Consider the following 72,089-nt stretch of genomic DNA (forward strand, 5'->3'; position numbering starts at 1 on the left):
CATTCACCATTCACTCAAACATTCATTCATGTATCAGGTATCTCTGTTGTACTAAGTGTTGTGTTAGCTTTTGGGTGATAAAAGATGAAAAATACAGAGCCCTTAATCTGGATAGGTTAAGAATTTCATGTATGGTACGGACGTCTCAGTTATTTCAAGTGAAATATTCCTAATGCTCTGTGCTTCAGGTTTTTCCTTTGTAAAGCAATGCGTTAGACAAGATAGCTAAATTTCTTTCCTGGGAAAGTTTCACAAAATCTGGAAAATAAACGCAAAGTATGCTTTCTTTATACTGGAGGCTTTATTATACAGTGCTTACAATTAACAACTGTGAAGTCAAAGAGACTTTCATTCAAAGTCAAGCTCCCCCACTAATCATTTATCAGTAATTATCTTTCATCAAGTTACTTTTCTAAACTTCAGTATCCTCATCTATAAAGCAAGACTATCAATACCCACCTCGAGGGGATGGTGTAAGTATTCGATAGGAAAATAATGTGAACTGCCTGGAGCAAAGCCTAGCATATTTAAGTCCTCAATACATAAATGGCATAAAATACCAAAATCACCTTCAGAAAGTATTAACTTGTTTTCCTCAAAGGGTACCTTTGGCATAGCCAGCTATATATAAAGGAATAGCCTGTAATTATTTATAAATGTCTAATTACTCAAAAAACACATTGCAAATATCCCACAGTTGGGAACTGGATTTGCTCAATGTATGCTTAATTTAATATTTTAATATAATTTAATGTAAATGGTAATCTAATAAATATTAATCCAAGCCAAACATTAACTAATATATGCAATTTGACTTGCCAGGAAGAAGCAGTGACTTGTGATTGCTTAGTACATATGAAATATTTATGTATCCTGTATTACCTGGAGAATTCAGGCTTTCTGAGCTACAGGGCTACTCCTTCAACTAAAGATCTGCTAATAACACTGTGTTGAAGGGACTAGGGAGGAGACAGGTAGAATATTCTATCTAGTACCCCTGCCACCTGGTCTCAGATTCCCCTTCAACCAATAAGAGACCTGACTTCAGACCACATCTGCAACAGATTCTTGATACCTGTCCCAGTCCCAAGGTTTTCTTGTTATAGAAGATAAAATATCCACACCTTTTCTATAATCTTCACATACCAAGGAGAAGACAGAGGCTCTTGTACCTACTGTTAATAAAGCAGGTTTTACTTTACAAGATGATTCCTAGCATATCTATTAACTAAAACAGGTTTGCCTACAGCAAAAGCTCATTAGCCGATATTTACACCTTCAGGCAAGGCACTACACCAAAACTATGAAATAGAAATCATCCAATCATTTAGTGAAACTGGTACCACATGCCAATAATGTGCAAATAGGAATGCAGAGCAGGAAGTCTCAGCCATTACTGATGAAGGAAACAAGGGCAAAAGAGAAAATTAAATTTCCTCACTGCCTACAGCCCATTGACAAGTCCTTGAAATAGGCAGAGTGGCCTTCCTCTCTGAACTCAGCTGCCTCAATGCTGATACTTTGCTAAGGGCAAAAGGCAATCTTAGCTTAATGTCATCCTGACCCTCCAAGATCTTGTTTAAGTCTACTTTAACATATAAAAATTCCTTTGGAAACTTCCTTTATCTCTACCCACTCCCCAAGATAAATGTTAGCAGTCATCCTCCACGCATATGGCCCACCGATCTACATCTGAAGGGTCTCAGGACTAAAGTTTCATTAGATAATAATAAATGACCTTTTCCTAACAATAGTTGGCCCCCTGAAGGTCCTGGAATCCTTGCTTCCAAAATTCCTTAGAGACTTGTGCTAGCCCTAACACCCTCCCCCCTTGAAAGTATATAATCAGTTACCCCTCACAGCCCCAGTGCAGCTCTTTTTGCCCACAGGTCCTGTCTCTGTGCTTTAATAAAACCACCTTTTTGCACTGAAGATGTCTCAAGAATTCTTTCTTGAGCATCCACTCGCAGACACCAACATTTCCCATCAGTACTGCAGCCTTACCTCATGAGCTTAAGTGATGCAGCTGAAAACCTAGTTCATCACAAGGCAGATGTGTACTCTGAATATGCTGGGAATTAAAATCTAGTCTAGCGATGACTGTGAGACCACCAAAGCACCCCTGGCCAGTGCCCCATTATTAGTGTGAGATCCTTCAGTGCCTGGACTCTCCTAATTAGAGGAACACGATGCTCATGTTGCCTTTGCCACTGAGATTTTATTTAGCTTAATGAAGGGAGAGTTGAATTGCAAGGAAAAGAAAAGGGATTTGTTTGCAGGTTGTAAAAGGAAAGGCAGAGTAGTTGCTGGGGGAAGATGTTGGAAACAAGAGAAGAGAATTCCCAGGTAGCTATTTTGACAAGATTTTGCCGCATGCCGTGATAAAACCCACAGAGCCTTCAGTGAAATTTACCCTGTCTAATGATGTCTCTTTTTGCAGGCATTAATGCTACTGATATATTGTCCTTTCCTTTTTTCAGGCACACTGAGGAATGAATTTCGTCCTGACCTCCTTGTGTGCAGCTAAGGCTATGTGTTCATTTCCTAGGAGCACTATAACAAGTATCACATACTGGGTGGCTAAAAGCAGCAGAAATATATTATCTCACGCTTCTGGAAACTAAGTCCAAAAAATCAAGCTGCCATTAGGACCACGCTAAAGAAACCTTTACAGAAGAATCCTTTCTTGTCCTTCTCAGCTTCTGGTAGTTTGAATGACACTGGAATGTCTTTGGAATGCAAGGAATCCTTGGCACTCCTTGGCTCTAACTGCAGCATTGCAGTCTGTGCTTCCATCATCTTGTGGCACTCTTCCCTCTGTGTCTGTGTCTGTGCCTGCTTTCTCCTCCTGCTGTAAGAACACCACTCATACTGGATAAGAATCCACCCAAATGAGTATGACCTCATCTTAACTTGATTACATCTGCAAAAGACCCTACTTCCAAACAAAAGCACATTCACAGGTTTCAGGGATTAGGACTTCCATATGTCTTCTGGGGGGAGGCAGCTCCACCCATAATAGGCCACATCAATGGCTTTTGCCATTACATGTCAGCAGAAGTAACATTTATCTTTTCCAGGCTGTGGCACTGAATAACTGGGTGCAAGACCTGATAAAGTTCTCTCGCTCTCATGGTTTCCTTCCAAAATTCTAGGGGATGTCCATTTTGTCAGCCTAGGTGCTGGAGGGAGAACCATGGAGCTGATCCCTAACAGACATGTAATGTAAGAAATACATATTTTTATTGTCCTAGCTATTGCAATTTGGAGGTTGCTTGTTACTACAGCATAAATGTGTCTACCCTGATACACTTGTAGTGCAAGAGATGTGGCTCCAGGGGGAAGTGAAATGAGAAAAACCTTCCCAAAGTTGCTCAGAGACATCCAGGTAGGTCTAACTAAAAGGCACTAAAATCTAAACCATGGAAATCTAAGCAGCTAAGTCCCTGGAGAAATTTCAGGCTAGAGACCTAAGCAGTATGAGATTTTGTTTGTGTTTTTATTATTAGTGAAGAGAGCCCTCTTTCACTGAGTTGATCCAGTGAGCTGGGCTCACTGAATCCTCACAACAGTCTCATAAAGCAAGTACATTCTTCCAGGCACAATTCTCTCTACCTTCCTCCTCACAGATGGGCTCCATATCCTATGACTCTATTAGTAAACAGTCATGCAGTTCAAATGAGAGGAATACTGGGAAACAACTGAGAACAGGACAAGAAGGAGCACAAGAGGGTAAGGAAAAAGGAGATTAGCCCCTGAAGAGACGGTGCCGGTGAATCCAGGACATCATCAAGAAGGAACTGGATGTGTGTGGAAGCTTTCTCATAAAAAGACTTTTACCAATGGTAGAGAGAAAGTTTCAAAGGAATCCATGGAGGAAGCAATGGCAGGGGCAAAAACATGGTAGTGAGAAAATCCTGGCTATTCCAGGATCAAAGAGTATGTGGAGGCTGTCCACTATGATTATAAAGCTTTTATCAGATGTTGAGATGTGTTAAAGAAGTTTGATCGACAGTGGAGAGACAAGTTAGGTTTTGTAACAGTTGAGACACACTCTGAGCAGACTCATGAGAGATAGACTGGGATTTGTGGTACAGTTAGAGTTTACGTGAACATGTGAAGGAATTTTAAGAGAGGAGTGACCCTGAAAGGGAAGGACATGAGAAAGTCTGTGAAGTGTAAGAACTGGCCAGTAGGGTGTGTGTCTTTGACTACATGGTAGTAGGCACTGGCTGTGGTAGGCAGCCTCTAAGATGGTCTTCAATGAGTCCCACCTGCTGGAATTCATTTCTTTGCTCTCCCCTTGGAGGTGCACTGGATTTAATGACACACTTCCAGCATCAGAATGCAGTAAAGGTGATGGGATGTCACCTCTGAGATTAGCTTCCAATAAACAACTGTGTTGGGGGAAATCAGAGGGGCAGATGAACCATGAGAGACTGCAGACTCTGAGAAACAAACTGAGGGTTTTGGAGGGGAGGGGTTGGGGGGTTGGGTGAGCCAGGTGGTGGGTATTAAGGAAGGCAAGTATTGCATGGAGCACTGGGTGTGGTGCATAAATGATGAATTTTGGAACACACACACACACACACACACACACACACACAAAATTAAATAAAAAGAAAAAAACCAACTGTGACTTCCATCTTTGTCTGTCTGTCTCTCTCTTCCCCTCTCCTTCTGCCTCTCCCTCTCATGCAGGCACCCATGCACCCTTGATATTGTTCTTGGTCTCACTCACTGTCTTTCAGATCTCAACCTGGGAAACTACCTCCTATGTCATGAGGCCACCCTATGAAGAGACTCACATGGCAAGAGACAGAGGCCAGCTAACAACCACATGAGTTAGCTTAGGATGAAGTCCCCAATGCCACAGTCAAGCCATCAGATGAGACTGCAGCCTGGTCAACAGGAAGGCTGCACCCCATCAGAGATCTTAAACAAGAGGCCCCAGCTATACTCTACCCAAATCCCTCACCCACAAAAGGGTGATACAGGTCATGTTTGTTATTCTAAGCTGCTAAATTTGTGGGTAATTTGTCATGCAGCCATGTATAAGTAATATCCCTACTATTCCATATTAGCCAGGAAGTCTAGGTCAAATCTGTAAAATGGTCTCAATGATAAAATCCGACTTCAAGGTTGCTGTGAGCCACAAATGAGGTAATGCATTTAAATTACTATAAAAGTGCTGAGAAAATAATAAATCCTCAATAAATATTAGCTTTAAAAAAAAAAAAAAAGATAAACCCTATCCCTTGCTTTAAGAAGGTTGCATTACAGAAACAGGCAAAATGAACCATAGCCAAGCTCCTTACTCACAGCACTACCAATCTTCAAAGGAAAATGACCTCACTCCTTCAGAGGCAATACTGGCCAAAGGGATTCCAGGCCGAGACCAGTGTTCACTTCCATCAGCATGTTCAGCTGCTGTTCCCCAGGGCACAGCACTGTGTTGAGATGGCTGACTCTAGAAGAGATTCTCACATCCCTCACAGTGTGGGGCAACCAGCCCACCTCCGGGGTGATTTAGATCCAGGCCATCAACCTAAGTCTTCCCATCCTTAAGGAAACTTTTATTTGGAGAACATCATTGACCTTCTCTGTAACTAGATACTCAGCAGATCCAGCCAGCTTTGTTCCAATAATTCTCTCTTAATTAGAATCTCAAGGAGAACGGATAGCTTGCTGTCCCTCCACTTTTAAAAAGCAATGGGATCCTCATGCAATTTTGTTCACTTTTTCCTCTGCAGAGATCAATTCTGCATACCATTGATCTGGACAGTGGTACTCTTATATCTTTTTTTTAAATGTTATTTATTTGACAGAAAGAGACACAACGAGAAAGGGAACACAAGCAGTGAGAGAGGGAGATGGAGAAGCAGGCTTCCTGATGACCAGGGAGCCCGTTGTGGGGCTCGATCTCAGGACCCTAGGATCATGACCTGAGCCGAAGGCAGAGCTTAACCCACTGAGCCACCCAGGCACCCCAGACAGTGGCACTCTAAATAAAGTTGTATGCTTCTGCTGTGCATTATCTCAACACAGTGGTTGTGTTTCTCTCACTATATATTTGCATAATTAAGTGGCCCACTCAAATGGGCCTTCAAAGAGAGTCAGCTTCCTTCGATTAAGGTTTTAAAATAAACAGACACATACCTTCTACTTTGGTACAGATCAATAAGCATTTAAATAATATTTATGGAGCATTTGCTCAGTATCAGACACTGAATACCATACCCTTGTCTGGGCTTTTCAGAGCTCAGAGATCAGTAAGTGGGTAAATAACCACAGACCCTTGTTATAAAAAACATAGTAAATGCTACAGGCACATGAAAAAAAGAAATTACTTTTATATGAAGCAGGGGTGGGGAGCAGAGGCAATAGATAGAGTAGAGGTAACACTTAAACCAAGAGTTGAAGATATTTGATCAAGCAGAGAAAATAGGACAAATATTTGCAAAGGAAGCCCAAGTTCATGTCCAAATATGATGGTCTTTTGGATGTATCAACTCAGCTAGCCTACAGCCCTCAGTTATTCAGTAAAATACTAATTTAGGCTGTGGAAGTATTTTGTAGCTGTGACTAAAGTCCATATCAGCTGACCTTAAGGTAAATGTTCCTAGATAATCTGGATGGGCCTGATTTAATCAGCTGAAGGAAAAGCAGTGCTAAGACTTCCTTGAGAGAAGGAAAGGTTCTACTTACGGACAGAAGCTTCAGTCCACACCGATAAGCTCTAGTCTGCCCTTCCTGATGGTCTGCACTATGGATTTTGGAATAGCCTAGTCAACCTCCACAATCACATCAGCCAATTCATTGTACTACATCTCTCAATATTTATTTCCTACTAGTTCTGACTAGTAGGAAACTAATTCAAGTTTTGGTATCTGGAGGTGTAATACTGCTATAACAAATACTGAAAAATATGTAAGTGGCTTTGCAATTGGGCAATGGGCAGAAGCTGGAATTATTTGGGGGAGCATCACAGAAAAAGCCTACATTAGTAGGCTTTTTAATAGAAATATGGATGTTACCGACTGCTAGTGAGGACTCGGAAGGAAATAAAGAACATGGTAGGAAAACATAAATTGTTAAACCAGGCAGGAAGCTACTAAGTATACAAGTAAATAAGCCTTTGGAAAGCAGAGCAGAGTTTTTGCCAACACCAAATGTCTTAGTCAGTTTGGGCTGCTATTTTTAAAATAACCATATATTGGCAGGGAAGAGTAAAGGGGACTTAAACAACAGAAATTTATTCTTCACAATTCTGAAGACTAGAAGTCCAAGGTGCCAGCCAATTTGGTTCACGGTGAGGGCCCTCTTGCTGATTTGCAGGCAGATGCCTTTTTGCTATACCCTCACAAAATGAAAAATGAGTAAGCATATATACACCGGCAGCTTAGCCCGCCTAGCCAATCACCACAGTGCTCATGCACCTCCCGCGTGAGTGGACCTAAATGAACAGCCAATCATATTCAGTCCCTTACAGCTCTTAGAGTAGGCCTCCTGTACTGGCTCCCGACATCTCCCCCTTTTTTATTTATTTATAATGGCTGAGATCGTGCCTGTCTTAGGTTGCCAATCCTCAGCACACATGCTTACCCGTCATCGGGTACTCTCCCTGGTCGAAGAGCCCCTGTCTTAGATTGCTATGGTGTGGGATCAGTCTTACCCGTCTTTGACTACCGATCTAGCATACTTAGCCATATCTGGGGGGAGGTACCAGCTTCAAGAGCCATCATGGCTTGAACCATGAGGTGTTATTGTCCACACACCCAATGTAACATTATTACATTAGCTGTGATTAAGAGAACAGCCATGGCACCAAGTCCGGCCCACTGTTTGAGGAACGAAACAGATTGCTGTAACATTTTTTTCCACTCACTAACAGGTACAATACAAGATCAACCCTTTGATTTACAATAAGGATCCCAGCATGCAAATGTCCGTTAATTTGTTCTTGCGTAGCCAATGCTTCAGCGACCATTCCTGTTACGTTGTTGAGCGCAGCTGCTGTCTGTACTGAGGTTGTCAACGCTACTACGGCAGCAGTAGCAGCGGCGGCGCATGCTGCGATAGCTGCAATAATGGCTGCTGTTATTCCAAAGTCTCGTTTATGTCGAAGCAGCACCGGCAGCTTGTCAGGGTTCACCTGTACTGGCATCGGGATATACGTCGGTATCTTGGCTATTACTGCCGAGTCTCCCACCGTGGTGTTCCAACATTCTGATAGCAGACAATTCTGGGACTCACAAGAGAGACTAAAAGCATAGTTAGTGGCAGGGGCATTGAATACTATAAAGAAAAAAGGGGGCTTGAGGCAGACAGGTGTGGGCGGATAGGATATTGTTTTGGCTGTGGTGCAGTTGCAGGTAACGTTCGTCTCAAACGTGGCGCTAGGGTGTGCCTTGTATGCACAGTTGTGCCATATAGACCCATTAAGGAAGTGCAGGCTTTCCAGACCGGTACATGCTTGTGCAGTGTTACAGAGTAGCCACTTATCTAAGAGGTGGGCAGACGTGCCTTGCGCCGGGTCTTAGTAGGTATAATTATAGCCAAAAAAGGTGGAGTTAGAGTAAGTGGGGATTTTAGGACTGAATGAGAATCCTGTTCCCACCCAAACTCCTGAGAGGCTACTATGGCAGCCACTCGTGCGGTGCAGCTTGCACAATAGCAGGCCTTGGTGCAGCAAGGTTTATACGGAGGAGGCCCCTCGTAAGGTGGCGCTGTTGGGGCTGGGCGCGTGGGCATAGGATCTAAGTTATCTACCACTTCCGTCTCTGTTTGTAACTGCGCCATAGCTCCTTCTTTCACTTTTAATTTCAGCTGCGCCATAACTTTCCCCTGCATTTTGAGCTGCGCCATAGCCTTCTTTAGCTTTTCCTCCTTTTTTGCAAGCTCCTTTTGCATCTTGCTCACCTTTTGGCTTTTGGGCGATTTCCCTCCTCTGCTCCTTTCCAAAAACCAGGGAGCCGTTTGTCCCACTTCTCTCAAAAACAAACAAGCTGTTTTATTTTTTAAAGGAGTACCAATTGCCTTAAGGATATCAGAAAGTGGCCCCAGCATTTTATATGTGGCCATCTCGTTTCCCATACCAGAAAGCTTTACTCTCGTCCTTATCCTAGGAACTTTGCAGCCATCTCGTTTCCCATCCCGGAAAGCTTTCTACGCTCGTCCTGGACTTGAGGAACTTTCCCTGTCACTAGACAGAAATAGGTGCACTCTTTACCTGATCGTTGCCTAACTCCGCGTGTCTCTTCTGCACGAGTTCCCGGGTTTCGGCACCACTTGTCGCTCTCGCCAGCAAGAACGACACAGAGACACGCGTGGAGGCAAACTTCTTTAATGGCTTCTTTTTATCTTCTTCCCCCTCTGGCGCAACACAGCACGCAGCTCCCGCCGCCCCGCTCGGCCGCTGCCGCAGCCGCCTCCAGGGCCGCGCGCCGCCCCTGGCGCCCGCCGCCACCGCCGCTGCCGCCGCCGCCTAACCGGAACTGCGCCGCCGCCATGGTCCGGGCTGCGGCCCCCTCAGGCCGGCCGGCGCGGCGCGGCCTGGCTCCCGGCGGGCCCGCCCCTCTACAAGTACATTCAAGCATATATACACCGGCAGCTTAGCCCGCCTAGCCAATCACCACAGTGCTCATGCACCTCCCGCGTGAGTGGACCTAAATGAACAGCCAATCATATTCAGTCCCTTACAGCTCTTAGAGTAGGCCTCCTGTACTGGCTCCCGACAGGTTTTAAAAGATGAACCATGCAAAAACTCACCAAAAGAATTTGGGGTAGCTACACTAATATCATCCAATATAGACTCCAATCTAAAGAGTGTTATTAGAAATAAAGAGACATACTTACGATACAATTAAAAGCCAGGTGTGATAATTCTAAATTTACATGCGCCTAATAACACAGCAGCAACTATATAAACATCCCAGAGAAAGGACAAACAGAAACATAATCATAATGGGAGATGAATGTAATATATAACACCGCTCCACTGTGAGGCCTGCCTCCTCCCTGACTGTAACTTCTGCTTCTCTACACAGGGGTAACTGCAGGACTCACTGCTCCCCAGCTCACAGCTCCCCCCATACTGGTTTTTAACTTTTCTTGGCTTAAATGCCACTACTTCTTCTCCTTGTAATCCTACCTTTATCCTATATATATATAATCTCCAAGGTCCAGTTCTAGTATCACCTCCTCCATGAAGCCTTCCCGGAGTCCCCTAAATGAGAATATGCAATTCCTCCCAAACTCAGATATACATTCAAAGCCCTTGGCATTTTCTCCCTTAAATCTAATTATTTTTGAACATGTCTTAATGTCTTTTACTAAGACAGAACTTGCAAAGCCTTCAGCATTGTATGGACTATGCCTGACAGAACATAGTCCAAACCTTAATACGAGCTAAACTGACATCTGTCAAGTAAATGAGTAATAATTTTCCCACTCACCTTTCTCCTAAAAGTGCCAGCCAACTCCAAAACATGGGAGGAGAGAAAATTAAAAATCTGTTTTTGGAGAAAACGAAGCTCATTTTAGACAGGAGTTCCTCAAACCACCAGCATTTACAATTTCTGCAGCTGACTGAACCCTCCCAAAGGGGCTCCCTGGAAGCTGTGACAGAATTCCGGACACATAAAACCCTGCCTTGCCAAGAACTCAGACACAGGTTACCTTCCCTGGCTAGAGCAGACGTTACCCCCGGAGCTGGGGACTCTTACTGTACACCCAAATACTTAAATAAATTAGCTATCAGGCTTCTGTTTCCTGCACCCTTGATGTTGTACCTTTTCTCTACGATAGCGAGGACACGTAAAAGTGACTGAATCAGGGGAATGACATGATTTGGCAACCCTGCACTTCCAAAAGAGCTGCTTGCTGGTGATGAGACACACAAATGTCTCAAATTTTCAGCTTCATCTTTTATAATGAGGAAATCATAACACTATTTATTGTACAAGGTCGTTGTCAGAATTGGAAGGGGAAATACAGGTGAGGCCACCCAGCAGCACCTGCAGAGAAAGTTTAGCTTCTTCCCCACCTCTGAGGAGGCCATTTTCCCTATTCAGAAAACTGGCTGGTGGGAGACGAGAGATGACACACCCACACCCATCAACTCCCAGGGAAAGAACAGAGATTTCGCCCGGCTGGCTGGCATTTCCAGATGCTTTGCAGCCATTCTGAGGATTCCTTGTGCACCAGATGAAACTGGATTTCCACTAAACCAATCCACACCCAGAAGCCGCCCCTCCTGCCGGGCTGACTGCTGTCCAAAACTGAGCTGAGCTCGCCATCTAGAGGACACCCACAGACAGGCAGGCACCGAAGGTGACTTGCGTGCCTGGAAGAGAGGAAGCTGGGCTCCTTCAATGACCAACAGTTCCTGCGGCTCTGCTATGAACCCCATGCTGCAGGACAGGGCACAACGCAGCCCCTGCCAACAGCCCACAAACTAGTGAGGAGCTCACATTCTAGATGGATCTCAGCGTCCAAAGTGAGCCCTGGTTTCTGGCAGGAGGAGGGCTCCTGTGTGTAATGGTACACAATGGATTTGCTCACTGAGGATTTGCTCACTGAGAAGTCACACAGCGGGGTCAGTAGAGGGGCTGAGGTGAGTTCTGCACAGAGGATCTGGGTTCCAGATTCTGTGCGCTCATCACAAGTGCACTAGCATCAGAAGGCATCAGAAGGCCCCATCCCTTATTTCACAGCCAAGAAAACCTGGACCACACAGCTGGAAAGTAGTAGGGCAGGCCTGCTAGGACACCAAGAGATTGACCTATGCCAAAAGCAGTCAGACTCTAGTAGAGTGTAGACAGAGGGCTGTGTATGGAGTTTTCCAGACTGAATGTCCTTCAAAGGCAGGTATGCAGAAGCCAGTTGTTTTTATATCTTGTTGAGGCCCTCACTTCTAGCGATGGAATAAATGAGGAACCTTGGCCTCTGGCCTAGATTCACATATCTCTTCTCACCCTATAAATCTGGTCCATTTGGAGAAAGCCTCTCTGACTTTCATGGGCGTTACTCAGTTGCCGGGAATATCTCTCCATTTGGAATTGTGCTTATGGTTCAGGAATCCCTTTGCTTATGAAAGGTGGCAATGAGGCTCCATCCAATTCAGGACATTTAAACTGGAAAGGAAATCTCTTTTCCAGAAGCTAGAATGTGCTCCAGGATACTAAATATTTCACCAACATTATATCCCTTTCAGACCCATATTCTAGCTCTTTACTGCGTCTGCAGCCAGTTCGGGTTCATCCACAAAGCCATTAAACAAACACACATTCGGCACCTACCACTAAGCTAAGTGGAGCACCGAGGATTCGGCGATGAGCACTGCAGCCGGCAAAACTGCCCTCAAGGAACTTGCGTGTCCTTATCCAGATAATCATGTGACAGTATGATGACTGCATAGATGGGGAAAGAGGGCTTCTCTGAATAAATGCCAAGGATTCACAGACTGCAGAATGAAACCAGATCTGAGGTAAGTTTTCTGCTCACTCCCTACATGCGCACGGAATTCTATGCACACCTTTCAAGGGCTCTGCTCCACATTATGCTGTCATTATTTCTCATTTTGTGTTTTGGCTTTCATTATGGTTTACACTTGTCTCTGTCTCCCACAAGACTCTCAGCTTCTTGAGGTCAGCAGAGATTCCTACCAAACAGTAGCTGCTGGCTGAAATTTTTGAATGACTAAAGGAAAGAATCAAAATGAACCAATCAGTCAGCCAAGTCTGATATTATGAATAAAATCACCTCCCCAAAGTTTTTAACTTGAAATGCATGAGACTGTAGACATGGTTACTGGCGACTGGCAAAGACTTGAGAGTTACACATTTCTCTATCCAAGTATATCACTGCAAGTCACTCAGCATTTATTACCCAAGCAATCTGTCAGACATAGTGCTGGATGTGGATGAGCGTTTATATAATGAGCCATCAGAAGCTTGAGCATTCTCAGAGAGGATCATGCCTTGCACAAGCAGGACTAACCAGAGCAATAAAATAGGAATAACCAGGCTCCTCTTTGCAGAAGCCAAATTAATCTGAAATCCCACTATAATTATGGGAAAGAGCTGCCTCACCCTCTGTCCCAGGATGGGAAACAGGCGAGAGGTATGTCTAAAGACTGCCACAGAGGAACAGACCCTTGCTGGAGTACACTTAGTTTCTTTAAACATAAACATAAGATACTCAGAAATAATTTTTGGTAATCCCCACCTTGGTTGTCAATGAAGTCATGGTATCTACTAGTTGCACCATACCCTTCAAACCAATCACCCTGGAGCACCTTTACTCACTCTTTAAGACTGGCTCAGATCACACTGCGACTTACCAGCACTCCCCAATCTTGAGGAGGTCGGCCCCCAAGCACATTATAGGCACCGCTAGTCATAAGTCTAACAAGAAAGGCCAGTTAGTGTAAGAGAAACTACAATTTCATGAGCATCTATTTATGCACACAAAAATGAACTAGGCACTTTCTCCTGCAATGATTTCATAAGCATAAAAACATGCCATGGCAAGCATTACTGACTGTTTTATACATAAAGAAAAATTGCGTTGAGGGAGGCAAGGTCACGTCCCTGGAAACGCCCAGATAATGAACAATAGATCTAGGACCTTAACCCACGTCCTATCCTGCAAAGCCCACTTTCTTGCCCTTGTATTGATATTTCTCAAAATGTTGTATATGAATTATACATATTGTTTGTTTTGTCTTTATTTTTATGTTTTTATTCCATTAATGGCAAGGCATACTGGTCTTTTGATTATGGTGAGGAAGTAAAGCTTCCTATTTAAATACATTATTTTTCCAAATGAGTGATTTAAAGAAACCTTTTCTGTGACAAGACAATTGGTGTGAAGATCTACACAACACCATAATCATGACGCGCAGCTGACTAATGTCTGGGGAACTCCGCTTGCTTGCTGCGCACTTCCCGGCCTCCCGCATTTGTCATTACTCCTTGCTCTCCTTACCCCTGCACTAGTCTCTCAACCCTCAGTGCACACGAGAATCACCCAGTATTGGTGCCTACATCCCTTTTACCTCAATAAGAGTTTCTGGGAGTGAAGCCTCAACATCGTTTTGTTTTGTTTTCAAAGCTTCCCAGATACTTCTACTGCCAATCAGGGTTAAAAAGGCTGGGTTATACCCAGGGCACAACACACTAGCTGGCATGTAGCAGGAGATCAACAACAATGATTAAGAAAAGGAATCACTGAGCTCCACCAAATCTAGGATCCTGAAATGCACCCACCAGGGCCACATTTCAGATCCTATCCTCTAGGATGTTCATTAAGCATGTAATGTGATAACAAACAAAAGGCCTCTGTATGGACAACCATTCTGTTCTGGAGGGACACTCTGTTATGACCAAACCCAACATTAAATAATTCCCAATTCCTCATGCCCATCAGTGTGTGGCCTTTGTGTTTCTTTTTACTGTAGGATTTACACAATATAACCCAACTATAAGCAAAAGGCAGCCATGTTCTGCGTGAGTAAGCCATGCACCTAAAAGGTAGTCCCAGGAGAACCACTTCCTCATTACGCACCTTGTGCCCTGTGCCCTCAATGCTTGTTCTCATCACCCCTGGTGCAGCTGATAACTAATGCCCAACTCTCACATAAGGAACAATCTGGTGGAGTGAAAAGGGATGGATTTTAGGAACAGGCAGACCCCAAATTAAAACACCTATCCATCACTTACTCTCCAAAAGCACCTGCTTCTTCATATTAAAATAAAAATGGTGATATTTATCTTGTAGAATTAGAGACACTATATGGAAACCTCCCCAAGCGTGCCTGGCACATAGTAAATATTCCAGAAAGATGGATATATCACTTTTCCATAGTTGGAGGAAGGAAAGAACAAGGCACAATATAAGGCTATAAAAGATTATTATGATTATCAGAGGTATATGTTTCTCCCCACATAAGCAAGAACAGCATTTCCCCCACTCTTGAAGAGAAAAAATAGCTTTTGTGCCTTTCCCAAAATAAGATGGACTCAATGAGAAGATATTCAAGGCTTAGAAACTCATGTCACTTTACTGAATCAATGTATAGCTTTAGGTAACAAATAGCTTTTTATGATAATTCAATCATTTTAACATTAGTTGGAAAGGATATAAATGCTGAAAATTAAAGAGACTTGGTTTTATTTGTGTTTCAAAAACAAAGTCTAAGGAAAAAACTATTTTGAAGGGTGAATTCTTGGTTTCAAAATACACCCTGGGGGCGCCTGGGTGGCTCAGTAGGTTAAAGCCTCTGCCTTCGCTCAGATCATGATCCCACGACCCTGGGATCGAGCCCCACACTGGGCTCTCTGCTCAGCAGAGAGCGGGCTTCCGCATCTCTCGCTGCCTGCCTCTCTGCCTGCCTCTCTGCCTACTTGCCATCTGTCTGTCAAATAAATAAATAAAATCTTAAAATATGCCCTGAAGGTCTAACTAAAAATGGCTCCTTGGACTCTTACTACACTAAGAACTCAAAGTATCTCTAAAGGGAAGCTCATTTCCACAGCCTTCAAATAGCCAGAGTTAAACCTCAGCACTGTTTTCTCATTATCCATACAAAAAGGAAATTCTCCCTTCTATTTATTGAGCAAATACTTACTGAGTTCCTGCTGGGTGCAGTGTACCATTTCAATCAATGATTTTTTAACACTCACCACAGGGAAGTCACTATCCCAAGAATCTCTTCTTCTAATCCTCTTAGTTTAACCGTGTGGCAACCTATTCATATCAAGTTACAACATCATTGTCACCACCACAGCATTTACTGTGCAAACTCTAAGCACTTTACAGGCACTATTTCAAATCCTGATGCACTCACCAACCATAATAAATACATACTCTTGATACCCAATTTATAGAGGAAGAAGCCGAAGTGTAGAAAGAAGGAACCTGATCAAGGTCACATCACAAGTAAGCAACAGAAGTAGCACTGGAAACCACGTCTAGTTTTGCCTGAAACCAAAGCCTGCACCAAGCCTGCACAGCAGGCAATGCTGAGACTAAGCCAATCATAGCACACACAGTGGCAGAGCAACCATCAACCAGGATTTACTGACGAATTTCATTTGGACAGTTGGTTTGTTGATTTGGCCTATTTAACGCAGACAAATCTTTCCACAAAGTTCTTCCCTTTTCCTATCTCAAATGCCACGATTTAAAGGGATTGTCAATGGAAGGGTCCCCAAAGATCATTTCATCCAATTTCTCCTCATGCTAAGATGAGGAAAGTAAAGTCCCGAGAGGGAGACTCATTTGCATAAGGTCACATTGGAAATCATCAGTACAGCTGTGACCTGGGCTCTGGGTTCCTGATTCCCATCTCAGTACTTTTTCTAAGACATTTCACTCTGTATCAACCATGCTGTTTCCACTCATCCCTGATGCATAGGGTCAGCGTAGCTGGTCTGGTTATATAAATAAAATAAAATAAAACATTAAAAATTTACATGATTGGCCCTGGATGAACTCACAAGGAAAAAAAAAGAGAAAGAGAGAGGAAAGACATTTCTAGGAAATATCTAGAACAAAGGCAGAATCATGAAAGAAATCCAGCTTAATGTGTTCAAAAAAGGAAATCCATCTGGTATACATAGCAAGGGAAGTAAAAATATAGAATAAATTACTCTTTCCCTCAAACTTCTTCTAGGGTATTAGAAATATGATGGGAACCATGATACGGTCCAATCTTCAGGAAATTTATAATCTAGTTGCTTAAATAAGAAAAAAGGTAATTATAATACTGTATGGCAAGTGCCATAATAGGAGAATGTCCAAGGTACTGCAGAAACATAGAGGACCTCATAATCCAGACAGAAAAAGATTTATTGGACGAAATGGAAGCTAAACGGGGTCCTGAGGAAGAATAAGGCTAGTGGGAGACAGGTCAATAGAACCATTCAAGACAGAAGAATCACATGAAAGGCACAGCAATTAAAGCAAAATACGGCACATCTTGAGTACAGTCCAGAGTTCAATATGGTGAATCTCAAAGAATGAAGAGGTGACAGTGGAAAGCAATGCTGAGTACAGGACACAGACCAGGTCATGCTGGACATTATAGACTGTGCTTGTTGTCTGAGGTGTTACTCTGAGGGGGAAAGAGCACTGAGAATGCTTAAGCGAGTGAATGGAATGATAAAATGCAAGCTTTACAGAGATCCACAGGACTGCTGGCTGGCAGGTGGGAAGGGAAAGGACAGAGGATAAGCAGGGAAGATCGTCAGCTGGCGATGGCCATACGCTGCGCTGTAAATGACAAGGCATGAACTATGAGTGGGGGAGAAGTGGATGAAGTCGAGCGATATGAATAAAGCAGAATCAGCATGTCTTGGAATTGTTAGATATCCGAGAGGGAAAAGTCAAGAATAACAGTCAACGTTCCCACTGGGGCCACTAGCGGCATAACGGGGTGTTCACCGAGATAAGCCCTCAGTAACAACATATGTTCCTGGGAATGTAGGGGCCCGAGGTTTATAATAGGTGTCTTTGTTGCACTACTTGAATAATCTCTAAAAGGAAAATAATGTCTCTGACAATTTCACTGCACATAATATCTGAGCCTAACTGAAAGACTCAATTGAATAGCTAAAAATAGGTGGTTACACTAGTAATTTTTTTTGGAGGGGGGAGCTTGCCAAGTTTATATTTTGTCACGTGATTTGACTTCCAGACCCAAGTCCAAATCAAGACAGATTCAAATGCTGTTTGATCTTGACCAAGAATGTGAAGAGAGAGAAAGTGGGAAAACCAAGCATTAGCAGTATTTCAGCAGGAATCATTAGATATCTTGGATACCTTACACAAAACACAATCCTGATGAGTGAATCATGAATTAATAAATCCTGAAAGCAAGGACTTCCCCTGCCACAATGTCAAATCAGTTTAAACTTCATGCAGAACGTGTCTGGCTACAAGGGCTCTGGCTTTTGCCAAACCTCACAGAATCTGTTGGAGCCATTTTACAGACCTCTGCATTCCTATAGGTCTCCCTACACTAAGCTCTGTCCCCTCTAATGTTGTGTTTCTCTGGGGATGATAGGTCTTGGGGCCTTGGGTTCAATTCAGTGTATGCCAGGACTTGGAGACATTTTAAACAAGTTAGAATCTGTGTTGTTTTCAATTAAAGGCTATGTAGGGCAAAGGAATACCAGCCCAGCCACCAAAAATTTGGGTCTGGGGAAGCTTCTTCAGCTTCCCTGACAGACCAAGTGTGCTGTGGTGAGCCTGGCTCCTGTCAAAAGCAATGGGAGAGACAGCAAGGGACACCGGGAAAATTAGGCTTGGCACCACCCTGAGCCACTGAATATTTAAATGCATGGCGTGTGAAGTGTGGTTTGAGCATCATGGTCTGGGAAGCAATGAGAATTCAGGGTAGAATTTGGGTACTGTAAGAAAAGACAGAAAAGAGCCATCTCAAAGCAAAATTGAATAATGGGAGAAATAGTGATGATCAGATAGAAGGTACGGATGAGTAAAGAGAATATCTAAGTCTTTTATAGACTTTTACTCAGTAGTGGCTTGCTCACCAAATTCATTCATTCAGTGAGTATTTACTGAGCCTGAACTTTGTGTATGTTTGGAAGTACTCTATAGTCTATAAAAGACATTGATATAAAAAGAAGAATGGGTGAAGACAGTAAACCAAAAACTTTAATACTGGTGAAGTTATAAATTCCCTGAAAATACTTATTTTCAAGATCATTACTGAGTGAAGAGCACAGGGTTTGGGAGGACTAGTAGATCTGACTTTGGTCTTAGCTCTGCTATTTATACATGTGGCTTTGGATATTATTATAAAGGTTGGCATGCAGTTGCTGGGACATTGCAGATAATCAGTAGTATCTGATGAACAAATGGGAGTATGTGCCTCCTATGGGCCCCAAAATGTACTGATGGCATATGCATTCCCTTGTGAATTGCAAACACCATGTGAAGTAGGTACTACACAGTCCATATCTTACAAATTAAAAAAAAAAAAAACTGGAGTAAAAAGAGTTTCTGTAATTTACATAGGGTGACATAGCTAGTGAGTAGGGAAGCTGGAACTCAAACCCGATCTACCTAACACTAAAAAAAGAATGTCAGATCTCTGCCTTAAAATAAATTACTCTTACATGGGACATGGATAGAGAAAATAATCCTCAGGGGAAATCATTGAGAGAATGGAGGAAAATGAAGATGATGCCCATGAGAGGAAGGGAAGCTTTTCATATTGGAGTGTAACATAAAAGGGGGCTCTTGCCAGACTGTGAGGTGGGACCTGCTCAGGAAGCAGTAAGCATGCCTTGAACCAAACAAAGGATGATGTACAAGCATTAGCACGTTGGGTTAGAGAGTCCCAGCTAATCTACTGCGGCTGTGTTTGATATCTGCCTACCAAATGAACAGAGATAACCATATGAAGGCTAACTGAAGATATTGGATTAATGTGCAGTGTTTCTGGAATAGGTAGCTATAAAATAAAAGAAAGTTGGCCATGAACATTCTAGTAAAATGGGGATCAACAAACTGCGACTAGTGGGCCAAATCTGGCTTACTACCTCCTTTTGCAAATAAAGTTTTATCAAAACACAAGTATGTCCACTCATTTACTACCATATATGGCTTCTTTCATAAAACAAAAGCAGAGTTAAACAGAAGTGATAGAGATACTATACTCTGAAAAGCCTAAAATACTACCCAGCCCTTTAAAGAAGATCGATGCTAACCCCTGAGGTAAGGTTATATGGCATGATGAACATGACTGAGCAACTGTCTGAAAATCACTAAGTTAGTAGAAAAAAATTGCCTGATCTGCCGTCAAGCCCACCAGCCTCTACTCAACTGGTGTGACTCATGCAAAGTGGCCAGTTGTGAGGACCCTCAAAGGTGACTTTCTGATGAAAAGAAAGGAAGTCATTAGTGTTTGTAAGACTATTCGTTAGTCTGAACAAGGAGCTTTAATGCCTATTCTCATACTGAATCCTCCCCACCACTCAGGAGATATACACTAGTGCTCCCATTTTCCAGAAGTTTCATACCTAGGAAGCAATGAAGGTGGATTGAGTCCAGCCCTGTCTATATCCTATCCTAACACAAGTCCAATCAAGCCCAGAATAAAAGAATTAAAGGACTTCCAGACCCAGATGATACTTCCCCTCTTCTTTTAGTTGAGGGATGAGGACCTTGCAGGGGAGAGGAGTATTTGGGAAGTGTGAACCTGCCATCAAAATAATATTGACAATCGGGCTTGGATGTATCACCATGTCAGAGCAGTGGGTCCCTGGAACTGGAAATGAGTCATCATCTCATCAACACCAGGGACAACAGCTTCATGGGCAACAGGGAAGTCTGATGAAGACTTCCAATCAAAATTTCAAAGGAAGAGAGAAAAATGACCCAGTATGACGGAAACCTAGATATAGTGAAGGAATCTGAGGGACATAAGAGAAAGAAACAAAACAATGGAGGAGGGGAGGCCAGCAGCATTGCTCAGAGGAAATCAGAGCAAACTACAAGCAAATCCCAACTGTCCCCTCACCAACCAATACACAGGGTGGACGTGTAAAACTAAATTAAATCCAACAGATTGTGTTGGGTGTGCTACTACACTATAGGTTATGGGGAAGGGGAAAAAACACACACACACAGTAGAGATGTTGCCATAGGAAAGAGCAGGGACTCAGAGTCACACTTCCATTCACATCTTACTTACTATCCCTAGCTGGGTAGTTTGGGCAAATGACTTAACTTCTCTGGGCTTCAGTTGCCTCAAATATCAAAAAAATAAGTTAGTAAAAGTGAGTGTCTTCAATGGGCTACTGTGATGATTAATTTTTTTGAGTCCAAAGTTCTCAGTACATAATAAAATGCTCAATAAAGAGGAGACACATTACCGAGTGTAATGGAAACAAGTTGAGGACAGCGCCTATCTGGAAAGAACACAGAAATGCATGAGAAGAATGCTCCCCAGGATGCGTGGAGTACAAAAATGGTGTAAGAGGCTAGAGGTGAGGGCGGGAAGGTCGGCTGGCTTCTTTTCCTCCAGTTCTCGCCAGCCCCAGTCATTCTCCATTCTATCCCAAGCACAACCCTAACCCTGCCACCACCTCTGCTAAAACCCTACTAATGGCTCTATTTGGATTCGGGGTAATTCCTTAGCACACAGCATACAATTAATGTGCTTAATCAGTGTGCATTTATTTAGCATCTACTGTATGTCAGGAACTGTTCTTATGAGGCATATTACATGGGCCTCAACTATGAGAAGTTCATAGGCTAGTGGGAAAAAAGATGTATGCAAACACAGCTCAGCACCATGTAATCAGAGCTGTCACAAGTGGGTGCCCACAGCACCATGGTCGGGGAGAGGACGCCTCTCCTTCAGCTCGGCCGGGTCAGGGAAAATGGTAGTGATAGGACTGAACGGACTTTTGACAACTAAGTAGGAGAGAAGGAAAAAATCTAGAAGGCAGGGAACAGCACACAGGAACGCCTGGAGATAAAACAAAGTGGAATTTCGGGGGTGTCCTTAAGAGTACAACATGGCTGGAGTTTCAAGAGGCACAAGCATGGAGCTGCGGGAGATGAAGAGCAGGGAACCAGTGGGCAGATGAGATCAGTGACCATGGAGGCCATGCTAGGGAGCCTACAGTATACCCTGTGAATAATGGGGGAAGCAGATTCGCTACTGCATAAGACGGAGCAAGCACACAGGGGCCAGAAGGCAGGATGAGAGGCCACTGAGGGGGTCTGCCACAAGCTAGGCTGTACGGAATGAAGGAATGAACACACGGACACATGAAGGTGGCTCCGACAACCTCTGCTGGTGTTTCTACTCACACGAGAAAGTGAAGTGGCTTTCATATCCTTTTCAACTTCTATGCCCTCCCCCACCCCCGCCTTCAGGAATGGTTTCTCTCTTTTGCACGCATGTGCATCTCTTCCTCAAATACTGGGATCTCAGAGCTGCAGCCTGCGTGCTTTACGTTGTGCTGGTTATGCTTAAACAATTCACTGCCCAAACCAATTAAGTCAGAATCCCCAGGAGTCCCAGGCAGAGAACAGAAATAAACAGTCAAGGTACAGTTTGAACCAAAAAAGCCATCAGGCAGCGTCACTTTGAGACCGCTCTGACTGCAGAAGAGTCAAGTAAGGATGCCAAGACCAAGCAAACATTTGAAAGGTGAGCATAAAATGGTCAGCCTCTTTGGAAGCTAACACTGTTAGGAATTCAGAGGCCAAGGCTAGTTTCTTTTGACTCACTCATTACTAGTGTGGCTACACCAATCATATGCATGTCATGCAGTCAACAGTAGACACTAAGGGGAGTAAGACACAACCCACCCCTGAAGAAGCTACCAGCTTAGAGGAGCTAGGTGGGAAAGCCTTGACACAGAAGGGAATAGTCAAGCTGGGTCTAGAAGGATAAGACTTTATAAAGCCAAGGAAAAGCAGAGGTGTAAGAAACTGAGGTAAGGTCTGGAAAATGGGGGAAAGAACTTGGCCAAAGCTGAACACTTAAAGCTGAAAGCCTTGCTCCAGATCCCTTTGTCTCTTCCTCTTGCCCCCAGGGCAAAGCCCTCCAGAGCCAGCTTTCTACTCTTGACCTCATAAAAGCTAGGGGACAAACACAGTCTTCAGGCAGAAAAGGGCTACAAGTGGGGTCACAATTAATCAGCGTATCTGAAAACCTACGATATGGCCGTTGTTAAAAATGAAAGCAATTAGACATGCCCATCTACAGAGAACTTCCTAAAATATGTGTCTGAGGTTATGAATCTCATCAGTGGCATCTAAGCTCCAAGGAAAGCTGAATTCCTTTCCCAAGCTGCCAGTTACTTAGCCACGTGACCCTAGGAAGGCAAGAAAGTCCCTGAGCCTCAGTTTCCCGATTCATAAAAGGGGATGAGTATGTGTGTGCTAATTCCCACTCCAGAGTGTCATTGCAAGAAGTGGGTAGGACATATGCGAGGTGATCCGGCACAGAGCCCGACACCCAGCAGATAATGAGCAAATGTCAGCTCCCTTACATTCCTCCCCCAACCCCCTGAGTCCTGAATTGAGTTCAATGCACACACCTTGCACACACTACGGTCTCGGTTAAAACACCTATCAAATTCATGTGACCCATCAGGTCTATCAAAAGATGGCAGAAGGACAATAATGACATTGACTATGTGCCAAATACAGCTTCTATTTCCTCATTTAATTTTCACAATGACCTGGGAGGTACTGGAGGTTCTGCATCCCCATTTTACAGTTGAGAAATTCTGAGGCTCGGAGAGCTGAAGTGAGTTCCTGAGTGAGTTAGCTGGCAGAGGCAACGAGTGACTCCAGATCTAAAGCAGTGCTGTGTCCACTCAAAAGCTCCGAAGACCGCCACTCCAGAAATGAAAGGAAGGCAACCTCAGGCAACTGTGGTCAGCACCCCGGACCTGGATGAAGCATGACCGCTCCCGCACGCCCGAGAGCAGACTTGTCACTAACCTTGTTCGGTCACATCTGGCAATGTCTCCTGTGCATCAGATGAGACATCCACATGACTTCTGGAACTTTGTTATTAATGATAAATTACAGGAATCATTCTCGTAATATGGAAACAGAATTTATGAGACAGTTCTCAGGACAAAAACTGGTAGGCATCCATAATTCTTTAAGTCAATAAGAAAAAAAGATCATGAATTCTATGAGTGAGATTTGGAACAATTAAAAGTGAGCAAAACATCCTCTGTTTCTCCAGTATCGGCCTTTTTTTTTTGGCCACTTTGGGGAGGTTTTGTGTCTTTTTTTAAACTTCCAGATTTCATACTTTCTGTTCAGCTTTTGCAACTTCCCAAGAGCATGGTTTAAAAAAAAAAAATAGAAAAAAAAATAGAACCTCAGCCCTTCTGTATCACTTTCAAGAAGGTACCTCTTGTAGAAAAAAATTTAGGACATAAAAAACCCTTGCAGGCTTTCCTCAGCTCTTCCCTTCCCTTCAAGATCATTCTATTCTATTCTATTCTTTTACTTTCTTTCTTTCTTTTTCTGGTAAGTGAGTAGCTTCAGATGATCAGTGTTGCATATCTTTGGGAAAAATTCATGCCAGGCTAGTCAAATCATAACGGCTGCTATCATCGGTTTGCAATGGTTTCCAAATTACTCCCCAGCAAAGAAAACCACACAGACACAAGCACACAGGTCTTCTCTAATTTTGACACTGGCAATATTAGATTTAAAAAGAACATAATCATAAAACAGCACCATATCATCACCCATCAAAAGCAGAATCCAGACTCTGCAGCAGGCACCACTCACCAGCTCCCTCCACACCACCCTTTAGCACACCCAGAAATACACTCCAGGTGTCTGCATGGCACACTGTTCACAGTGGTCTAATGGAAACATCTGGCAGCTTTGGTCACTCAGTGTAAACCTCCCAAGCAGGACTAGAGAGTAACCATTTGATTGGAGGTGGGGGGAGGGAAAAGAAGAAGAAGAAGAAAATATGCCTGCTCCCAGCTTTTCTCTTTTCTACAGACTAGCTGAGAAACTTTATAAATCCACCACGCTGTTTCTTTACTTTTCATTTCAAACTGTCTCACACGCATTATAGGCATGGTCCTATCTTCTAGAGCAAAGGAGGTTATATATTATCTATTCTGGAAAATTCAAAGTCCACATTCCATTCAATTCGACAAACATTTCTGAAGGCTGATGGAGCACCAGGCAGGAGGTCACAGAAGCAAAGACACTCCCCTTTATTGCAGTTTTGTGGTACTAAACTGGTACCTTCCCAACCACTGTGCTAAGGCACACAAGCAAGCTGCGATGACAGTTTAATCCCCTCGGTACTTGGGAAGGTTGGACAGGCTTGAGCTAGCCAGAGCCCAAGGCTAGCCAGAGCCCAAGCAATCTGTCCCAGTATGGTGAACAGTCGTCACCTTTTTTGTGAGTGGAAAAGGAAAGGCAGATTTTGACTAAGATTGTTGACGTGCCTGGGGTTGACCCTAACCCCCCCACCCCCATGCTTTTGAAATCTTTTATCTACTTTTTATGTTTTTCTCTATCTGGTTCCTTCCGATTAATGACCACATCTGTGGTCTTAAATGTTCCTCCCTTCTTGGTGTCTATTTCTAGTCTTTTTTTTAGCCAAAAACAAACAAACAAACAAAGCAAATAAACCTAAATCACATTATACTCAACAGACACTTCCTGAGTGCCTGCAATGTGTTAGGGAGTCTGGGCTCTCACAGGGGAAGCATGAGCACGGACAGGGAAGGTATACAGTTGCATTCTTCAATGGGGTCACAACCTAAAATTTTTAAATAAGATAAAGGGTCAGCAGGACCTAGGTCAATAACTAGATCTCCCAAATCCTAGGGCTTATGTTTGAGACTAGTGCAAAATGCCTCATCGGTTTTAAAACAAAGATGAGGAATTTTAAAACAAAATTTGAGCTGAGGAGTAAGCTTCATTTATACATACATCAGCAGGCCACTGGAGTAGAAAGCATAGAACCTCTGAAAACAGATCTGATATTTCAAGTTGCTTAATCTCTCTGTTTCAGGTTCCTGTCTTAGAAAATGTAGAAAATAATACCTATATTCAGGATTCTTATAAAACTCAGAGCAGATGTATAAAGCTCAGTCCTAACTCCTAGTTAATATCTGATAGATGGTAGCTTCTAATTTCAAGTTCTATACCCTGTATTTGGAAATTGACCTATTATTGATAAGAAAAAAACATTTTTCCAAGAATATAGATTTACACACAAATTACTGAAATGCTCGGAGAGTACAGAGGATATTGTCGATTATATTTCCATTAACCAGCAGTTCTTTATTTCTGAAATGCTCTCAAAACCACCCTACTTTGTTTACTGCCTCAGTATAGTGAATATACATCCATCATCTTTTGTAACACAAGCTTTAAGATCACTGTGATCACATGATCATCAGTGCCCTCTGCAATGCTTTATGCACAATAGGTCTTCAAAGTTTGCTAAGGGAGCAGAGAAATGATCGAACACAGTTTTTTACATAGCTAGGAGAGCTTACGCTAAATCAACCTGGGCCAGCTCCTGCTCTGATCACAACCCTGAGATAACCCTGTTTGCTTATGAAAGGCCTCTGGCTCCCAAAAGTGGACTCAATCACATAAGAGTGTGATATGAAGAAACAAACAAACAAAACAAAACAAAAAAACATGTTTCCAATGCTGGCTGTTACATGAGACAATGTCTCATGGAACTCTGATTTTTTTTTTTCATCTATAAGGGTAATAATAAAGTTACTGTGAGAAGTCAGTGAAGAAACGTCTACAACATTCCTACCACCGCACCAGGCGACATGTCAAATGATTGATTCAACTGGTGCCAGTTTCCTGACCCACTCTTTTTATTTGTGATCATCTTGGGCCAAAAGTTTAACCTCTCTGAACCTAAGTGGCCGGCCAATATAGTAGGGATGCTAACATCTACCTTGGAGGATTTGGTAAGGAGGATTTGGGAAGTATCCAGCATAGGGTCTGTAGCATGGTACATACTTAAATATCGCTACTTTCCCTTCACCCTACAGAATTATTTTTATAAATTCTGTTTCACTGTAAGTTCTAATCACTGAGGAATGGGGGTGTGTGTGTGTGTGTGTAAATTTCATTTGCCAAAAAGCCCCTGTATATTTTAAACCTGTAAGAAAAGTCCATTGTAATCGAAATGCCCCCTGGAACTACTTCCCGCGTCAGAAGGTTTGGGGCCCACACGGCCATGCTCCCTTTGAGTGGCTGCGTATCCAGGCCAGCGCTCAGAAGCTGCAGAACGTGAAGCTGTCAGAACCACCCACCGGGAAAGAGACTACCCGACCCCGTGTCATGTGGGAGATTGGCAAATTCTGGCCAGCAGAAATAGCAGCATCCGATAATGCCCAAAGGCTCGCTGTACAATGGAGTTCATTATCATTCATGTGAATGAAGTGGGAAAGGTACTGTAGTCTCTCCCTGCGGTTTACTGAGTTTTCATTGACAAAAACACAAGAACACTTTTGTTTGCTAACACACTGCCCTTTGCCAGCCAGCTAGGGCCCAGCCGTGTGAAGTTGCACTTCATGTTTCAATGGAACAAATCTCCCCCAATGGGAGAAAAGGTTACTTCCCCCCTCATGCTCCTCTGACCACTACCTCTGCCAGATCCTGTCATGTGCTAGAGAGACAAGACAAAGCAAAAACAGCAGCCAGCAGAAAAACCACTTCTCACTCTTGCCCAGCTTTTGAGTCCCAAATGCTAAACCAGAGTCCAGTGGTGCTAGTGGGCTGTGGTCAAGCCCCCACCCCAGCCATGATTCCTGGGCAGAGCTGGTTTGGGTTTCGTACCCATGGTTATAAAGCAGCACACCGGAGGCAGCAATGGTGTCTCAGTGGCATGATCTCACTGCCGATTCTGGAAGCCCTCTTTCTTCAGACAATAAAAGAAACAATACAGTTACAGCTTTCCTTACAGTCCATTCGAAGCTCACTCTCTGAACACCTCAATTAAATGTGAACTCCCATTTTAAACAACCTCCTCCAAAAGAGAAAATTGAGGTCCACCAAGGTCAGTGATTAGCCTGAAGTCACCTAGTCAATAAGGGTCAGAGCCAGAATTACAAGCAAGAAGAGAAAAAACCGTGTCTAGAAACACAGATTTAAAGATGGCTGTGGTCATCGGGCTCTCTGCTCAGCAGGGAGCCTGCTTCCTTCTCTCTCTCTCTGCCTGCCTCTCAGTGTACTTGTAATTTCTCTCTGTCAAATAAATAAATAAAATCTTTTAAAAAAACTAAATAAATAAATAAATAAATAAATAAAGATGGCTGTGGTCTTTAGGAACATGAGGGCCTGGTCGGTCTAACAACCCGAGGAGGCTCCAGTCCAGGCCTGGCCATGGCAGAGCAGCTGGAGGGGCAAGGGGCCACTGCAGTACTTCTGGACCTGCCCAACTCCAATGGGGAGGCCCAAGCCAAGAAGTAAGGGAAGAGCTATGCCTTCACCCTAGCTGACGTGACCTCCAAGAAGGATGTACAAGCAGCCCTGACTCTAGCAAAAAAAAGGTTTGGCCATGTGGATGTAGGCACTGCAGTGGCCATTAAGACATACGACTTCGAGAAGAATCAAGTCCAGACCTTGGAGGACTTCCAGCAAGTTCTCAATGTAATCTTATAGGCACCTTTAATGTGATCCACCTGGTGGCTATTGCAATGGGGTAGAATGAACCAGACCAAGGAGGCCAGTGTGGGTTCATCATCAACACTGCCAGCGCTGACTGCCTTTCAGGGCCAGTTTCAATAAGCTGTTTATTCTGCTTCCAAGGGGGTTATAGAGGGCATGACACTGCCCATGGCTCTGCATCAAGCCCATCCCATGGGCTTCTAAGTGATGACCTCTGCTCCAGGCCTATTTGGCACCCTTCTGCTAACCAGCCTCCCAGCCTACTGGGTGACCCTGTTGTGTCCGCTCATCTGATTTAGGCCATCATCAAGAACCCAGCCATGAACAGAGAGGTCATGTGGCTGGAAGGGGCCACCAGCATGTACCCTTGAAGGGAGAGGACAGAGAAAAAATGTTCTTCTGCCCCTCCTTCCCCTAGAGTACTGCACTACAGCTTTGTAGGAAGTCCAGTAGCCATTTTGTAATTCTATCCAACAGTCACTCTCTTTGCCTAGAAAAATCTCTATTTCTCAAAAAAAAAAAAAAAGTATAAAGAAAAGAAACACAGATCTAAATACACTGTTGAACAGAACCGTATAAGGAGTATCCAGCATCAATGCTGGCTTAGGGTAGGCACTCAAAAATTATTTCCTCTTCTCCTATAGAAAAGTTAAACATTCTGGTCAATTGGTGGTTCTCCCATATTGCAGGACCCTTCTAACAGCAGAAATCATCATCCCCACACAAGATTATGGCAAGTTTTAAGTACAATGTAATTTCAAGGGAAATATCACAAAAAAGGAATATCACAATCCAACTCATACTGACAATCAGAAACACAAGGAATGAGTTCTCCCAGGCTGGGGCCAAATCCCATGTGTTAAGGGTCAGATGGCCATATAATTAATCACCCAAAACAGGACAAAGTTCAGAATGAAAGGACATGATGTTAATAATTACTTGGGGATAATGTGCAGACACCAGGACTGACTGTCCTGGACAAACTAGAACATACAATCACATTAGCTTTGCAACTCAAGCTCCATGGCTCAAGAAGCCAACTCACTATTTTTCAGGGAGGAAGCATGGGGAAAGAGAAAGACATCTTTGGTGGAATGCTTTGTAATTCTAGGCTCTGAACACCTTTAAAGATTTTATGGCACACAATTGAGAAGATAATGGAATTTAAACCCCCAGGCTTACATAGACACCTGTCTCCTGGCTCGCTTCCACTCTGGCCAATAAGTCTTTTCCCACTTTGGGATCTCTGAACATGCTGTCTTCCATTCTTGAAATGCTCTTTCCACTACTCACAAAACTTTTTATCTGGTGAATTTCTGTTACCCTTCAAGCATCAGCTTAAAGCATCACTATTTTTTAGAGAATGGTTTACCTGACCACCTCTGCACAAACCCCAATCTAAATAGAATCTGTCAATGTACCTGTTCCTTTCTCTTTCATAGCACTTTCAAAATTATCTGTTAATATATTTCTGAGAAAATTTTTGTTTTTTATTAAGTTCGATTAGCCAACATACAGTACATCACTAGTTTTTAATCCAGTGTTCAATGATTCATTAGTTGCATGTAACACCCAGTGCTCGTCAGATCATATGCCCTCCTAAGGCCCATCACCCAGTCACCCCACCCCCATCCTCCTCCCTTCTGTAGCTTTGAAGGAACCTTCTGCAGCCCTTAATTTGTTTCCCAGAGTCCAGAGTCTCTCATGGCTTGTCTCCCTCTCTGATTTCTTCCCATTCAGTTTTCCCTCCCTTCCCCTATGGTCCTCTGCACTATTCCTTATGTTTCACAGATGAGTTAAACCATGTGATAATTGTCTTTCTATGCTTGACTTATTTCACTTAGCCTAAATACCCTCCAGCTCCATACACATCAATGCATCATTTCTGAGATGGCTGAGTAATATTTCATTGTATATATGTACTACAACTTCTTTATCCATTCATCCGTTGAAGGGCAACTCAACTCCGTCCATAGTTTGCCTATTGTGGACATTGCTGTTATGAACATTGGGGTGCATCTGCCCCTTCTTTTTACTACATCTATATCTTTGGAGTAAATACCCTGTAGTACAACTGCTGGTCATATGGTAGTTCCATTTTTAATATCTTGAGGAACCTCTATATTGTTTTCTAGAGTGGCTATTCCAGCTTGAATAACTTTTTAAAGTTTATCTTCCTGTAGAATATGTTTCATGAAAGAAACAATATAGGGACTGTATCCCTTCTGCTCATTGCTGTATCCCTAGGCACATGTTACAGTGTCTGTTAGAACTGTACATTGAACGAATCAATCCACTGATAAGGAAAAGAAGCTGAATTTAAGAAACATCTACTGTGTTCCATTTAATCCTTACAGCAACTTCAGAAAATCCATATAATTTCCAAATTAGAGACAGGAAAACTTAGACTCTTCATATTATGTAGCCTACACAAAGTGATCCAGTGGGCAGATTACCTGAGTCAACTTTCCAGACACTCACTTTTACCTGTGTGAAAATACCTAGAATACTAAATCAGTCACAAGAAAGTAGCCTGATACAGAGTTAATCATAACAATGAATGGTAACTAGAGTTCTGAGTATTTTGTCCCAACTGAAGAATTCATTCTGTTCTCACCACAACAAAACCCATCTCCCTGGAGCCTGTGGAATGTCCCTGCCTACTCTCTTCTGGATTCCTCCCTCCTAAATGGGATTACATGAACCATGCTAATTTCTGAGGACTTCATTCCTTTTCCCTGGGGTAGATGCAGACTGTGTCCTTCTATTATCATACTAAGCACAAAAGGTGAGTTAATTAACTTGCCCAAGATCATGCAACCACTAAGTGGCAAAGCTGGCTTTAGTTTAGGTCTGCCTGCCCCCCAGGCTCTTAACCCCACCTTAGAAGAGTAGTTAACTAGAAGATCTTCATAATTATGCTACAGTCCTGACCACAAGGTCTGGTCATTGTCAGTTACACTTCCATGATTCCCAAGTTATCTCAACGCTAAAGTCTTCCACTGGCCTAAAAAGTCTTCCCTATACAGACAAAGAAAGATCATCCAGAGAGATGTCCCCTAAACTGTTTCCCATGCCATATTCATTAATAGAAACGTGGACCCCAGAGATCTCACTGTGAGAATGTCAGTCCCTTTTCCACTGGTGGTTCTCAGTCATTATAACATGAGGGTGTATCTACCTATAAAAGAGGCCTTTCTCTGATCTCACGTCCCAATCTTAGAGGCATCTAACTCCACTGACTTAAACAGCAATCCTTAAGTACACAATAGACCTTTATTTCATAGAAAGACCAAGAAAAAAATATCTATTTCCTGCTTCCTATCATACAGGCCTCTGGGTACCTCCACTGAATTTCCTCTTGCTTTCTTTGTTCAAGTTTACTTTCCACTGGTGAGTTTCTTCCCAGATGCACTCCTTGAAGGGAGGGGGCGGGGTAGCAAATTGCCACCTGCCCCTGGGACTGCCGGGCCGGAAGAGCCTTCCCAGTGGGTGTCTCTCAGAGGAAGGAAGAGCAGATGTGTGACCTGAAATCAACTGGGTTTGGGCCAAAAGCCTCAGGTGTCTCTGACACCTGCTGCTTACATGCCATACCTATTAGTGCTGTCACCCAATGAATAGATGCCACAGGAAAACTTTGTAAATCACTAAATGTTAGTAGATCAGTTAGCTTAGAAAATGACTTGTAAGTTAACTCTGCTGGTTCAAGGCGGCTAAGACACTGAGATACTCTAGAAGTTTAAAATATTACGTGAGCTAAATACACACACACATACACACACACACACACACACACACACACACATAAATGTTTCCAAAAGCTAAATATATTTTTTTTCCTGGTACACTTTTCATTTTGCAGATGTTTCTCCAATGGTTATGTATTACTTTCATGATTATATTGGTTTATAATTATTAAAATAAGATTATATTTTTACTCACAATAAGACTTGATAAGTGAATTAAAATGTCAAGTTTAATAATAATGTGAGGAGGTAAATGAGAATGGAACACTTATAAAACACTCATAGAAGAAGATTCTCTAACAGAAATCAAATGATGACACTTCATTTTACATCACTACAGGGTAAAACCACAATGGTTTCTTATGGCACTTATAATAAAATTCTAAATCCTCATCATAGACTAAAAGGCCCAACATAATCTGGCCCCCACTAGCATCTTAGATCACACCTCCTACCATCCACCTCCTTCCTCACTGTGATTGGTTCCTTGAATATGACAGCCTTCCCTGCTTCAGGACATTTATACAAGCTATCCCCTTTGCCCGGAACACTCTGCCCTTTTGCCTGCACATGACCTCTCCTTGAATGGATACTCAACTCAAATGCCACCTCCTCAGCAAGGCCTTTCCTGATTACTCAATCCCAATCAGCCCCTTCCCATTGTCTCCATAGTCACCATCTGGAACAATGCCTGTCTCATTTTCTTGACATTTACTACTGTCAGAAATTATTTCATTCATTTATTTCTTCCAAACTGTTATACATTTATTTTTTTATTTTTTTTTAATTTATTTATCTGACACAGAGAGAGAGGGATAAAGAGAGAGAGAGCGAGCGAGCACAAGCAGGCTGAGCGGCAGAGGGAAAGGGAGAAGCAGACTCTCTGCTGAGCAGGGAGTCTGACATAGGTCTTGATCCCTATGTCCCTGGGACCATGACCAGAGCCAAAGGCAAAGGCTTAACTGGCTGAGCCACCCAGGTGCCCCTAAAATGTTAATACATTTTAATAGAAGATGTAATCATGACTCTCATCAACATATAAAATGAACACATATCAGAGATCTTAACTCCAAAACTTATAAGGTAACCAGTGAAATGCTACAACCAGTTCAAAAGAGAAGTCTGGAGTGCCTGGGTGGCTCAGTGGGTTAAGCCGCTGCTTTCGGCTCAGGTCATGATCTCAGGGTCCTGGGATCGAGTCCCGCATCGGGCTCTCTGCTCAGCAGGGAGCCTGCTTCCTCCTCTCTCTCTCTCTCTGCCTGCCTCTCTGCCTACTTGTGATCTCTCTCTGTCAAATATATAAATAAAATCTTAAAAAAAAAAAAAAGAGAGAGAAGTCCAAATGTCACAGGCTGATATTCAGCTAAGGAATGAAGAAATCAATTTATAAACTAATGTTAAACTGGCAAAAATACTCCACAGCAACAGGGTGATAATCAAATGCATTCCACCAGACACCATCTGCATTTTTATGGACAGGAATTAGTTGTATTCCTTACAGTTTTCTATAACTCCTACCTCTACAAAGTTGTAAAACAGCCTAGTTGAAGACAACCCACAGCATCAAATAATCTCCAGAGACACCAGATTCACCGGCAGGATATTCAGTAATCTCTTTTGTCCATTTCAAAGCTATCCACAGTTTTTCCTTATATTGTCTATTACTATCTCAAATTATCTTGTTCCTTTAGTTGTTCTTTTTTCTAATCTCTCTGCCCTGGAATATAAGTTTCATAAGAGCAGAAACTGCCTGCCTTATTCACCAGGTTTTCCCCAAAGCCCAGAATTATGGCTGATTTATACTATGTGTTCAGAAATATTTGTTGAATAAAGAGGTGACCAATAATAACCTGAAAAAATGAGTCACACTCATAATTTTTAAAAATTAAAATTAAAGTAAGATGATCACTTCTTCCCTTTCATATTTGCCAAGAACAGTGTAAAGTTCCATCAAGTTCTGCTGAGTCTATAAAAAGAACCATGGACTGTCAGCAGTCAGACTACCACACTCCCTACTAAGGCATGAGCTGCACTTTCTAGAATCTCCTTCTCAGGCACTTCAGAGTTAAGAGTTTGCCAAAGGGAAGAACTCATAGTCAATGTGGAAGGCAGAAGTGAAGCAGAAGCCAGGGACCTAGTGGCCAGAGGCAATGACTTTCTGGGCCTGCCCATAAGCTCCCACTCTGCAATCATGGTGGCAGATGGTGGTAAACTCCAACATCTCCATGAGTTCCGACTTCTCCACCCGTTCTGGGCTGAAGTCATCAGTGACAGATCTTCCCAACTTCTGGCACAGTCTTCCAAGACCTTCCCTTCCACACCCTTCCCACACTCCTATATGCCTAATTACTACATGAAACTCTTTTCCCTAAAAAACTTGCAGTGAGTGGTTTTATTTTCTTGCCCAAACCCAGACTGATACAAAAAGGATTACACACACTGCTGGGGTAAATGCCTTTCTCTTTGATTCAACAAGTATGCATTAAGCAGTTACCAGGTCTTGGAGAACAACAATTCAATAAATTGGATTAAAAAAAAAGGAAACAGTACACAAAAAGTAAACAACCTTTGACCCAGTGATTCCATTCTTAAGAATTAATCTGTGACAAGGAAGCAATTGTTAATCCAGATGAAGATCTAAGTTTATGTAAAAGGATGCTACTGGGAGCAAAAGTAACACATTTTTCCAAAATAAGCAAAGAATAAAAAGTCCAATGATAGGAAAGTAGTTTAAAATTTAAGGTGTCTTCATAAAGTAAATTATTATTATATGAGTCATGAGTTTTTTAATTACTTCATGATACAGTAAAATTACCACAACTAAAATTAAGTGAAAGTGCCATATATCAAATAATGTACAAAGTATTTCAATTTACTAAAATAAAAAATAAAATGAAAGCCCCACTCTGTAGTACATTATCTTCCTGATTTTGGGCAGATCAGTTAACTTTCTGAATACCAGTTTCCATATCTGTCAAGTGGAGATCATATGGCTTTCCTACAGAATCAGATGATAAAAGTGTTTTATCTAAAGCACCAGACCAACATAAGGGGCCTTACACACTGCACCCTCACTGCACAGTAGGAAGAGAACACCATAGTGGTTAGCACCAAGCCCTCAGGAGTCAGTAGCCAGGGTTCGAATCTTGGCTTGGCCACTAACAGTGTCATACTAAGAAATTCACTTTGCCTCTGTACCTCAGTTTTTGTATCTGAAAAAACAGACATAAAACTAGTATTATTTCATATTGTTATTATGGAAACCAAGTCAGATAACTTATGCAATGTTCAGGACAGCACTTAGTACATGGTAAAAGTTAAATAGATGGTAATATCTTCCTCTAGGATTAATTTGTCCAGGATCACCTACTTAATACTGATATTAGAGAGACAAGCGTATAAGTTGCAATATTAACTAACACCTGCACTTTATATACTCTGCTCCAGATCTTCACAACAACACTACGAAGTAGGCATTGTCACCCCAATGCTACAATCGAGGCATCTGGAATTCAGTGAAGTTGTGACGTCCCCAGGCACAAGCTGGAAAACAAGAGTCAGAGCTTCATCCTATGTCCCCATGTCAAGCTAACTCCATCCTCCTATGACCCTTCCCACTGAGCCATAAACAATAGCAAACTTTAATTTCAGGTTTCTGGAAACACTGGGACCCTCTGCATTATTTTAATCACTAATATTGTGGAATCCTTTTTTACCTCAGACATGAAGAACCAGCTCTTAAGCATTATCACTGTATCCCAGAGTACCCAGGATGGTGCCTGGCTAGGAGCAAGCCCCAGTACATTAAGGTCAAATGAATAAAAAAATGCATGCACGCCAAGCCAATGGGGGAAAGAAAGAATAATCTTCTCCTACCTATTAAGGCTTTTCTTTTTAATAGCAAGAATAAATGCTGAGATAACTAGCCATGAAAATAGTAACCACTCAGCTCCCAGCAAACAACTGTAATCTCCGTGACTAGTCCCCCATCAACTTCAGTCAATAGTGCAATCCTATGGCACATTAAGCTCAGAATTTGATCCTAAAGAAACACAATCAGTAGGCGCATAGGCAATTGTTCTGATTAAATACAGCCTGCTGGAATTAAAACACCACAGGCTGTTTGCAGAGCTCCTTGGTTTTAATTAGATGAACCCCATTTTAAGAGCAAAGACACAAGAATGTATTCTTCAGGCCTGGTGGAGTGACAAATGTAATTAGTCTACGATCTAGTGAGGCTGATCTGCATCCAGTTGTGGAAATTACAAGATGATCAATTAAAGCTGCCCAACCTAATTCCTCGAAGTCTCATTTGGTGGACTGAGGTAGGCACTTCTCCTTGCATCAGCCCTCAGGGAGCAATTTCTCTCACCAGCATTCCCACTGGAAGGGAACTAACATTTGTTACCATCTGATTATGCACCAAGCTCTGAGCTTTAGCATTTCCAAAACCATCTCTATCAGTCCTCCCAGTGACCACGATTTTACCAATGTGCAAACTGAGGCACAGAGAGGTTATGTAACTTATTTTGACATGCATCTGGGAAGTGGTAGAGCTTGGATTCAAACCTGGAGTTGCCTGGTTTCAAAGATGTTGGTGTTAGTTGGGGCAGGCAAGAGGTAGGCCTGCCTGGGTTCAAATCCTGGCTCCTGTACACAATGAGAGAGCCTTAGCAAGTTTCTTAAATGTATCCATCCTCAGTAGCCTCATCTGTCAAGTGGATATCATAGTAGTGCCTGTTTCATAAAACATGCACGAAAAGTAAGTCAGACTGCGTGAAGAACAGAGAGTTGTTATCGGCTGTTAACCTGATTCTCAGGGAGTGATGCTGATTACATCTCTGAGGTGTCAGAGAAGTGAGCAAGTAGGGTCCAGAGAGTCGCACACATTTGGATATTAAGTGCCAGATCAAGGACTCAAATTAGCACCAGACCCCTTAAACACTCAACCAAGTGCCACAGACTTTCACTTTACTTTGCTGATCCTCAGAACAAACCAGCCAGATGGGGAGCACAGAAGCCCTAAGTAAGGAGACTGACTGAGCCCATCAATGAGGCGACCGCCTGTGGCCCCCATACATTGGCACAGAGAGGCAAGCTCAACCTCCTCCCACCCCGCAGTGTCTGTGGCACCCATGCTGTGAAGGCTGAGTGAATGGTGAGGCTGGTCCAACTGCTCTGCCACTTATTAACTGCGAGACCCTGTTCTCTCACTTGCAGGCCAGAGATGGCAGGAGTCCCAAGCTCATATATACCGCTGTTGTAAGTGTTTATTTTTTTTTAACATCTTAATTTTAAATTTTTTTCAGTGTTCCAAGATACATTGTTCACGTACCATACCCAGTGCTCCATGTAATACATGTCCTTAATACCCACCACCAGGCTCACCCAACCCCCCCAACTCACCTCCCTTCCAAAACCCTCAGTTCTTTTCTCAGAGTCCACAGTCTCTCATGCTTCATCTCCCACTCGGACTTCCAACTCACTTTTCCTTTCCTTCTCTTAATGTCATCCATGTTATTTCTTATGCTCCACAAGTGAAACCATATGATAACTCTCTCTGCTTGACTTATTTCACTCAGTATAATCTCCAGTCCCGCCAACATTGATACAAAAGTTGGATATTCATCCTTCCTGATGGCTGAGTAATATTCCCTTGTATATATGGACCACATCTTCTTCATTCACTCATCTGTTGAAGGACGTCTTGGCTCTTTCCACAGTCCGGTGATTGTGGCCATTGCTGCTATGAACACTGGGGTACAGATGGCCCTTCTTTTCACTACATCTGTTTCTTTGGGGTAAATACCCAGTAGTGCAATTGCAGGGAAGCTATATTTTTAATTTCTTAAGGAATCTCCACACTGTTTTCCAAAGTGGCTGTACCAACTTGCATTCCCACCAATAGTGTAAGAGGGTTCCCCTTTCTCCACATCCTCTCCAACACTTGGTGTTTCCTGTCCTGTTAATTCTGGCCATTGTAACAGGTGTAAGGTGGTATCTCAATGCGGTTTTGATTTGAATTTCCCTGATGACTAATGATGATGTTGTAAGTGTTTAAATAAGTTATTGCTAGGGGAGTATTTAGGACTGTGCTGGGCACAAGTTCATGTTGCTGTAGCCAAGTTCTGTTATCTCTGCATGGGAATACAACAGTTCTTTCCTTCTTTAATGCTTGCAGATTTAATGATAATCCATGTAAAATGCTTACAATGGTTGTCAATATTTGAGGAAGCAACAGGTCGATGCTGTTTGTCTTCATCATGTAGCAGCAGCGATGGTGGTGGTGGTGACAGTAAACCACCAAAGTACAAATCTCCCATGGAGAGAATCCTCCCTAGATTGCTACCAGACCTTTCATACCTTCCGGCATGGTGCTTTTGGTTTGCTTCCCTTCCTGAAAAATGTCCTTGTTTACTCCTGGCAGAAGAACAGTGATAAGTTTACCCATTATCGCCAATAACAGGGAGAGTCCGTCTTGCTAAGGATACAGAAAGACAAAGTTCATGGCCTTAGTATTTACCTCCTAGAGCAGCTAGAAGGATGAAACAGGACAATTCATGGTTTAGGGGATCAACGAAGATCATGGTTTAGGGGATGCACCAGAACTTCTCAGTGCTTCACAAACAACGCTTGTGTTCAGAATATCACAGCAAGTGATCCGAAGATCTTCCAGCTCTAACACTCTTCAAATGGAAGACGATTTGTCTGCAGATTTCTTTGTATGCTGGCTTAGGGTGATGTTAAGACAACAATCTTTGGACAGCAGTGCCCCCTAATGATCCCATACCAATTTAAGACATAATAAGTCCAAAATCTCAACCCAAGAAATTGATACTCAAATTACCTACGCCAGTTAACTCAAAAATGACTTAGCTCTTTTCAACTCTATCCGGCTGTGTTCTAGTCACTGTGAAGAAAAGCAAAAGATTCAGAAAATGTGGTGCCTACTAGTGCTGCTTCAAGAACCCCTATGTCTCTCTTTAGCGGCACAGCATGTCTCTCACCCTGCCCCTCTGTGCTCCAGCTGCACTGACCTTCTTTTCATTACCTGAAACAACTGCTCTCCTGACCTCACTATCCACAAACTTTGTTTCCTCTTTCTGAATAGCTCTTTTGCTCCTTCCCTCTGTGCCTCAGCACCTCTCCATCTTATCATCAGCCATCTTTCAGGTCTCCCACAAATGTCACAGAAAGGTGTGACCCCACACCCAAGGTGAGGACGCGCCCTCTTGTCACCTTTGTCTCAGGCTTCATTTTGTTCTGTAGGCTTTATTGCAACCACAATTACATCACTGACTGGGTCACTGGGTGCAATGTTTACCGGAGCAACTCGACCAGGTGGTAGGCTCCATGAGGGCAAACTCACACCTATATCTCTGCCCCCAATACAGCTCAGTAACATTCCTTAAAATTGTGCTTCCTTATTTCAATAATCACAACAGAGTGTCAGATATTTTGGTGTTTGAGTTTTTTCTATTTTCTTCATCAGAAAAGGAAGAGTAGCAGATTAAATTCCTTACAACAACCTGGTATTAAAAGGTACTGAAATGTCTGTTTTCAAATATCTTGTTAAAATAAATTCACTTTCACTGTGAATTGGTTTAGGGGGCCAATACTGCACAGAAATAAAGCCCCATGGGTTTTGGAAGTATCTACCGAGGTTACAATCCATTCACTCTTCGGCCCATTAATTCTACTTCTAGAAATCTACCAGGCTAAAGCATGAAATGACAAATGCATGTGGTCATTAATTGTAGCATTATCTGTAAGTCAAAATATCAAAGACAAGGAGCCATGCAGTGTGGTTCAATAAGCCATGGTACATCCATAAAATGGAGTACAGTTGACCCTTGAACAACACAGGAGTTAGGGGCACTGACCCCTTCTCCATGCAAATATCTGCACATAACTTTGACTCCCCGAAAATGTAACTCTTAAAAGCTTACTGCTGACTAGAAGTCTTACTGACAACATAAATAGTCAACCAGCACATATTTTGGATGTTGTATATGTTATATACTGAATGTGTACAATAAAGTAAGCTAGAGAAAAGAAAATGATATTAAGAAAACCACAAGGGGGACACCTGGGTGGCTCAGTTGGTTGAGCATCCAACTCTTGATTTCTACTCAGGTTGTGATCTCAGAGTTGTGCGATCAAACCCTACATCTGGCTCTGTGATCAGTGCAGAGTCTGCTTGTCCTTCTCCCTCGGCTCCTCCCTGTGCTTGCACTCTCTCGCTCTCTTTCTTGCTCTCAAATAAATAAACAAAATCTTGTTTAAAAAATCATAAGGAAGAGAAAAAAAGATTTTTTTTAATTTATTTACTGAAAAAAAAAATCCATGTATAAATGGACCCAAGCATGTCAAACCTGTATTGCTTGGGGGTCATCTGTCCTATGTGGTCACAAAAACAAAACAAGGGAAGCTTGGGTGGCTCAGCTGGTTGAGTGCCTGCCTTCTCAGGTCATGAGAGTCCCACATTGTGCTCCCTGCTCAGCAGGGAGCCTGCTTTTCCCTCTACCTTCTGCTCCCCCTGCTTCGTCTCTCTCTTTCCAACAAATAAATAAATAAAGTCTTAAAAAAAAAAAAATGAGGACAATCTCCACATAGTAATATGTAGAGTTCCCCAAGGTATACTGCTAAGTGAAAACAGGAATGTATAGAACAGTTATAATATGCTACCTTTTAAGGGCACCTGGGTGGCTTGGTCAGTTGAGTATCTGATTCATGATTTCAGCTCAGGTCACGATCTCAGAGTCATGGAATGGAGCCCCAGGTTGGGCTCAACACTTAGCATGGACTCTGCTTAAGATTTACTCTTTCCCCCACTGTTTGCCCATCCCCCTGCTCATATGTGCTCTAAATAGATAAAATCTTTTTGTAAAAAAATATGCTACCTTGGGGTGCCTGGGTGGCTCAGCGGGTTAAAGCCTCTGCCTTCAGCTCAGGTCATGATCCCAGGGTCCTGGGATCGAGCCCCACACAGGGCTCTCTTTTCAGCAGGGAGCCTGTTTCCCCAGCTCTCTCTCTCTGCCTGCCTCTCTGCCTACTTGTGATCTCTGTCTGTCAAATAAATAAATAAAATCTTCTTTAAAAATAATAAAATTTTTTAAAAATTAAAATTATGCTACCTTTTGCCTAAGAGAAGAAATAAAAATCTCTATGTTGCATATACTTGCAAAAGTAAGAACAACAAAATGCAGGAAATAGAAATAAGAAATTGACAAAAGTGGTCACCTTATAGGAAATGCACTGAAGAATGTGTGGAGGGGAAAGAGATTGAAGGAAACTTCCTTGTGTATACTTTTCTATGCTGTTATGCCCTGTGAATAATGTCAGTTCATTACCTATTAAAAGTAAAACTAGTTTTTAAAAGCCTTTCTGAAAATAAACCAAGAAAAATAAATCTAACCATATATCAATTTAGTAACATAACCACACAAAAAACGATTATTTTTTCCCCCAAGATGCTCTGACCACAGTACTTTGATTGAACATCTTTAGTGGGATATGCTCCATGGACAAAAAGAACTACAAAGAAACATCAACCAAACCTGACTATTTTGTTATTTTGAAACTATTTTCTTATATTGCACAATAAAGCAAATGAGGAATTATAATAATGATGGTCTAAGAAAACCTAAGATTCAATTATAAAATAAAAAATTAACTATAAAAGTAATGTTAAAATTGAATTGAAAATGTTAAATGAATGAATGGTTTTATTAACTGTAGATTATCTATTTTAGCCCATTGAAATGGCCTAGCAACAATGTTACCCACCATAATAATCACTCCAGGCACTCAGGTTATGCTCTATAAAATCAGGATTTCTTAGAGAACTGGTTGCTTTCAGGACTGGGCCCGGGAAAGTACACGGTGAGCCTGGAACATGCTGTCATGTTCAAAAGCAAAGAAGCTTGTAATTGGGCATGTCCAAAGGACGCAAGAACCATCCTGAAAGGAGATCACGCTGCCCCAAATTGTAATGATTGGAGCACTAAAAGAAGCAGTGATTATAATGGATTGAAACACACTGGTTCTACCAAAGCCATGAGTCCATAACGATTCTCAAATCAGAGAAAGCTAGGAATAAAAACTCATTTGTCACTATTTAAGGTGGTCATTAAAGAAACATCATCCTTTGCAAATTGCTAAAGAGAAGTAATTAAGTACTCACCCTGCCTTGTCAGTAAAAACTGTATATCAGGGCAAATGGACCACTTATGACAGAAAGGTCTGTTTCATGGAAGAATGTCAAGCAATAAATGCAAAAGGAATGTTAGAATTATAAAGTCAACACTTCACCACTCCTAATAGATTCTTAGGCTTGAAAGCTGCTCTATTAGCACAGAAAGGCAGGTAATTAAGTGCAGTCCAAGAAGAATCAGAGAAAGCTTCAAGGGAATCCATGTGGGCTGAGGCCTGAATATGACCAAAGAACAAAACACAGGAGAAGGACCTCTCAGAGGGAGGGAGATGCAGGAAGCCTGGAAAAGCTTAAGGATCTGCACTGACACTGGAGGGGACCGTTACCCATTAAAGAGATCCAGAGTCAGCACGCTCAACACTGCAGAGAATCAAAATTATCCTTAGATAATCCCTTTGGAAAGAGCTGTGCTGGGCCAAGTATGTGGCCTCTCAGGAAGCCCATCACACCCCAGTTTCTCTGCATAGAGCTAGGACCACATCACAATCTGAGAGCATGAGGCAGTTAGCAACTGAGAGTGACAGCACACTCTGAGAGGTAAGTGGAAACTGAAGCCAACTAAAAGGAAAAAACAAGAGTCCTGTCTGCCATCTTGGGTCTTTGGGGGACATATGGCACATTCAGCAGACTAATTCTCCATTACTGACACAGTTTGTTTATACTGTTCATTGTTATCCCCAACTCCTCTCACTTGTAATCAAAACTACCCACACTTTCGGTCTCTGTTGCTGAGTATTCCTATGAGTATTCACACGAGAAGAGGTGAGGGCCCAGAGGTGAGACATGAGAAGCAGGCAGAAGTCACACTGGGAAGAGGGAAGGGCAAGAGGAAAGCTACTGGAGAATTTCAAGTGGGGTGTGGCATGAGATGTGAGCTTAGAAAAGAAAACTCTGGCTTCATTGTGAAGAAGGGCTTGGGGGCCCACTGGGGACTTGGGTAGGGCTAAGAATGCAGATAACTAGGAAGATTGTTACCACCATTATGTTTAAATATGGCTTTTTTTTCCAGGTCTTCCTAAAGTTTTAGATGTGAAGGGAACGGTGGATGCCGGCTTTAGAACCCCAGTGCGTAAAGAACAGGCTATTTAGGGATCTAGATTTTTTAGCCACAGAAAACTAGTTGGTGAGAAGTGGCTGGTTCCCACTGAACAACCCTGGGCCAATGAGGGGAACCAAAAGGTGTTTCTTCCCAATAACTGACCATAGTAGTAGAAATTATAAATGGGGCCAGGAAGTGGTCCCTTTCACTTCAACCCACCTAGAATACGTTCAAAATAGCTGCCACTTGCAAAAACAAACCTCAAAATTCTAAAAGTCTCCTTAGCACATATCCACTCATTCAGCAAACTTTACAGAGCATGACCACATTATGGGTTACGTTTACAAAAATTAGAAATTAGCCCCCCTGGGACACAAAGTCTTGACAAATGAGACACACAAGTGAACAGGAAATTCAGAATGGGGGAATGGGCACTCTGATGGGGGAACATAGCCAAGACTACTTCAGTGACCATAGGAAGCTACACCTGATGGATACAAATAGGTTTCTTCACTTACTACAGTCAAAATTCCATTAGCCTGAAGTATTACAAATATAAGAATTCTGGTGAATTTTGTTGTCAGCTTGCCTCAACAGCAAACAAATGTGGTTTTAGTTTCCAACCTTATTGTTAAAAATATTCCTCAAGTGAACAAGACCATCATGATGGTTAGCAGCTACAGTAAAATTAATGAAATTGAATTATTCAGTGACAGGATAGTCCCCTCTGATCCACAGGAAATACATTCCAAGACCTCCCATTAGATGCCTGAAACCATGGACAATGACCAATCCTATACAGACTAGTTTTTTCTACATATATATGTGATAAAGTTCATTTGACAAACTGGGCACAGTAAGAGATTAACACCAATACCCAATAATAAAACAGAATTATAACAATATACTGTAATAAAAGTTATGTGAAAGTGGTCTCTCTCTCAAAGTATATTATTGAACTGTACTCACCTTTCTTCTTGCGATGATGTGAGATGATCAAATGCCTCCATGATGAGATGAAGTGAGGTCAATGATGTGGGGCATTGTCACACAGCATTAGGCTGCTGCTTACCTTTAGATGATATGTCAGAAGGAGGATCATCTGCTTCCAGAAAGTGGCTGACCATGGGTAACTGAAACCACAGTTCAGGGGTGGGGGGGCCCACTGAAGATGTCATATAACTAAAAGTATTTTTTTCAGGAATTTGAGAGTTACAGGTGGGAATGCCTCTTTTACTCTTCTGCTCCTGAAGATGACTCATAGAGACATAGGTGATAAAGCTGTTGCTAGATAAAAAAGACAACAAACCCTCCTTCTATGCTTCTCATATGGTCTTTGCTGCATGGTTATTTGCTTTCTTCAAAATACTTAATCCAAGAAAAGTAAATCTCAGTTAATTTTAAAATTCTGCGAATTTGGATCTGGTGAATTCTGCACAATATTGTGCAAAAACACTCTTTATATCCAAATGCCCATCAATTTGTGAATGCATTTACAAAGTATAGCATTATCCATATAATTGAATACCACTCGGCAATTCAAAGGAGCAGACTATGATACACACTATAATGCGGAAGAACCTCAAAAGTATTAAGCTAAGTTTAAGAAGCCAAATGCAAAAAAAAATGTCATTTACATGAAATATCTAGGATGACTACATATTTACAATCTGTAGTCTTTAGTCTCTAGACATTTACAAATGTCTATAGAAGGTAAACCTGTACAGACAGAAATCAGATCATGAATGCTTACAGGTGGAAGTGAAGCAGGCATTAACTGCAAAGAGGCACAAGAGAACTTCCTGGAGCGGATGGAAATGTTTCAAAATGCATTGTGGTGATGGTTGCCCAACTCTACAAATTTGCTGAGATAATTAAGTTGAACGCTTAATAATGACTGAATTTTATGTTGTGTAAACTGTAGTCTAACAAAGCTATTAAAACACACACACACACACACACACACTTCAAATATTTTTAATCCCAGGAAAATATGAAGTATTTGAAGAGAATGCCATGTAGCTACCTTACACTGAGCATCTCCTCAAGTGTCAGGTACTTTTATGTCTGTTCCAGAAAACCACCTTCGGACAGGTAACACAGTTAGTCCAGGGATACATACCAGAGCCAACCTGACTTAGCAATGGAAGCCAAGTGGGCCCATCTCTAAATTGTGTATGCAATTTTTTCAATATGGCCTCAAGACAGAAGCAAACAGCCGCCCCTGACCCACACGGTGTAGTCACGGTAAGAAATTCGATCCCTGCACCGGCCTCCTTCCTCTGTTTCCCTGCTCGGGTGAGGCTCTGCTCCCTCTGGTCTCCCGGCCACCGCCTCGGGATCCGCTCTAAGTCAGAACGGGGCATGTCCTTCCTGTGCTCATAAATGGGGTTCTGATGCAGAAACACTGGCTCACGTCCTTCACAACCTAGCTCCAGCCCCGGCCTACAGAGCATCCTTGCTCACTGCCCCTCTTCTGCTGCTGCACAACCCTGCACTGCTTTGCTCTGAGCTTCTCACCATTCTTTGGAAGTGATACCCATCTTTGCCCTTCTCTGCCCCTCGTCCATGCAGCTCCTCTCACCTGACATGCCTGACCTCTCCTTGCCCCTGCTGAGAACTGGTAAACCCCTGCTCTTCTTCTGAAGTCATGAACAAATATCACATTCTTATGAGCTCTCCACTGCTTCTCTAAGCACAGTTACTCCAGATAGCTTATGCATACATGGACCATTCTCTTCAGTCTCTCAAATAGCACTTAAATACAGCTACCTGCTATCAGTCTAGTGTCTTTGTTATATCTTCTTTATAACTATGACAGGCATCATTAAAGAGATTACCTGAATTAAAATCCCCATCCCATCATTTAATAGCTTTGTGACTTTGGACAGAATATGTAAACTCTTGACACATCAATTTTCCCAACAGTAAAATGAAACCAATGAAAGCCTATACTTCATAGGCATATATAAGAATTAAATAGGGACGCCTGGGTAGCTTAGTTGGTTGGGCGGCTGCCTTCGGCTCGGGTTGTGATCCCGGCATCCTGGGATTGAGTCCCATGTCGGGCTCCTTGCTCAGCGGGGAGCCTGCTTCTCCCTCTGCCTCTGCTACCATTCTGCCTGCCTGTGCTCGCTTGCTCTCTCTCTCTCTGGCAAATAAGTAAGTAAAATCTTTTTTTAAAAAAAGAATTAAATATACTCGTAATCATTAAGGAAAAAGTGTATCTTCTAGTCCATAGTAAGTGCTTAATAATATTAATGTTTACTATTCTGGTGAGGGCTCAGTAAATGTGAATGGACTAAATGGGAGAGAGGGAGGGAGGAAGGAAGGAGAAGGCAGAGTTTCCTTCCTCGCACAGAGAACAGCACCAAGTTTACACGCAGTAGCCCTGAGTCTTTGTCCTGCTGCATGTACAGTGGGTAATCTTGAAAAGTTATCTGGTCTACATGTGTTTTAAGATGAACTTAAGTATTCTACTGGGTAAACCATGTAATACGTCACACGCAGTGCCTAGCCCATAGTTATGTAATGATGAAGAAAACAGGGAAAGTTTTATGAGAAAGAAAAATCCTCTGCTTAATATTCATCTTTAGGCGAAGGCTCAGTGGGTTAAGCCGCTGCCTTCAGCTCAGGTCATGATCTCGGGGTCCTGGGATCGAGTCCCGCATCGGATGCTCTGCCTCAAAGGGAGCCTGCGGGACTCTCAGGATGCCTGCCTCTCCATCTACTTGTGATTTCTCTCTGTCAAATAAATAAATAAAATCTTTAAAAAAAAAAAAAAATATATTCATCTTTAGGCGAAGGCCACCTGAACATTTCTTTAACCATCCTGCATTTACACACTGTAGGATGCTGCCTCAAAGGCCGAGACTCCAGGATGGCTGAGAGAGGCGGATTGTGAAACATTATGATCTAGTCTCACCCCCACCTCCATCCTGTCCCAAAGCTCATGGGTGTTACAAAAAAGCTTCTTCCAATATGGTCATCTCCAATGAATCTTAATTTGTTTTTTTGCCCACTCACTTCCTCAAGAGAATAGTATTAAGAGCACAGAGAAAATAGTTCAGTGAAAAGAAAAAAAAACTAGCCAAAAGCAATGAAGAAATTCTCAGCAAAATATCAGCAAGCCATTAGCAAAGAAATTCTCAGCAAAATATTAGCAAACCAAAATATTAGCGAATATTAGCAAAATACTAGGAAACCAGACTCACAGAAAAAGAATTAAACATCTTGACCAAATGGGTTTTGTCAAAGAAAAACAAGGCTGTGTCAACTCTTTCTGCAGAAACTTAAACAGCCAAACAATACTGAAAAATAAGAACCAAGTTGGAGGACTTGCACTTCCCAACTTGAAAATTTACTCTAAAGCTACATTAATCAAGACAGTGAAGTACTGCTGTAAGGGTGTTACGGAGGGCACCTACTGCATGGACCACTGGGTGTTACACGCAAATAAGGAATCATGGACACTATATTAAAAACGAATGATGTATTGTATGGTGGTTTATATAACACAATTAAAACATGTTTTTAAAAAAGGACAGACCTCTAAATCAATGGAACTGAGGGCCCAAAAATAAACCCTTACGTTTGTAATCAACTGCTTTTCAACAGAATTGTCAAGAAAATTAAAAGGAAAGAAAATCTTTTCAACATATGCTGGGACAACTGACAATTCATCTGCAAAAACATTAATTTGGACACCTAGCTCACATCATACCACAAATACTCACTGAAAATTGATCAAAGACCAAAATGTAAGAGCTAAAACTATAAAACTCTTAGAAGAACACAAAAGAGAAAAATCTTCATGATCTTGGTTTAGGCAATGGTTTCTTAGATACAACACAAAAGCACAAGCAATAAAAGGAAAAACTGAAAAACCAGATGTAACATTAAAAACCTTTGTGATTCAAAAGACATTCAGTAAAGTGAGAAGACATGCACAGAATGGAGTAAGTATCTGCAAATCCTATACCTGGTAAGGCACCTGTATCTGGAATCTATAAAGAACTCGTACTCAGGGCACCTGGGTGGCTCAGTGGTTGAGTGTCTGCCTTTGGCTCCAGTCATGGTCCCAGAGTCCTGGAATCAAGTCCCCCATCAGGCTCCCTGCTCCTCAGGAAACCTGTTTCTCTCTCCCACTCCCTCTGTTGTGTTCCCTCTCTTGCTGTGTCTCTCTCTGTCAAGTAAATAAATAAACAAAATCTTAAAAAAAAAAAAAAAAAAGAACTCTAACAACTCAGTAATAAGTAGACAACCCAATTTAAAAATGGGCCACGGAGGCGCCTGGGTGGCTCAGTGGGTTAAAGCCTCTGCCTTCGGCTTGGGTCATGATCCCAGGGTCCTGGGACTGAGTCCCACATCAGGCTTTCTGCTCAGCAGGGAGCCTGCTTCCCATCTCTCTCTCTACCTGCCTCTCTGTCTATTTGTGATCTCTGTCTGTCAAATAAATAAATAAAATCTTTAAATTAAAAAAAAAAAATGGGTCACAGATTAGAGTAGACTTTTCTCCAAAGAAGAGTCACAAATGACCAGTAAGCACATGAAAGGATGCTCATCATTATTAATTAGGAAATACAAATCCAAATAGTAAGATACCACTCCATACCCAGTAGGATGGTTAGAATCTAAAAGTCAGATAATAACAAGTGTTGACGAGGTTGTGGAAAAATTAGAACCCTCATACATTGCTGGCAAAGTGTAAAATGCTACAGCCACATCAATAAACAGTTTCACAGTTTCTTAAGTAGTTAACTATAGACTTACCATATGACCCAGCAATTCCAACCCTAAGAGGAATAAAAGCAAGTGTGTACAGAAAAAAAAAATTTTAAGAAGGAAAAATGAATGTTTACAGCAGCATTACTCATAATAACCAAGAAATGAAAAATCTCTAAATGTCACTGCACACTTTTTATATGGACTTGTTAATCCAGCTAATTTGAATGTCAGTTATTCTTGCAGTTTACATTTGTCTCTGAACTTTCAAAATAGTTAACAATTTGTATTTCAAAGATGAGATTTTAATTTTATCAACTTTGCTATTTTTGCAGCTTTATGCCCCAATCCTTCCCCTCCCCAAGACCTGCCTCTGCTATAGCCCTTCATCAAAACTCATCTACCCTTGCTAGGAGACAGAGCAAACTGTCCTAGATCTGGTTTAAAACAGTCATTTCACAGTTTTTAGGGAATTACTCCAGTTGAGGTTTTGGCAAAATTATTTCCACTGAATAGGTTTACAGGGAATTGATGTTCTGGTGAACTGCCTTTGGCAAATGGATTTTCAGCAAACTGACTGAGAGCCAGTGAACAACTCAATTCTTCTCCTGTATACTCTATCTCCTCCCCGCTTCATTCCTTGTAAACAGAAATGAGTCCACTCATAGTCACATGCTTTCACTACTTGAACCTCTCAGGAGCTTACATGCTTTGAGACCTAAAGCCTTACAGTTCAGATTTAGCCAGGAGTGTGGATTATAACAAGTGTGAGGGGTGCAAACCAGGCAGCATACACTAGTTGTCCCCTTCCCTTTTTATTTTCAATAGCCATGAAATACTTTCTTCAAAAGTACAGAAGTCTAATACAAAGGGCATGAAAGAAGATAAGCTCTTGCTGAGGTGGGAGCCATTAAGCCCACACCCCAAAACCTCTCCCATGTGCACCTCTGTTCCTACAGTAGCCTGAGTTCCTCAGAAGGTGACCTGCCATTCTACAACTCACAATTTAAAAATCACCAATTTCTGGCGATAGCAACATTTTTCCAGATATGTCTCCTGAGCAAGCAAAACAATAGCAAAAATAAACTACTGGGATTACATTAAATAAAAAGTTTCTGCACAGCGAGGGAAATAATCAACAAAATTAACAGGCAACCTATGGAATGGGAGGAGATATTCACAAAGCACATATCCAATAAAGGGTTAGTGTCAAAATATATAAAGAACTTATACAACTGAACACCCAAAAACCAAATAATACAATTTTTAAAATGGGCAAAAGACATGAATAGACAATTCTCCAAAGAAGACTCACAGATGGCCAACAAACACATGAAAAGATGTTCAACATCACTCATCATCAGGAAAATACCAATCAAAACTACAATGAGATAACCCATCACACCTGTCAGAACAGCTAAAATCAACAACACAGGAAACAACAGGTGGTGGTGAGGATGTGGAGAAAGAGGAACTTTCTTACACTGTTGGTGGGAATGCACACTGATGTAGCCACTCTGGAAATCAGTATGGGGGTTGCTCAAAAAGTTAAAATCAAACTACACTACAATCCAGGAATCTCACTATTGGTATTTAACCAAAGAATACAAAACACTAATTCAAATGTATATGTGCACCCCTATGTTTGTAGCAGCATTATTCACAATAGTCAAATTATGGAAGCAGCCCAAGTGTCAACTGACTGATGAACAGAGAAAGATGTGGTCTGCACATACAATAGAATATTATTCAGCCATAAAGAAGAACAAAAGCTTACCATTTGCAGTGACCTGACGGAGACAGAGAGTATAATGCTAAGTGAAATAAGTCAGTCAAGGAAAGACAAATACCATATCATTTTATTTATATGTGGAATAAGAAACAAAACAAATGAGCAAAGGAAAAAACAAGAAAGAAAGACAAACCAAGAAACAGACTCGTAACTACAGAGAACAAACGGATGGTTACCACTGGGGAGGTGGAGGGGGATGGGCGATAAGGGGGTGGGGATCAAGGAGGGATCACCGGGTGATGCAGGAAGTACTGACTCATTGTACTGCACACTTGAAACTGATATAATACTATGTGTTAACTGACTGGAATTTGAGATAAACAAAAAACTTTTTAATCATGATTTCACCCAATGACATATTTTCATGGTCAGAAAACAGACTCAGAGAGTCCCAATGACCTCAGTTATATTCGTAGGGAAAAATAAAAACAATAATCACAAGGGCGCCTGGGTGGCTTGGTCAGCTGAGCGCCTGCCTTCAGTTCAGGTCATGATCCCAGGATCCTGGGGACTGAGCCCTGCGGTGTGCTCCCTGTTCAGCAGGGAGTGTGCTCCCTCCCTCTGCCCCCTGCTCATGCTCTCTCTCTCTTTCTATCTCAAATAAGCAAATAAAATCTTTGAAAATAAATAAATAATAAAAATAAATTTAAAATAATCACAGAACACTAATTTCCCCCAAATTTAAATAACAATAGTCAAATTATCTCACCATTTGGTATAGAAACCTCTAGTATCTAAATGGAATGGAAAGAACATGATGTCTACCCCATCAGATCAAACTCCAGCTCTATTTCTTCCTATATGTGTAAATTCGAGCTATCTCTTAACCCATCTGAGCCTCAATTTTTTCATCTGTAATGAATGGATTAAAAACATCTAAATTAGCAGATTTCTGTGGTGATTAAACAAGCTATTATTTATAAGTATATATATGTGTGTGTGTGTATATATATATATACTATATATATATATATACTTTTATATATATGTGTGTGTATATATATATATATATATATATATATATATCTATATTTAGAATCTGCACCACTGCAGGTACACAAAATGCTGTTTCCCTTCCTTCCTCCTTGCCTCCTGCCCTTCTTTCTGCCTTACACAGTACCTGAGAGTGAGTGTTGTGTCTTTCAAATGCAATTCTCCCCAAAAGAGTCACCAGCACTCAAAATAATCTGTGACCACAAGTCCAAATAAAGTTCACATTGATCAGTCATTTAAAACCCACAAAGTAAATAAATACTACAGGGAGCAGCAAATAAAGCTGAAAATAGGTAAAACCCATATAAATTTGCATCAGAAATATCACTTCCCTTTCACATCTCTCAAACATCTATCACCTCATTTTGGTGCTTTTTACAAAATTCTACTGGAAGTTTCCTATGTGCTTATTGGAGACAGAAACCAATAGCTTTTCTCGAAGTTCCCAGACTTCACTGCTCTCCATCATGCAGGTTCTCAAGGGGATATAATGGCGGAGAGCCACCTGCTGATCACCTTCCCCCAGCTCCCAAGTTAAGGTGTTCCTAGAAAGTTAAACAATGAACCATGGAAAAAAGGCTTCCACAGAAAATCTGGAAATGAAATTCTCGGAGTTCACCCAGAATTCCCGTTAGGGCTTCAGCTGGAGGGAAGACAGAGGAGAAGTAGAAAGAGAAATGTAGAGACTGCAGTACTGGGAATCACAAGAGAAGAAGGCAGGCTCTTAGACCTAGCCGGTCCTAAATTTCTGATGGGTGAGAGGTGAGGTGTCCCACCAGGGCAAGAGAATGACCTTTATACCACGGTCACTTTCAGAGCTGCCTTTTGTTGAAAGCCTTTTACATAACGGGCACCAGGCTAGAAGCTTTACATACAGTGTCATATTTGAAACTTAGACCCCCATCTAAGACTTCTTAGTTCTTATTTTTGAAGGAAGGAGGAAATTTTAACTTTGACCAAAAACAACAATCTTCTCTCAATAATAAGACATGAAAAATCTCCATAGGGTCACTCTGATTCCCCTTCAGTACACCTGAAATGCCCACACTTAAAATTCATCAAAAGTTCACCACTGCTTTTAGACTAATGAACCAAATTCTTTGCATTAGTCAAAATGTCCAGTGTGACTTCATTCCTGCTTACCTGTCCTGCCTCTTATTTTCTGCCCAGGCCCTCCTGTAGCATCGTATGCTCAATACATACATGCATAATTGTGTTTTCTCCCCTGTCCCTGCCACACTTCCTCCTCGATTGTATATCCTCTCTCCCTCCCTTGGGCTCCCTTCCACTCTATCAAAAACTCTTCCCACTGGGTCCCGCTGACCCCCACTCAGAGAACTCATCCTCAGATTTTCAGATGCCATCTCTAGTATCACCTTTCTTGGGAAATCTTCCCCCAAATCCCAAGACTACTACATCAGATGATTCCCTAAGACTTAGTACCTCCTCACCATGAACCATCAAATCACTGCATCACAGACCTTGACTATTGACTACCAGAGCTGGAAACCTTATTTAAACCTCTCAGGGTATTGACTAGGAAATGGAACCCATCAGAAAACATTACTGAAAGGTCCGAGTTAGGACATGAGTTCTACCTACTTTCCCAATGGCGTCACAAAAACAGGCCCACTAGGTTATTATAATAATCTGCTGCCCAGTCACCTGGTCGTCAATGCAATACTGTCCTGAAGAACATTTAGGCCTGACTCTTCTGTCCCTATCTGTCTGTCTCTGTCTGCCTCTCTCTCTCACACCACCTCGTTTATTGCACAGGAATGTTGCTGATGAAATACTTCTCACCAAGTCATGCATAATTGGTTTAATGTCTCAGTCTCCCAAAAGCATTTGCATTTTAATGGGAGACAATATTTTATTAGCATTAATGCTAATTATTAAGTAAAATAGCATTCATTTTTATAGCACTTTAGAGTTTACAAGATACATCACTTCTTGGCGTTTTGGCTAAGATCAAGTGTATAGTTTACAAGACACATTTACATATAGCATCAAATCTATACTCACAGAGGTGAAGAAAGAAATATGCTTCTATTAAAGGGAAAAAATTATCTTGAATTGTGTTTTCTTCCTGTGTGATAACTCTTCTCTTTACTTGGGGAGAGAGAGTTTTTAAATTGAGGTATTGTATGCAAATAACAAGCAGCAATGCTAATTCCTAGACTGTTTGTATAATTAAGAAAGATTGTGAGGTATTCTTACATTTTAATAGGAAATGTTTATTTTGTTATAAATAATAAATAATGCTCATTGTAACAAATTTAAGAAGAGAATTTTTTCCTTAAAAGATAATTCCTAATGGAATACATTCTTTTTGGAAGAACCCTCAGTTATCACTAAACAAGGTAGAATTCCATTCATGACTAGACTAGAAATGCAAAGGCTAGGATATCAGGACATATGTTCTGCTTCCAATTTTGCTCCTTGCCCTCTCTTACATTACCCTGATCCCCAAACCAGGCAAAGACCCTACCAAAAAGGAGAATTTTAGGCCAATATCACTGATGAATATGGATGCTAAGATTCTCAACAAGATCCTAGCCAACGATCCCCAAACCAGGCAAAGACCCTACCAAAAAGGAGAAATTTTAGACCAATATCACTGATGAATATGGATGCTAAGATTCTCAACAAGATCCTAGCCAACAGGATCCAACAGCACATTAAAAAGATTATCCACCATGATCAGGTGGGATTCATCCGTGGGCTACAAGGATGGTTCAACATTCACAAATCAATCAATGTGATACAACAAATTAATATGAGAAGAGAGAAGAACCATATGGTCCTCTCAAATGATGCAGAAAAAGCATTTGACAAAATCCAGCATCCGTTCCTGATTAAAACGCTTCAAAGTATAGGGATAGAGGGAACATTCCTGAACCTCATCAAATCTATCTATGAAAGACCCACAGCAAATATCATCCTCAATGGGAAAAAGCTTGCAGCCTTCCCATTGAGATCAGGAACAAGACAAGGATGCCCACTTTCACCACTCTTGTTCAATATAGTATTAGAAGTCCTAGCAACAGCCATCAGACATTTGGAAATCCATTAGAGAAGAAAACATGGTAGGCTTTTCTTGTTGGACCTTAGTTCTCTAAACTCAGTCGTTGAAGGTTTCGAATAGGAAAGATGTGATAACAGGGGATTTTGCAAGTCTTAGTCAAATGGCTAGGGCCAGACTAGAATGAGCTGAGGGAGTAGAAATGGAATTATTGGCCAGAACTCTAAATAAAATATAATTAGGGTCCAATCCAGGGTTGCAGCTGACAATAAAATGTAATACACAAGTGACCCACTTATTAGATTTAATAAACACAGATTTTTTTAAACTGTGTTGATGTTTTCAAGAACAAAGATGACAGAACATAGAAATTATCAGACAAATGCAATCTTTAAAAAAGAATCCAATGGAAATTTCAGAAGTAAAAAATAACTGAAATTAGAAATGCAATAAATAAACACAATGGATTGCATAAAGCTTATAAAAGGATATCTAAACTAAAAGAACTAAAAAAGGCATTAGGAGACACTACCAGATTGAAGAACAAGAAGACCAAAAAAAAAAGTCAAAAGTCAGTTTTGAAAAAAGAGTATGAGAAACAAATGGACAGTAGTGGGAAAGTAAGACTATATGTAAGTGAAATTCCACAAAAGGAAAAAAAAAATATGCTGACAATATGTAACTCTCAAGTATATGAGGGACATTTACCAAATTGACTATATGATCTGATACAAAGCAAGCTTCCACACGATTCACAGGATTGACATATGAAATAGATTTTATGGTGGCATGGGATATAAATTAAACATACATAATGGGCAACTAGAAAATTCTCAAATGTTTGAAAACTAGACAGTAAACTGTTAAATAATAATACATTCAATAATAAAGCAGAGGGAATATTAGAAAATATGTTAACTGAGTGATATTAAAAATTTGATATTTAAAACCTGTGGCATTCACATCCATGAAAAACCCACAGCTAACATCAACCTTAATGGGGAAAAGCTGAGAACTTTTCTCCTAAGGCTGGGAACAAGACAAGGATGTCCAGCCTCACCACTGTTATTCAGCATAGTACTGGAAGTCCTGGATACAGCAGTCAGACAATAAAAAGGAATAAAAGGCATCCAAATCAGCAAGGAAGAAGAAAAACTTTCACTATTTGCAGATGACATGATACATGTATAGAAAACCTGGAAGACTCCACCAAAAAACTGCAAGAACTGATAAATTCAGTAAAGTCAGAGGATATAAAATCAATATGCAGAAATCTGTTACATTTCAATACACCAATGATGAAATAACAGAAAAAGAAATTAAGAAAATAATCCCATTTATAATCTCACCAAGAATGATAGGTAAGATACTTAGGAATAAACCTACCAAGGAGGTGAAAGACCTGTACTCTGAAAACTACAAAACACTGATGAAAGAGACTGAAGATGACACAAAGAAAACACATTCCACACTCATGGGTTAGAAGAACAAATACTGTGAAAATGTCTACCCTACCCAAGGCAATCTATAGACTCAATACAATCCCTATCAAAATACCAACAGCATTTTTCACAGAACTAGAACAAGAAATCTTAAACTTATATGGAATCACTAAAGACCCCGAATAGCCAAAAAATTTTGAGGTATTTGAGCTGAAGGTATTACAATTCTGGACTTCAAGTTATATTACAGAGCTGCAGTAATCAAAACAATATGATATTGGCACAAAAACAGACACACAGATCAATAGAACAGAAAAGGAAGCCCATAAATAATCCCACAATTATATGGTCAATTAGCCTTCAATGAAGCAAGAAAGAATATCCAATAAGAAAAAGACAGACTCTCCAACAAATGGTGTTGGGAAGACTGGACCACTTTCTTTCACCATACACAAAAATAAACTCAAAATGCATTCAAGACCTAAATATGAGACCTGAAATCATAAAAACCCTGCAAGAAAACACAGGCAAAAATGTCTCTGACATAGACCATAGCAACATTTTTCTAGATATGTCTCCTGAGGCAAGCACACAACAGTAAAAATAAACTACTGGGATTACATTAAAATAAAAAGTCTCTGCACAGTGAGGGAGACAATCAACAAAATTAAAAGGCACCTATGGAATGGGAGAAGATATCTGAAAATCACATATCCAATAAAGGATTAGTATCAAAAATACATAAAGAACTTATACAACCCAATACCCAAAAAACAAATAATCCAATTTAAAAATGGGCAGAAAACATGAACAGACATTTCTCCAAAGAAGACATACAGAGAGCCAATAAACACATAAAATGATGTTCGACCTTACTTACCATCAGGGAAATACAAATCAAACCTACAATTAAATAATGCCTTACACCACCAGAATGGCTAAAATCAAAAACACAAGAAACAAAAGGTGTTCGTGAGGATGTGGGGAGAAGGGAACCCTTGAGCACTGTTGGCAGGAATGCAAACTGTTGCAGCCACTGCAGAGAACAGTGTGGAGGTTCCTCAAAAAGTTAAAAATAGAACCACCCTACAATCCAGCAATTGCACTACTGGGTATTTGCCAAAAGAATACAAAAACATTAATTCAAAGGGATACATGCTCCCTACATTTATAGCGGCATTATTTACAATAGCCAAATCATGGAAGCAGCCCAAGTATCCATCCACAGATGAAAGGATAAAAAAAGATGTGAAATCTTGCCATTTGCAATGACATGAATAGACCTAGAGAGTATAATGCTGAGCAAAATAAGTCAGTCAGAGAAATACAAATAACATGTGATTCCACTTATATGTGGAATTTAAGAAATAAAATAAATGAGCAAAGGGCAGATGGGAGGGAGAGAGAAAAATCAAGAAACAGACTCAGAGAACAAACTGATGGTTACCAGAGGCAGGTGGGTGAGAAGATGGGGGGATAGGTGATGGGGATTAAGGACTGCGTTTGCTGTGATGAGCACTGCATGATGTATGGGATTGTTGACTAACTATATTGTACATGTGAAACTAATAAAACACTGCATGTTAACTACACTGGAATTAAAATAAGAACTAAAAAAAAAAAAAACTCTTGGCATTTAACCAAAGGGTATATTAGAAAAGAAGAAAAGCTGAAACAACATCTATTCACCCCAAGAAGATAAAATTTTAAAAAGAACAAATTAAACCTAAATGAAGCAGTAGGAAGAAAATAATTAAGATAACAGTAGAAATTAATGAAATAAAAATAAACTTGGAGTACAGAAATCAATGAATTCAAAAGTTGATTCTTTTAAAAGACTAATAAGAAGAAGAATCCACAGCAAGAAAAAGAGAGAGAGATACAAAGTAAATAACCAACACAAGGAAAGAAAATATGGATATCACTTTGTGTCTAATGATATTAAAATGCAATACAATAGCATAACAAAAACACGGAGGACATGGGGAGATGGAGAGGAGAAGGGAGTTGAGGGCAATTGGAAGGGGAAACGAACCACAAGAGATTATGGACTCTAAAAAACAATCTGAGGGTTTTGAAGGGGTGGGGGTGGGTGGGAAGTTGGGGGAGCCAGTTGGTGGGTATTATGGAGGACACGTATTGCATGGAGCACTGGGTGTGGTGCAAAAACAGTGAATACTGTTACACCAAAAAGAAATTTTAAAAAATAAGTAAAAAAAAACATGCAATACAATAGAAATAAAATATGATACAATAATTTTGTGTTAATAAAGTTAATAACTGAACCAAAGTGAACCAATTTTAAAGAATGTAAGTTACTAAAATAGACACATGATGAAATAGAAAATATGAAGAATACTTTATTAAATAATTGAACTTGCAATTTAAAATCTTCCCCACAAACAAAACAAACAAACAAACAAATACCTGTAGGCCCTAATAACCACTTCTGAATTCTCTTCTGGATACTTAAAGAAGCAATTTTAAAAAAAAAAAAAGAAAAAAAAAAGGAAGCAATAACACCAGCATCACAAAAACTCTTCCAGGAAAAATATTAAAAAACAATTCCCAATGCATTTTATAAAGCCAACATGATTTGATCTTCAAATCTAACAAGAATATTAAAACAAAATACTTTTACATACAATTATCTCTCAAGAACGCAGAAGAAAAAAGCCTAAGTAAGTTGTATTTCAAGTCCAGAAATATATGAGAAGCACAAATGTCACAACCAAACTTACTTATTCCAAAAATATAACTGATCATATTTACTATATTGATAAACTAAGAGGGAAAAATAGGTCATTTTATAGATATAATAAAAAATGATTTTAAAAGCTCTTAGTAAATTAGGAATACAAAAGATCTTTCTTAATCTGTTGAAAAATGTTGTAAAAGTCCTATAATTAATTCTCTCTTTCCAGTCTGAGAAAAAGGCTCAAAACCTATAGAACACATCATATTAATGGTAATATTAAAACATATCTTTCTGACATTGAAAATGGGGCAAAGGTATCCACTATCAATATCTATTGGACAATGTACTGGCAGCCCTTGCTACGGTAATAAAACAAAGAAATGAAATGGAAGATATAAAATTGATAAGGAAAAAGATACGATTTTTTCTTGAGAATGTGATTATGTACACTGAGAACCCAAAAGACTCTACATCTGAATTGAAATTAATGATTTTGTTAAGAAAATAAAAGCCTTAAAATACTATTTATTTAAAAATCAACATCCCATAGACACTAAAGTTGTCTAAAGATATGGAAGACTTCTAGGCAGAGAACTACAAAATATTATGTAGAGAAATTTAAGAGGGCCTAAGCAAACACAGGGATAGACAAGGCTTATGGTTCAAAATGCTCAATAAAGAGTCAGTTTCTTCCACATTGACTCTATATCCTATGCAAATCTCTATCAAAATCCCAGAAGATATTGTTCAGGAAAATTAGCCAGCAGATTCTAAACATACAGAAAATGGAAAAGGTCAGGAAGAGCCAAGACAATCTTGAGGAAGAACAATTGGAGGATGTACCTAACCAAGTATCAAGATTTATTATGGCATTCCGCATCATTAAGGCACTGCAAATATATACACATGTATCAGTGAAACAAAAAACAGCATGCAGATTACAGACTAGCACATGTAGTCATTCATTCATAACAAAAGTGACACTGCAGTTACGTGGAGAAAGCATTACCTTTTTAATAAAAGCTGCCATGATAATCCCAACTCTCTATTTTATCATAGACATAAAAAATCTCAGACGGATTATAGATCTAGTTGGAAATGGTAAACAAATAGAGCTTCTATAAAATCCCTTAGAAGATTATCTTGATATCTTGAGTAAACGAAAATTTCTTAAACAGGACAAACATACAACAACTGACCATACAGAAAAAGTTTGGCAGATTAAAATTTCAAATCTTTTCATTAAAAGAAACCATTAAAAGTATGAGGAAGCATGACCTGATCAGGAAGAGATATCTGAAACTCAAGTGCATGACAAAGGACTCGCTCTAGATTGTATCAAGAACTCCTGCAATCAATAAGTAAAAGACAGGAAATCAACGGGGTTGGGGCCGGGAGTACTAAACAGCAAGAAATCACCAAAAAAAGACCAGCTGAGTGGCTAATAAATGTATGAAAATAATTAGTCATCAGGACAATGTAAAGGCATGCAAGGGGGCAGTATTACATGCCCACTAGAATGCCTGAAATAAAAATACCACCAACACCACACAGCATTAATGAGGATGTGGAGCCATCAGAACATTCCCGCGCTACTGGCAGAACCACAACTTGGTACAACTTTGGAAAGCTATTTGATGGTATCTCCCAAAGGTGAACACACATAGACCACCTTACATAGCATTTTCACTCCAGGTATACAACAAACAAGAATGAGTATGTAAGTCTCCTAAAGGGCATGAACAAGAATCACGTAGCCTGACTATTCATAATCGTAAAAACTGGAAACTTCAAAGTCTTCAACAGTAGAATAAATGCACCTTTGTATATTCATATAATAAAATAATGCACACTAAGGAGGATGAACAAACCACTTCTACACAAAACCACATGGTTAATTCTCACAAAGATAAGGTTGAGAAAAAGAAGCCAGATATAAAAGAGTATGTGTTCTAGGATTCCATTTACACAAAGTTCAAACAGCGCAATTAGAAGTCAACATAGTGGTTTCCTTGAGAGATATAGTGATGGGAAATTGAACAAGAGGGGTCATCTGGAGATTTGATCATACACTGTTTCATGATTTAGGTACTAGGTATTGGGGAGTATGTTTATTTTTGAAAATTGATCAAGCTGTACTTTTATGACCGGAGCACCTTTCCGATGTTGTTTTCCAAAAGCTTTGTTCAACGAAAGGTCTACTTAACAACAGATTATGTGGAATTCCAAAATCTTGACAAATCTACTCTCCAGTCCCTAGGGCTATCTACCCCAACTTTTGGGTTCCTGGATAAAATTCCAACACGTGTGTGTTTGGGGTTCACAATTCTCGGGACACCAGTTGCATGCCCTACCATTACCTCAATTCTGACACTACCTACCTCCGGACAGATTCACCAGGCTAAGGGTTCAGTCCTACAAGACTGCCTCCCACCCCCACTTCAGATGTCAGTTACAAGCCTAGGTAATCACCTGTGCTTGACCAACTGGCTAGAAATCAGAGCTTCGCAGGACATCCTCCTTGGACTTGATTAATTTGCTAGAGCAGTTCACAGAACTAAGAAAAATGTTGGACTTACTAGATTACAAGTTTGTTTAAAAAAAGGGGGGAGGGATGTAACTCAGGAGCAGCCAGATGGAAGAGATGGACAGGTCAAGCTGTGGGGAGAAGGTGTAGAGCTTCCATGCCCTCCCCAAGTGCACCACCCTCTCAGGACCTCCACTTGTTCACTAGCCTGGAAGCTCTCCAAACCCTCTCCTTCTGGATTTCTACAGAAGCTTCACTACATAGGTATGATTCTTAACTCATTGGCTTTTGGTGATTAATTCTACCTCTAACCAACCCCCCCCCAACCAAAATCAGGGGGCAAGTTTCAAAGTTCGAATCCTCTATTCCTGACCACTTCCCCCTGGGTTAACTCCCCATCCTTAGATGCTTTCCAAAAGTCACCTCATTAACACAAACCCAGCTGTGATGGAAAAGGGCTTGTTATGAATAACAAGACCCCCATTTCACTTTTATGGTTCTGGTATTTTTCAAGAACTGAGGACAAGAGACCAAATATTGTAATAAAAGATGTTCCCATTGCTCTTATTGTTCAGGAGACTTCCAACGGCCTTGGGAACCATGGATGAAGACCAAAAATATATAAGAAATATATCTCTTATAAATCACAATGTCACCCCATTTTTAAACTCTGCTTGTCTGAGATACTCCCTCTAACTAAATGCCTGCCACAGTCTTATGCTCTTGAACAAAAAAACATTGTCCCGATTTTTTAATATTTTTTTAAAAAATTTTAAGTAATCTCTATACCCAACATGGGGCTTGAACTCACAACCTCAGGAGTTGCAAGTTCTAAAAAGAGCCAGTCAAGTGCCCCTGTCCTTTCTTTTTTTAAGAAAAGAAATGTATCTATCTAAAATAAATCAAAATGAACACCTCAAATGTCATGTATATTTCAGCAATTATAACATGGAGAACAAGACTCTTTTTTTTTTTTTTAAAGATTTTATTTGTTTATTTGACAGAGAGAAATCACAAGTAGATGGAGAGGCAGGCAGAGAGAGAGAGAGGGAAGCAGGCTCTCTGCTGAGCAGAGAGCCCGATGCGGGACTCGATCCCAGGACTCTGAGATCATGACCTGAGCCAAAGGCAGCGGCTTAACCCACTGAGCCACCTAGGCGCCCGGAGAACAAGACTCTTAAAAAAAAAAAAAAAAAAAACTAAGGGGGCGCCTGGGTGGCTCAGTGGGTTAAGGTTCTGCCTTCACCTCAGGTCATGATCTCTGGGTCCTGGAATCAAGTCCCGCATCAGGCTGTCTGCTCAGCAGGGAGCCTGCTTCCCTCTCTCTCTCTGCCTGCCTCTCTACCTACTTGTGATCTCTGTGTGTGTGTCAAACAAATAAATAAAGACCAAAAAAAAAAAAAAAAAAAAAAAAAAAAACTAAGAATTGCAATGAAAAATAAAAATATAAGGAAATTAGCAGCAATACACAGAAAACTGCTGAGGTTTTTCTATGAATTGCATGCCAGGGACATGCAGATTTGACTCCCCAGATTAAAGTCCAGATGTAGTTGAAAATTTCAAAAGAAGAAAGACTATAGTAACATCACAAAACCATCTCTTCTGCTCATTAACTGGTGAATCCTCAGTTAGAATCTGCTCAGTTCCTATGCACGTTAGCCAACTAGCAAGCGGGAAAGAATTAGCTCTTGCCTGCACCTCAGCCACAACAAGAGCACCAAACTTTCCTTTCATTTGAAATCCTCCACAACCTCCACCCCAGTGGGCAGCCCTAAACGCAGCTGTTTGATATCCTAAGCAGATGTGGAACACAGGAACCTCAGTAGGGCAGGATTCCAAGTGTCTGCCTGCCTTCGGTCCTCGGCCCCAAACTATCTACTTGCAACAGAGCAAGTTCTGGAAACGAGACAATTCTCTCTTCTGGCGGGGGTTGCGGAGAGTGGAGGAAGAGAGCTTGGGAAGGAGAGGCAGAGTCAGGGGGTGGGAAACCAACAAAATGTGGTGTGCACTGTCAGGAAGCTGCGAGGCTGGATCTTTCAGAGCAGCTCACGTTTTTCAAGATGCACTTTCTTTGAGGTGCCCCACTCCGGATACCCCAGTGCCCTCCTTTCAGCCCAGACCCTTGCTTCACCACCAGCCAGGGGAAGGGGCCGGGGCATGGCAGCGGTCACAGTTCTCTTGGATAAGCTTTACAGTAATCTTCATAAACCTCAATGCTCAAGGTGCAGAGGGAGATTGGAGGAAACTGTTTTTCCGTTGGTTTCTCTCTGACTTCTGTGGCTATTCATTCCTAGAACAGGAAGCTGGAGAAATTTAGGTGGGAGACACTTTTTCGACCAGTCAGGTTTCCTCACCCTCCTAGGGTACAAGTGATTAGGAAAAGCTTGGGGGTTACATAACCTCCTTCCTCCAGGATGGTTTCTCATCAGAAAGTGAATGGGCTGCCCACCCCTGAGAAGCAGGGCAGGAATCTCGCGGCTGTGTTTAAGTATTGCAGCCGGCTGCACTGCCACTTCCCAATGGACCAGTAGGGCAGGAGAAACGAATCCACTCATTTAGTCAACGAGCATCTATTGAGTGCCCACCATTCTGGGTTCTTGGGGTTTATCCACAAACAAAACAAAGACTTCTATTCTAATAGAGGCAGATAGAATGAGCAACAGTAAATAAATAAATAGAGTATTGTGCTAGAAGGTGACAAGCGAAACCAATAAAAGCAACAACGACAAGGCAGTGGAGAAGGGGAAGGGGGGGTGCGATTTTAAACAAGGTGCAGGGTATAGGCCTTGAAGAGATGACATCTGAGCAAAGCCTTGAATAAGATAAGGGTGTCAGTTATGTGACTATCTGGAGGAAAAGCAAGGGTCTAAGGTAGGTGTGTTCCCAGTGTGTATAAAAGACAACAAAAGTGGTCAGGGTGGGAGGAGCAGAGTGAGCAAGGGAAAGAAGAGTAAGAAGTAATGTCGCAAAGATATGGGGCTGGAGCAGGAAGGACTCTGCAGGCCATGGTAAGGCTCGGGGCTTTCAGAATAGATGCGATGGTAACCATGGCTGCTCTGAGCAGAGAAGGGGCAGAATCAGACCATTCACCATCGTGCTCACTCTGGAGTAAGAACAAACATGGGAAGTTCCCTTTGAATATCATTACCAGCTATCTGCATTGGAGGTCCCTACGGGTTTCTGAATGAAGTCAGATTGACCTACAGACCCACGCCATCCTCACTGGCCTGCTGGTTAGAGTAAAGGGGAAGGGGGGGGGATGCCAACAGCCCACCAGGCAGCAACATGGTTTAGGTCATTCAACTGACCCATTAATATTTGAGAAAACAATTTTGCATTTATTTTCCTGTAGAAGGAATGGCTTTACTCTGGGTCATTGCTCTCTCCCTTCCTCAACCTTCTTAACCAAAGAGACAGATTCCAAGGACTACACTGACTGGGTGCAGCCTAATTCTCTCAGAACACAGCAATGATAAATGGTTACTCCAGACTATGGTACCATTAACAAATGCTCAACTCTCCGCACTGGCCACCTATAATGCTTATGGAGTGCAATCATTTTTAAAGAAATAATGACGTAATAAGCACACTATTATTAAAGTGGTAGACTGGGGGAATTCTTTTAAGCCTAACAGTTTATTTTGAACAGGGTCACCAGCCTCTTTGACAGCAGGAAATACTGTTTGTTGCTCTGAAGGCATGAAATGAGGGGAGTGAAGACACTCAGAAATAATGACACTCTCACCCTAAAGTCCCAATAATCATAAGAAGGTAAGGTTAGAGGTAGTACAAGATATAAGCCTAATATCAGTGACCACTGAATTTTGGATCAAGAAAGTCATTTAGACACTGGCCAGTCCTCATGTTAACCTGTGGCCTACAGGTTCAAATCCAACTGGCAGATCTGTTTTGTCTGAACTACATGGCTTTTTTTTTTTTTCCTAATTTTTTAGGTACTTGCAAGTTAAAACACACACAAAGAAATTTGTATTTCTTGCTTCTCTTTAAAATCACAAATATTGTATTGTAAAAACATGGTATTGTAATAGCATTATATGGTGACAGATGGTAACTCTATTTGTGGTGAGCATATTGTAAGGTATAGAAATGTCAAATCATTACACTGTACACTTGAAACTAATGTAATACTATGTCAACTAAATCCCTTGTAAGATCAATAAAAAGAAATTTTCACATTTGTTCAATAAATATATATATACATTATATACACCTGAATGAAGGTATACACACCTATGAATATCTACAATATGAAGTCTGTATCCCATCACAGCTGGTCCATAATAGTGGCTCTCCGCACGAATCAGGTTAATGGTTCCCAGTTCACCCCAGCCCCTTCTACTTACTATTACTTACTTTTGACCCACTTCACGAAATCACAGCTACAAACAAGCCCTCATCTTATCTAATTCCTTTTGAATAAAATACAGAAGACTGAGGTCTAGAAAGAGGGAGATGGTGGAGTCTTCAGTCATAAATAAATGCAAGTGCTAAAAATAAAGACCTCACAGGAATTAAGTTTACACGGGTCACTCCTTCCTCCTAATGAGACCTGGTGGCCAAGCCTCCTTAGTACTCTGGGGTCAGGTTCTTAGTTCTATTTTGGAGTTATTTTTAATTTGGATCTGATTCTGTTTCAGTCAATACTCTACAGTGAGCTGCACTTATGGCAAAGGGCTTGAACAAGCAAACAGGAGTAGGGGCTCTGGGTGGAAACCCCTTGTCATGCCTCATTAGTGGAATTTTGATATTGGACTGGAGTCAAAAATGATGAGTCTGCCTGCTGCTCTCCCTCCCTGGGATTGTGGCCTGAGCTGACTGGTAGCCAGTGGTGAACTTTCTAAGAAAAACCTATCTTTGGGACCCACTGGCATGGCTCTCTATGCTCTTGCCATTTGGTTCATGCTTCCATCCCCCTTTACCACTTGCAAAGGCCCAGGATCTTCCATTTCTTGCCCATTTTCACACCATTCAGCAAAGATCTAGAATTTGGTGCATGGTAACTTGCTGCTTTTTGTTGGGGGGGGACTTCTGGCATTACACTTTGCTACAACAGAGGAGGAAAAGAGCTCCATGAATCACAAGCAGGTAGAGGAGGGACTTGAGTCAAAAGAATGCTTTCTTATTCATTCATTCATTTATTCACTCATTCATGTAATGGGCCAGTGTTAAGTACCTACTGGACTGGGTTTGTAGAAGACCTAAGTATGATTAACACACCTGTCCTACCCTCAGGAAGCTCACAAAACCAACTCCTGACCTTACAGTGTACACACAGGATGACTGAAGGACTCCCTCTGAAGCCTCCCTTTCCTCATTTGTGATGGAAAAATCCCACTCACTTCCACCCAGGCCAGCTGTGAAGAACAACGCTAACATTCTTCACCAACTACAAAGCACAACTTCAGTTCAATTACCATCTTGTATCACTTGTGCTCAAGGACGTGAACCACTGACAAGCAGTCTCCTGAGCAAATGAATACAGAAGGGAAATCTCTTCCCTACAGCAGAAAGCTAACACATGCAGGAAGGATGATGAAAACAGAAAACCAACTTTTAGCTCCCATTATAATAATAATGTCAGGGAAGAATCACCAACACTTGATCAAACTAGTGACTTAAGGTGTGAAGAGTAACAGAATAAAACAGATAATAAATTATCTTCTGAAAAAATACTTAATTACAGAGGAAAGAAACAGTAACTTTACAGTAGAGAAAAGTGGCAGACATCATCTTAATCAAAATCAACAATAGTGGAAGAAATTGACATCCTATGTCCTGATAGAATGCCTGAAAAAGGACACATCACTTCTATGACACTCTAGCTGAAAATGCATAACCTGAATCTCATCAGGAGGCAAACTCAGAGAAACCCACAATGAGGAGCATTCTACAAAATATCTGACCTACTATACTCTTCCAGTCTGTCACTGTCAGAAAAGGGAATTGAGGAACTGCTCCACCTTAAAAGAGGCTTGACAGACACAAAATCAAGGCAGATCTAGTGTTTTCTTTTGCTATTTAGCAGATCGTTGGGATAATTAATGAATTTGAATATGGTCTATAGATTAGGTAGTAGTTCTGTATTTAACGTTAATTTCCTAGTTGTAATTACTTTACTACAGTTATGTGCAAGAATGTCTCTGAGGAAGCATACACAGAGGTATTTAGGAGTAGAGGGCATTATGTCTGTAATTTACTCTCAAATAATTCAGAAAAACAATTTTATATATTAAAAGTAATGGTATATAAACATGTATGTATGACGTATGTCTGTGCCTCTGTGTGTGCGTGTGTGTGTGTGTGTGTGTGTGTGTGTGTGTGTGTGTGTGTACCCAGGGCAGGGATTAACCAAAGTTGCTAAATTATCAACACTTGGGAACCCCTTGTACTCTTCTATAGAAAGGTCTGGCTGCATTTTCTGGAAACCCCAGATGCCAAATGTGTGTCACCCGTTCTTCATCGCTGTCTTCAGGGCTTCTGATATTCATGACAAGATGGGAGATGATGAGGAATGGGTCCATTCCCTTGTGATGGTTTCCCATTACTACCCACCTGTACAACCCAGCAGCATCGTTAGGACTAGCTATCGTTGCTGAGCCAGCTGGGGTCTTAAAAATTTATCTCCTGGAACCCACAGTTCAACTCCATCTCTTCCATTCCCGATGGAAGGCAGAAGGAGATCTCTACTGCAGTGAATCATGCCAGCATCCATAGATCATACAGAAATCAGCTGACAGTTTGGTCCCTGGTGCCATTTTCACTATCTGATGGCTTTTTGCTGGGCTGGACTCTTCATACGCCACTTGGCCCTGTGGTCAGCTCCTAACCATTCTGGAAAAACCACTTGTAAAATCAGCCCGGAGCCTGGATCCTTTGTATTTTGGAGAGATCATGAAATTGCCAGCCCCAGAGAATGGGCACATTGTAACCCATCACCCGCAAGATGACTCGGGACTATACAGAACAATAGGGACTAGACTTTGTCCTCTCCCTTTACCTAATTAAGACAATTTAGAGAAAGTACAAGAGTGCCCCCTTCTGCCCAAAGCCGCGATCTTTCTCCTCGGCCCTGCATACATTTCTCTCTCAAGAGGAATCAAGCCTTCCAGATAAAAATGTGATTCCAGAGCCTCCATTTTTAAACACTATACTACAGTTGCTCCTTACACCATCACTTATCATCTACAATAAGATTTCACCTTTGTCATTTCATTTCATCCCTGCAATGACCACAAGAGCCAGGCAGAGCAGTGGCATCACATCCCCTAACAAATGATTTGAAAAGACCTCGGTTACTACTCCAGTGTTAGGAAGACTCTGCTCCGTGTCTCCATCTTTAAAATTCAGCAACTGCAAAGAATGGCTTCTGAATTCTCTGCACCCCCAACAATACAGGTGAGAGTTTGTGACTGTGGGTCATCCTTAAATGAAGCCGACTGGGGCAAAGTGGTAAACTGCCATATAGAAACCATCCAAAATAACTTATATCATTTTAAGTCAAAAGTACAAACCAAACTTTCATGTTGGGATGTGGCCCATCTAGACCTGTCTTCCTGGTGTCCCGTGAACCCAGTGCCCTCCCGCCCTTCAGTCACTGACAACTGCCAGAATGGAAATGGCTGCCACATCTGAACAGAAAACTGAGTAGACACGTGCCACACAAGGCATGGGTCCAGGACATACGCAGACACCCCAAGCACACAAATAAAGGCCTAGAAGGAGGTGCACCAACATGTTAATAACAGTCTCTTCTGAGAAAAGTTCACAGGGTAGGAAGACAGCCCAGAGGGGACTTCAGTCTTATCTGTAGTATTTCACATTACCATAGAAGAATGTATTTATGTATTAGATATGCAATTTTTTTCCTTTTTTTTTTCCTTAAAATTTCAAAACATTTCTACTGGACACCTCAAATGTCAAGTGAGGCACAGGGACTGCTTTTGTTTTTCCCAGACCAACCACAGCAACTGGTAAAACCTATCCCTAATGGGGCCCTTCACAGTTCAATCAGCTGGCAGGATTTTAGGAAGACCGGCCCAAATATCAGTCAGCATTGTACTGGAAAAGGACGCTGCAGTCCCCTTCCCTCCAAAGATACACTTCAGTGTGCTAAGTGGGTATCGGTGCACTGTGTAATGTTAGGGCCTCATCCAAACTCGGTGGGACTTTTCCACCTTTCACTGCCACCAACTCTCCTCACCCCCACAGTGCACGCGTACACAAATTCCCCACTCCCCATCAGGCGCAGGGAAATGAGTCCACGCCAAATTGAGGCATATTCTCATGTCCTCTGGTCAAGGATTCCAACCTGGAGGAGAAGAAGGGGAAGACTCTATTGTAGAAGCACATTAACAAATGCGTGGTTCCTCCCCTAGAGACAGCAGAGCTGGTAGGAAAGAGAACAGCTTTCATGACAGACTAGAACAAGTAAACTGGGTCCTCAGTGAGTGGCCTCAGTGAGTGGCCTTCCCCATCCTCTGGGTGGACACAGACATAAGCAGATGCAGTGATCCAGCTGTCTGGGATTACCTCCACAGCTCAATATGGTTAGAATTGTTGTTCTTTTATTAGAAAACCAAGAAGTTATGGTTTCGTGAGGTAAACTGCTGAGATAAACAGAAAAATGTGAAGGACCAAAATAGGACATGCTAGGAGCTGGCACTCTGTGGTGAGGAGAGGGTGGCAGCCTACGGACCCTCCCCATCCAATCTGGACACTGGTATTAAATTGCTATTATCAATCCTGAAGGAGGTTAGTGAAGACTCAATGTGGAACAATGGCTGTGCTCACCTTGAAAAATAAAGTTAATTTTATTGAGATAGCAGAAAATTTTAAATAAACAAACCAAAGAAGGTCTATTCATAGCTGCTAATGGTACCAGAATAAAGAAACGTTTTCCTGAATTCCTCTGAGGGAGTAATTAACTAATTATTTGGACTAAAAAAAAAAAATGAGTTGAGAAGAAATGAAAAAAATACTACGCTTGGAATTTGAAGAACAAGGTTCAACCCTCAACTCTACTACTCACTAGTTGTGTGATCTTGAACAACACAGTAAATATCTCTGACCTACAGTTGCCGTCTGTAAAATGGGTACAATGCTAACATATAACCAGTCACAAGGTTGTCATACAAAACCGTAACATAGTTCTTACTAGCCCCAGTTTACAGATGAGTACATTGAGCTTGAAAGAGTTAAGTGGATTCCAGGACACACAGCTAGGAGTGGCAGAGCCCAGTTCCAAACAGGGGGTACACCTGGCTGCAATGTCTCAGTTCCTTCCACACCACCTGCCCCTATTATTGCACGGGATTAAATATTAATTATTTAAGTTCCACCCATCACTAGCCCCACCCCCCACCCCCAGAATAAAGTCTATCACTCAACAGGTGCTCATTACACGTATCTGTTGAATGAACCAATGCATAAATCAACAAATGAGCTGACTGTTGATTCACTTACAAATAATATTAAGCAGTTACCTGCATAACACATGGAATATGATTGTTTCATGTTCAAGATCAAAAATACATTTCTCGCAATGTGATGTGGGTGTTTCAAACATGAACATATGTATGGGTGTCTGCATCCATAACAAATGCAAAAGAGGGAGGATAACATGAGAATAAGATTAAAACAAAAACAATCACGGATATGTTAGCAGCCCACTCGGGACAAGATGGATGCCAGGCACCTGTCTCTGGAAACCCTGGAAGCTCCCTGGTTATTATTCCTCCTCCACCTTGTCTGACAGCTCTTACTCTGAACTGCAGAGAGAACTGTCTTGCTCCTTTCTCCATCAGCCTTTGGTGCTCAAAAAAGGTCAGGTCTGAAACTGGATCTATTCTCTGCATTTCTAAGGTTCTGGCTTCAAGTGAAACATAGCAGAGCTTTGTGATCAAATAACCAATGTGATCAGATAACCTTTCATTATACAATAAAGGCCACCAGAGCCTGCCCCTACCTTGCCACACTAGAGGAAGGGGTCTGTGGAATGCTGAACTGCTAAGGCTGGCTCTGAAATGCAGCTCTGGCCTCCAAGACAACATCCAACTGGCTTTCCACTCGTATTTTATGCTTTATGTTTTTGAGACCCTCATCCTCCTATATCCTCTGGACTATAGTTTTCAGACTAGACTGAAAAGTTTAGTGAACTCACAGGTAGGCTCAAAGGTCTGGTTCTTACTCCACTACTTTCCAGCTATGTTTGAGCAAGTTCTTTGACCCTTTGACTTTCTCATTTGTAAAATGGGGATGATACCCAGAGGCTTAAATGAGGAGCACATGTGACGTGTAGAATGCTAATCAACTGGAAGGATTCACTGGTTAAGAGTATAGTTTGATTATATAAAAGGGAGCATGGATTTCATAGAAAACAGGTGGGCATTGAAACTGTTCTCCTCATTCAAGACCCCGTTGAAGCCCCATCTCCGTGGGAAGCTGCCCAAGTCCCTTCAGGAACAGGGGAGCAGGCTTCTCCAGCACGCCATGCGCCATGCCCATGCGCAACCGTTCATCCACCTGCCTATAATCTCCCAACCGGATTGTGATTAGCTCCAAGGCCAGGGCCGTGACATCTCCTGAAGGCTTCTCTTCACCACCACTCAGCACAGATCATTCTAAAAAAAATGCTCATTGAAATCATGGACTTGAAATTGTTATAACCAACATG

At 41.4% G+C, this 72,089-nt stretch overlaps 1 pseudogene; it reads left to right on the forward strand.

The window, feature by feature from the left end:
- Positions 1-9,510: 9,510 nt before the first annotated feature.
- Positions 9,511-28,565, forward strand: LOC101671588 (annotated as a pseudogene).
- Positions 28,566-72,089: the final 43,524 nt, after the last annotated feature.

This window comes from Mustela putorius, unplaced genomic scaffold (assembly GCF_011764305.1).
Source record: "Mustela putorius furo isolate JIRA1106 unplaced genomic scaffold, ASM1176430v1.1 tig00000228_pilon_pilon_pilon, whole genome shotgun sequence".
Classification (NCBI taxonomy): domain Eukaryota; kingdom Metazoa; phylum Chordata; class Mammalia; order Carnivora; family Mustelidae; genus Mustela; species Mustela putorius.